The sequence below is a fragment of the Lepisma saccharinum genome, chromosome 10 (assembly GCF_977018435.1).
Source record: "Lepisma saccharinum chromosome 10, izLepSacc3.1, whole genome shotgun sequence".
NCBI classification, from domain to species: Eukaryota; Metazoa; Arthropoda; class Insecta; order Zygentoma; family Lepismatidae; genus Lepisma; species Lepisma saccharinum.
Genome location: NC_139238.1, coordinates 71569281 through 71641369, shown reverse-complemented (window position 1 = coordinate 71641369; position 72089 = coordinate 71569281). Strand labels below are relative to the sequence as shown.

General features: G+C 38.6%; 2 protein-coding genes across 4 annotated transcripts; both read right to left on the bottom strand.

Annotated features, from left to right (window-relative positions):
* Positions 1-18013: 18013 nt before the first annotated feature.
* On the bottom strand, positions 18014-69942 carry LOC145993942 (cytochrome P450 9e2-like). Of its 3 annotated transcripts, none has more exons than XM_083129907.1 (5): positions 69876-69942; positions 29523-30502; positions 26231-26452; positions 21643-21894; positions 18014-18274 (listed from the first exon to the last, which is right to left on the bottom strand). In XM_083129907.1, the coding sequence occupies exons 2-5, from the start codon at positions 30448-30450 to the stop codon at positions 18108-18110; spliced, it is 1569 nt and encodes a 522-aa protein (XP_082986033.1). In that variant the 5' UTR covers positions 30451-30502; positions 69876-69942; the 3' UTR covers positions 18014-18107. The 3 variants fall into 3 exon arrangements, with proteins under 3 accessions (XP_082986033.1, XP_082986034.1, XP_082986035.1); XM_083129908.1 differs by lacking the exon at positions 69876-69942 and adding an exon at positions 62427-62486; XM_083129909.1 differs by lacking the exon at positions 69876-69942 and adding an exon at positions 37742-37795.
* LOC145994144 (uncharacterized) lies at positions 34310-34891 on the bottom strand. The gene has a single exon (XM_083130235.1). It carries the CDS (start codon positions 34889-34891, stop codon positions 34310-34312), a length of 582 nt encoding a protein of 193 aa, XP_082986361.1.
* Positions 69943-72089: the final 2147 nt, after the last annotated feature.

The following is a 72089-nucleotide window of genomic DNA, read 5'->3' as shown; positions in this document are numbered from 1 at the left end:
AATTCTAGCCTGATTTGAATCTAGTCTGACTGCCACGCGTGAAACCTGGTATGTGTGATCTAAGGTCAGAATTTTTCCGGTTTTGTCCCCTCATAAAGTGGCTGTAGGGCGCGCCCAGCCTCAAATCAAATGATACCGTGGGGAGGCGGCCGAAACGTGGTGCTGATCACATCACCTCCAAGATCGCTGACATGGAAAATATGTGGAACTTAATAATCTAAATGTGCCTTCATGGCACGGTGCTATATCCACAGGGAACTTCAACTTTACCTATACCTGTAGTATTCGTTTCTGTACCCGTAGTAACTACATTATTTTTTTTTAACATACGCGAACCCTGTACTATGGCCAATGGCCGAGAATCCCCTAAATGCTTACTTGTCTCCGCACTGCGGGTTTTTGCTGCTTGCAGATCCGGCAGTGAGTACATTTGAAGTGAAGTGAGCAATGTCACGTGCACTCACACCATCATATTCACTTCCAGAACCTGAACAAATTTACACAGTTTTTGGTACACCGCGTTTTTTCGGAACTTCGCCGTTTTGCAAAGGAGTGGTGTGGATGGAAGTTTCCAGTTTTTCTATCAAGCCACACAAAAGAAACTTAGATTTACAGACAGGAACACCAAATCGTTTTACAAACATCCATATTCAACGAATATTGAAAAACGCAACAGACGTTAGTTCTGTTAAACTCGTTCAGCAGAAAATAAAAACACTATTCTAATTTATTCAAAAATTATTTTGCCAGCCCCCGTGGCGGAGTGGTTAGCACATCGCGCTACAACGCCAGAGGTTCCGGGTTCGAATCCCGACCTTGGCATGGATGTTTGTAAGTGTCCATTCATCAATTTCATCACATCATCACTCAACCCCATCTTCGCAAATTAGCCAAAAGTGGCACAAAAAAGCGAAGTACAACAAAGCATTTCAATCAATCAATCAATCTAAAATTATTTGTGAAGTACACGACGACACCCCTAATTACATTCCCCAATGCGTGACCACGGTTAAAGAACGAAGAGGAACATTGGAATTCTTTTGTTGAAATACATCAATGCTTGAACGTGATATAACGAAAAGTTTCTTGCCACTAGGCTAATTTATCAACATCCGGATACAAACCTATGATTGTTTCACATACTCTGCGTAGCGCATGTACGACACACGTAACATGTACGAGGGCAGGTTTAAAAATTAGCTGCCTGCGTGGGTTCGAGCAAACAAGTACACAAACTAAAGGCTGGTTTACATTGATCGAGTGAGCGGGGTTACTGGCCTGTGTGCTCGACTCGATCCTTGTATGGCGAGTATACCCTGTCCCAGCTAACTGTGGAGCAAGGCCGCGGATAGCGTCAGAGAAGCGAAGGAAATCGAGTAGCCGGAGCGAAGCGGTACACGCTGCTGGGAAGGCTGGTAACTTCAGTCGCTTTCCCCCCTCCCCACGCAATTCCGTTTCTCTCACGTGTTCATTGGTGGAGCCGTCTCGCGTCACTACTTGCGTAGAGACTAGCCTTCGTTTGCCTGCTCCACAGTTAGCTGGGACGGAGTATAGCTGCGATAGCTGCGAAAGCAACAAACTAATCTTAAATAGCGAAAAATGCTACCAAATGTCATATACTCGAAACACTACATCAATAAAATACGACTATTGCATAAATAAACAAAAATTAAAACGGGTAGAAACAATCAAAGATCTAGGAGTTCTGTTTGATTCTAAACTTACATTTCACGCGCACGTTAACTTTGTAACAAACGAGGCTTACAGACTTCTGGGTTTTATAATGTGTACATGCAAAGAGTTCAAAAATGTCGGAAGCTTAATGATGCTTTATAATGCTTACGTTAGAGTAAAAATTGAATACGCAAGCATAGTGTGGCATCCTCAAACCCAGCAAGATGTAAACAAAATAGAACAAATTCAAAGTAAATTCTTAAGACACTTAAAGTACAAACTAGATGGTATATACCCTCAAATGGAATCCCGTGAGAACCTTCTCAGATATTTTAACCTAACAACTCTCAACAACAGACGCATCATGCATCAGCTCATTTTCCTCCACAAAATTTTAAATAATCTCATTGACGCTCCTTTCGCCCTGTCACAGCTCGACTTCTACGTCCCCTCAAGCAAATTACGACCAAGAAGGCAACTCTTCAGCCTCCGTCGTAATAGAACCAACGCTCTGACAATATCCCCAATTTGGAATATGTGTAAAACTTTTAATGATACCATCAAAAGTGAAAACAGTGTGGACTTATTTTGCCCGACCACAATTTTGAAAAGGAATATACTAAAATTACATAAATTACGATAGAACCTAAGATTTATATGTTTGTTAAATGTTTTCTGTCTATATACTACATACATCTGTGCAATATTTCAATAATGTTATCACAAAATTATTGTATAATGAACGCCATTAATGGGTAATATACCTGTTGCGTTCAATTTCTGAAATAAATAATAAATAAATAAAACACTTTCTACTCGACTCTAGAAAAGTGAGATAGTGGGTGCATCTGTTTGGTGCTCTTTTGACAGAATGAACCAATCGACGTTGTTGGCTATTTAAAAATAAAGCTCTGAAACGGTTTACACACTTTTTTTTAAGGGAAGTGAGTACAATACTGCACGAGGACATGTCTAGAAAGGAAACCAATTTCCTTGATTTTTCTATTTTCATTTCAATTTTACTTCTCCTACGACAAATACATCAAGTCTCATCTTCTGCACTTATGGCCTCGTACGCCAGTAGTTTCTATTGGTGGACACTCATATTCACGGTACAGTTCTACAAACTTTACTGTATGTTGTCGCCGTTCGGACTTGGATCACCTATTCATGGTTGACTCTCTCTCTTAAATACAATTACAATTAATAAGAAGCAAACTCACAACACTCTACGACAGCAAAAACTCTACATTCTCCTCAGAAATCGTTTACATTGACCGAGTGGTCTGTCGAGTTTACGCGCGAGTGAAAAAATCGATGGGGGAGGAAACAACTCGGTCGAGTCGCTGTCCTCAGAGGACTACTGGAGCGACTACTGGCTCCAGTGCTCTCCCCAGTTGTATACACGGGAGAGTAGCTCGTTTTACCCTACTCGCTCCAGCCACTCTCCCGTCTACTCGACCAATGCAATCCAGGCTTAACACCATCAATTAAATGCTCATAATATATGAACCTACCACGCAAAATCTTGTCCGGAAAAAATAACGAGAACTTTTCTTTTTCAGACTCTTGATTTAGGTTGTCATCCCATATTCCAGACATGAGTTAGTAAATTGGAACAGCGTGACTTCATCAAGCACCATAGGCGCCGACTCCATGGGGCTTGGGGGGCTCGTGGGGGCAGAGTCCCCCAAATAATTTTGCTTAAGAGGATCTAATGTATTATTTTGCTTCTCCTGTAAAGTTTACTCTGAATTGTGCCACATGAACTTAACTTTAAATACACATTTGAAATGTTCTAGACCATCAACTATGGGGGGCTGAGACCGCTAAACCATCAACTTGGGGGAGGGGATATGACCAGAGACAGCAAAACACATGACTTATTATTATATACTAAGTATGTAATTATGAGTATTGTTAAAATTTTTACTAAAAACAGTTTCAAAAGACGATGTGCATGAACTAGGGTAGTGTATGGGACGTTCGGGCTGCAAATGGCTCTCACATAAAATTCAGAACGAGATCATTGATATATATTAGGGAGATCTCTTTTGCATTCCGTGGTAGCAGATATTAAAAGTCGGGAATATTTTGCTATTATGGTTGACGAAAATTGTGACAAATTCATCCGTGGACAATTAATATTCTGCATTCGAACTGTGAATAATTTTTTTTATATTTTTGAGGAATTCATGGGCTTTTATGAGATTCCGAACACTGAGGCCAAAACTTAAAAAAGGGAGGGAGTGAGCCATTCTTTAATTTATTTCAGTGATCAGAGCCCCCCAATAATTTTGACAAGTCGGCGTACCTCTTCCTGAAGGCGCTCTCGCCGAAGAAAATTCACAACGATCCGACCATGAGTAAATAATATTGTGAACACGTCCTTACTTTGAACGTACTGGGGTTCCTGTTAGTATTTGTCGTGAATAGCAAGAGCTGGGTGACTAGAGAACGCTGCTCCGAATGAAACGCCTTGCCAAATGGTTGGCAAAACAGCTCCTTCACATAAGTTGTACACACTCAGAAAGTTCCTGAGGTATTCCTCAAGACGCGAACTTGAACTTATTTTCACTTTCGGCGTCTTACAAGATGTGCATCAACCGAATAAAGTATGCCCACGGCACAGACGAACCCTGTGACGCAATCATTCCTCCCCCTACCCACCTCAGCACTACTCCGATAGAGGGCAGTAGTGACCAATGCGTAGTAGAGTCCCGTAAGGGGAATTTACCGCGTATTTAGTCTATTTATGCATTAGCCCGAAATAGGCGTTAACACAAATAATTCGGAAACTATATTTTGTCTGGAATGTTTGAAACATGTACATTTGACCTTACTTGACCATAGAAATATGTGTTTCATGTACTAAAGGTAACATTATGAAGTTTCATGTGAAATAAGATTTCGCACATTACATTGCAACCATATGCTCGACACTCCTACCAAGCATGGACGACTTTCGAAGCAACAAAAAAAAGTTCTTGCCTAAAAACCCTCGCTAGTAATAACTTCCTACATTTTGTAACAAAATGAGATGTAATTCATTCAGGTGTGCAATAGGATATTTCATTTATGTACCATTATGGGAATAATTTGCGTTAAAATTGTAGGTTTTAAAAGAAAATATTGAATTTTGAATGCTCACTCAAATTTGCTGTATTGTATTTTCTTCCATTCCAATTGAATGCGAAGATTGGCCAGGCAGGACCACAAATGAGTGCGAAATCCTGACCGTTGAGGACCAAAACCGTACGATGATATTCGACCCTGAACGACCAAAATATGTAAGCGTATTTGTATGATATGATATGATATACAAGTATGATATTTAAAAAAACTCAATATGCTGACCAAAGCAGAATTTGTTTTATTTTAAAACATAAAACTAAACGTTACGTTTCAACCTTCCAGCAAGGTCTTCTTCAGACTCTGTACCAAATACAAATCAAATAAGGTACAAAACAGGAAGATATATATATATATACACAAAAATCACTACCCTTCAGACACAAGATTAGCAAGTTGTTTATCTGGAACATTCCTTTTCAGGTGTTCCAGCAGGTGGCCTTCCCCTGTCAACTGTTGTTTCACCTGACAGGCGATAGATAAACATTTCCTTTCATCTGGAAAGTGGTGGACTCCTTATCTCACCCTCTTGTTTCTTCGTTCCTCTTCCTTCTTCTGTCGTCCTTCGTTCTTGTCCTTTCCACTCTTACTAACACCTTCATCCATTCTTTGTTTATCTTCAATCCCCCATTCCAGTTCATTGTGTCTTCTTCCCCTTTCTTATATATTTCCTTGGACTCCTTACATTTTCTCACTAGTACTCTCTTCTCCCTTCCTATTTGCTTAGCCTCCTCATCCCACTGTATGTCATACATAAAATATGCTTAGTTTCTTAGAGACTCCATTTGAGTGATATACAATAATCGTCTGTGACTTTGGGATAATACTGTTCTGATCAACGAACTTGTTCAACTAACAGAAAAATAATTTATTAAGAGAGATGTTTAAAGCAAACCATGCGCGTGTATTCCAGCACAACAAGAGCAGAAGAGCTGGCCTACAGCTTTGCAGATGCAAAATACTTTGAAATTTTCTACAATTATTTTCTTCCAATCTCAACATAAAAAACATAAAGTATGCATCTCAGTCCGTTCAATATCGAGATGGAAACTTTTAGCACCCTCTTGTAGCAATTTAACAAAACATCTGTGTATTTCGCCCAACACGCCGGACCCAGGGAAAGCAGCACATGAAAATGGGATTAGATGACCTTGAATCATCCAATAACAGGCCAGCTTGTATGCAGGATACTTTTACCTTCAATCGGCAGGATCTGAATTGCAGTTGCAGTACACCAGCAAATCCTGCTGCTGTTATCTACCGTAGTGTTGCAAACTAAATGTCTATGTACAGGTATTTTTTTTTAATGTACAATAATGTCAAAATTATAATTCAAAACTTTGGAGCACAGTAGACACACCAACTATGATTTTTGAAAGAAGAATAATATGATGCATGAGGGTGAACTTTTCCATGAATTGAAAGCAAAGGATATTTAATGAAGAAATGACTAATGAGTTTGCTAAGACAGAGGAACACTACCTTACCCCTTAAAATAAGCCACTAATTAAAGACGGTTTTGAAGAAAGAAGAAAGGCCTTACGAATTTTTTACTTTCTCAATTTTTATAAATCTTCTTCCCTAAAGATAAATGTCACCGCACACCACTGAATCAAACCATGTTAACATGGAGCCTGATTTTATTTACAACAATGAGGGACATTTTCTCAAACAGTCCTAAAACTACAGGGAGAAAAGTTAGTAATGCTATTTTAACTGAAATATGCATTTCTGTGTTAATACTGGTTATCTTATGTAATTATTACTAATTATGGTATTTGCTACAGTATTGAACAAAGAATGTTAATGTAACTGTTTTACACCTGAGTAAAGACATTTTATCAGTACTTTTTTTGCACCTTTTTGAAAACATTTTCAGGATTTTTGTTTCCCATTCCCGACCATAATTTTACACCTTAAAATGCTTTCCATATTCATCACAATCAAAATGCTACTACTTGTCAAGAAGATTCGAGCAGACAGAAATTTACTGTTTTAAGTAAATTTAAGTCACGGTTTTTATTGTCTTATATGGGCTTCTCTATTTCTAGAGCGGTGAATAAGCATGGCGTAGAAGCGTACATGTGGTTTCAATGAGGGGTCTGTAACAAGAATTTAAATTCCTGCGTCTTGACAAAAGACAAATCCTAATAAACTGGTGAGTGCTAATATATTTTCTAGTTCCGGAGAGGAAACAAAGCTGTTCGATCAGTTGCAATTTGTAAGAGAAATCGTGCCACAACTATATAATAATAATAATAATAATAATAATAATAAAACTGGAAAGAAAATAAGGTTTATTTGTCGGACAAATGGGTACAGATTTTAAGTGAGCCACATGATGTATTAAGTTCTTCTGAAAGCGGTGTAAATTATGTTACATCCACTTCAGTTGAACGTAGGCCGAACATCAAATATAAGTCATTCTGAACTTTAACGGGAGATCACATTTTATTTGTTTGTTTATAATATTTCAGTTACGCGATTCATTCTTTAACTAATAATAATAATAATTTTAGGATTACCGATTTTCAGGAGGGGTTAAACTGATATCCTTGAGACGTTCCGTTTTGGAGTCAAAATATCATGATCACCCTATTTCACAGTAATAATGCGTATTTCATTTTTGCCAATCTTGGGGCCACCGTTTGAAAATATTGTCTCATTTTTCTGTACTAGTATGCTGATTTCAAATGTAGATTTTTCTTGTATTATTTCTATTCAAACGTAGCCGTGCTGGCACGGATTGCACACCCCTAGCGGCGCATCCAGCGGGGGTTAAGGGTTGCACTTGACCCACATTAGAAAACGAGTGGTGAAAAATATCATTCTATACACTGCGCTTCTTAAGTAGAAGATCATAGGCGTAGCTACGGGGTGTGCCTAGGCACACCCTAATGGGCTGCTATATCAAAGAGAATTAAAGACAGATATTTGAATAAGAGAGAAAATAAGCGGCAGTTTGTAAGAAGTTGAAAATGTTATTACTTGGTACACTTCTCAACTTCTTATTTGACCGCCCCGAAAGAATTCTAAGTCCGAAAATCGTAAACTTAGCAACATTGCACTTCAGCGCCAGCTGAGAGTAGCCAACTTTGAGTTCGTCATTCAACTAGACGAAAAACGCTGCGGTGAAAGGATTCCAATTTCGCACATTCCATGAACTTATAAACTATCAATCGCTAATATAATACACACTGAAACTGAAATAGTAAATTGAAATAAGAATAAGAATGAGAATCGTGCGAAATTGTAACAATTCTGCGTGCTCGACTTGATATCACATAGGTTTGAAACATTGAACAGGGGTTTTCTCCACCTGGAGTAAATCGCCATCAAGTTTGAGTAGAAAGAGGCAAATTTCTGAGGAGTTTATGCGACATTTTATTTACAATGCCCTGCACAATATCGAACAGATCTAAAAGAAATCATTTATTTCACGACTTGTGGAGAAAACATGCTGGAACACAGGAAGATCGATTTTATCATAAACATCTACGTGTTTGTAAGGGAATGTTGTCATTAAGTTAACGTAGAGCAGTTGGTTAGACGCTGGTATCCATATTTTTCAACATACTTGAAAGATCGCGGGTTCAAATCCCACCCTCTATTTTTTTTTTTTTTTTTTTTTTTTTTTGTGTGTTTGTGCTAAACAGAGACAATTGATATTTCAACACTGTAAAATATCCGATGCACACTTCAAGGGATGTCTCTTCTGCACATTTTCTCCCTAAGAAGGTTAATGCTTATTCAGTTGCTTGCCAGGATTTAAGGTTAAAACTTTTTGTATTTTAGCTATTCGTCATAAGCTGAGTTAACACACATTATGACTAATTTACATATAATATATATGCATTCAGGATGCTGTAGGTAATGGTATTTAATCCTGGGTTCGAATCCTGGTCAGGCATGGGTGTTCTTTGTAAGTGTTCCTTCATCAATTTCATCATCCCATCACCCATTCTCATCTTCGAGATGAACCAAAAACGTCACAAAGGCGAAGTAAATTAAACCAAATCATCAATCAAGTAATGGAATTTAAGATAAGTATTGTGTACGCTCTTCACTCCACAACTAAAATATTAATTATTTCAAAATACTAACACACAAACACACACAATTATAATAGGAAATAATCCACTACATTGATGTATTGAATTTTTGTAACGAACGGGAGAGTTTAATGTATTCAATTCGCTAAGATTGGTTATGTGATGTCGTTTATTTAGTAATGACTGTTCTTGTTCCCCTCACTTCGATCTTCCAATGCATCTAAATCTAATAATAAATCCCCAATAAACGTAAGTAAATACCTTTTGCGACCGAGGCCGATGCGATAAAAATCTACTAATAACTATTTATATATTACGTGACATCTAATAAATGCAAAACTTGAGAATGATCATTAATTCGGCACTGCTTTATATCCAAAATACTTGTCTAATTTCAACAAAATAATACTGTTATTTCAACAGAAAGTATATCTAACGAACTTTCCACCAAATTCGCAATATTCAAAACAGCCACCCTCAGACTTGCTTATACGTTACTTGATTCTGCCATTCCACGTGGCACGTGATTCAGTAATATAATTGAAATGGTTTCCGAAAATTCTAAACGCTTCATCATTACTGCCACCTCCTGATATACACAGAGAGATCATCCAAGAACAGTATATATATATTTTACGTCCGATGCCATACTCCTTCCGAAAATAAAATTCGGCAGCATGAGGAATCGCAGTTACGACCACGCTTGCCAGTAACAAGCACGTTATCCGTCATCCCTTCAATCCCTGAAGATAAAAGAGCTCTCGAAACCTCGGAAGCCTATCCAGAAATAACCTCGTTGATATCCCGGTAAATCCTCTTCATCAAAGTTCGCATGAGTTTAGGCAAAATTTGAGCTAAAATACACTGCAAAATACCGGGCATTTGTGTAGAGAGGAACTTATCCACAATCTGTGGCAAAGAAATGTTTGGAGCACTGGCAGGTGGTTGTTGCCGCAACCATGTTAGGAAACTTTTTGTCTATTTCCTTGTAGAACAGTTGGTAAGACGTGTATTTTTTTTATCTAAAATGAAAAATCACAGGTTCAAATCCTAGCCGCTCAATTTCTTTTCTGTTGAAGTGAACACAGAAGTACGATATTTACTGAATACAAAAAATTTGAAATAATTAACCTTGAATATAACAGATTACTCTATGAAAAACAAATCGCATGATTACAACTCTAGAGTTTCAAGAGTATTCCTTACGCATACTTTCATTCGACGTCTTGTGTATATTTCTATAATAACATGAGGTTTTATATAAAGCAATGTGTCCCCAAAACTGTTTATTGTTCAATTTCCAACATGAACATTGAAACTTGAATGTTTCGGTGATGTTGCATTAAGACCCGAAGGAATCAATTTTATGAGTGGAATAGATTTATTATGTGAATAAATATGATGTTGCAATTATTGTTTTGGGGAGAAGATCGTTTAATTATTGTTTTTATTGTTTTTTTTGTGGACGAAAAAATTGTGACAAAAACTTTACTAAGTATTACATAAAAAAAAACGTGAAAGCTGAGCCGGGTTTGAACCAATACCTCAAAGAGAAAAGATGAACGTAAGAAGATGTATGCTTGTCTGAAACGTTACAACTACGCTACAGATGTTCCGAACGTGTGTGCGTGTTTAGTAATACCAAATACTTTTACACATGGATGTAAAGAGCACTCGTTGTAGCACATTTGTCATAATTATTCTTTATTTATTTGTTAAATGAAAGTAATGTAATTGTAAATAATGGTTAAATTTATTTTATTATTCTTGACATCCTTTTCTGGTATGAATTCGTACGAAACTTTTCATGGCTGAATGTAATTGGAAGTCGTCTTTGAACCAACTGCAGCATCACGTGATTAACTATACCAATAGAAGACCTTATTTCCTTTGAACTACGCTCTAAACAGAGGCATGCAACATTTCTTTCTTCAACCTCGCGAAGAATGGAGCACTACAACAAATCCACAAGAGAAAGAGTGATCGGTTTGATCGAGGGAGCTGGATTGTCACCTGGTTTAGCTGGCGAGCAGTATGGCGTTCCAGCACGGACAGCAAGGAGGTGGTGGGCTCGATACGAAGAAACTGGTGAGGCATCACGGAAAAGACGCGAGAGCTGGGGCCGTGTTTCGACACCAGTGCAAGACGATCGGCTGATAGCAGAGTGTGAAGCCAATCCATTCCAGTCAGCCACTCAACTCAAGGCAAGGGCCGATTTTCCTGGTTGCCCACAGACAGTTCGGCGGAGGCTGGCTGCTTCTGGTTTAAGGGCACGAAGGGCAGCAAAGAAGGAGATCTTGACGGATGCACACAGAACTGATAGGCTAGCATTTGCTGAAGAAAATATTGATAGGATTTGGGATAGAGTAATCTTCTCAGACGAGAAAGTATTTTCTACTGCAAATGATGGTCCGGTTCTGGTCTACCGGCGTCAAGGACAACGATTTGATCCCCATTTTTTTGCTAACTCACGTCGGCGTGGACGCGTGAGCGTGCCTGTCTGGGGTTGGATATCTCTCGGTGGCGGAGGTGACCTACACCGCATTGAAGGACGTCTCAACGGGATACAGTATGTGCACATTTTGGAGCATGTTATGGTTCCTGGCGTGCGAGCTTTGTATCCCGAGGGAAATATTGACTTCCAGCAAGACCACTCCTCCATCCATGATTCAGCCATCGTTCAGCGTTGGTTTTCTGAACGAAACGACATACATCTAATTGACTGGCCACCCATGGGATGCGACATCAACCCAATTGAAAATATGTGGGCCGAGGTCGTTCGATGTTTGAAAGAAAGCTGGCCCGATCCACCACCTCGCAGAAGTGATGAACTATTTGACCACGTCAACAATGCCTGGAATGAAGTGTGCACTTCGCACAGGTATATTCGACATCTTGTGCAATCCGTTCCTCGACGCCTGAGACATGTCATAGATGCAGGTGGCTACTGGACAAGATATTAAATAAATGTTCAATTTTCCCAAACAGTCCTTTTCAGGACTTACAAATTAAAAAAAAAATACACTCGTGTAAGAAATAATTTGGAACCTTTCATATATTATTGTCTTACAGGCCTCAATATAAATAAAAATATCCAGTTGAAGTGAGGCTCGAACCCTAATCAAAGACACAAGTGGAACTGGAAATGGGTGCCTTTACCGGATGCGCCACAAAGCTACAACAGAATGAACTCCACAGCTAATACAATATCTTAATTTTTGTTTTCTATTCATGCATACACCTATTCTATCTGGAAAACGGTTTTCTTTTAAATATTTAGATCACCTATTTTTAACCCTAAAGATCGTAAAGCATAACCATTCATTAGTTATTTCCTTGCTTTGTTGGGGATTTTCCTGTAACGAAGGCACTGATTTGCAGCTAAAATCGAGCTTCCCTTACCTGCTGATCTTACCGAATTTAACACATGTTCGTTTATCGTTTGTGCAACAATGGCCTTCTTAAATTATGTTACATTGCACCTCTGAGTGAGAGAGAGAGAGAGAGAGAGAGAGAGAGAGAGAGAGAGAGAGGAAGAAGTTGTGTAGCTTGTGGAAAGCAGGCTAGAATTATATTCAACACTTCATAGAAAAATATATTGAGAAACTGGAAACTATGGAACGATGTTTTCGCGAAAGGAAAACTTATGTAAGAGGAAAGTGAACATGCAGATAGAGTAATTTTAATCACAATGCCGAGCTGGACACAGTAACGACGTTACAAGAAAACAACCTCTAGTTACCTTCAGTACAGAAACGTCTTGTCAATTTCTTAACTTATTATTATTGACTCATAATGTGTGTTAACACAACTTATGACGCACAGCTGAATGAATTTGATTGAATTTCTGACGAGTATTGACGAGCATATAGGGCCTTGGCCTATCTCCCGACTGCCAGTCTCCTTCCCACAATTCTACCTAGAGGTGTGAGTTCTTCAACTGGTATGAGGTGACGTGGGGTCAGCACGTCGAGCCCTCAGCCGTTATAGAAGATTTTTATGACCGGGTTACGCTACTCACTCGTAACTTCCAAGCAAAGAACATTCTATTTGTATCAGTGGTGTATGCTGGTTCTAACGAGTGGGTAATCTCCGACCTTTTGATCCTCAAACTCCAAAAGTTTCCGTGCAATTTATGTCACGCTCCATATTGGATTTAGGAATATTGTGTCGGAATATTTGTCTTATTGCTACGATCACAATCAATTAATTCTCGTTATTGCAGTTTACTATACGTGTAGAATTTCAAATAATAAAACAAGACAGTATTATAAAGCTATAAAAAACAGCCTGTGAAATATAAAATGAAAGACGTGCACTAGTGAAATAAAAACCCGCAATATTAATTTAAGTGCAAAATTCAACTTACTCCAGGACCCGATCACTTGTGCCGTACCACATCCAAAGCACGCTGTTTGTCCAGTTCACGTCAATACGTGTCTTTGCGAAAGATTGCAGCTTAACAAAGGAAGTTATGTGACTTTTGGATTTTTCATGTTTGACACAAGTGTTGCAAAGATTACAGTATCAGCCACGCGTCCATACATTCTTTTCAGCCCCGAAAAGTAAGCACGGCCAACAAAAATGCAAAGCTTATTAACACTTATACTTCCTGTCAACCATGGTGTTTTGTCATAATTTGCTTGCGAATATGCCTCACATATTCCCGATTTTTGTCTTTGTGTGTAGAAATAAGTTCAAGCGATGACACTGGCCTACCTGTATTAACAATTTGCAACTTCTCCTGAAAAGATCTTGTTCCAAAAGGTTTCACCAGCAAATCTTGTATCACATCCATTACCCTTTAACACAGCACTATCACGACAAACACTAACACCTTAATAAATAATAAACACGAAGCCAACGACTACACGCATTCAGTTTCACGCGCCAAACTTCTGTTGTTGTGCTCCTGGCTCAGAAAGAAATTCCCTATGAATGATAAAAAAAAATCCCTTTCCGAGCTCGAAATGACAGGTTTTTAAAAGTTCGAATCATTGCAGGTCAGAGCCAGAATTTTATTTCGGGATGGGGATCATCCCTTATTAGCAGCCGCCACATAAAGTTGAAACAGTGGGGTTAGAAGTCCTGAAGATGAATCTCAGATTATTACAACGTATTATGCAAAGTGTTTAATCCTGCTAATGAAGTAAAATTAATTATCACTATACACTTTTTAAATTAGATATTTGTAGGATTTCGGGGAGGGGGGGTTTCAGCCCCCCGAGTCCTCCACCTGGTTACGTGCCTGATGTGTTTTTTTCGTTTATGTTTAATTCGTTCATCTTCATCACTATTAATCTAAACAGGCGGAATATAGCAACTTAAATTAACTAATATATATAATTTATTTTTCATATCTTTCCCTTTAAAAAATATTCAGTTCCGTGAAAGAAGTATTCTCGCTGCTTTTGAAGATTAGAGAGGAGAAACAATCACTATTTTTGTAAATACAAGGATTGGGGGGAGTCAGCAAATAGGTGCTTTAATTTCTTAAGCTTTGAATTTTAATTCAGTTTGCTTCATCTTCAATATTTAAGTTTTTCCCTTTTGATAAATTTATGTTCAAGTAACAGAAATCAGCAAGACAGAAGCAAATGTAAAGTGAAAATTAGCGTAGAATTGGTTTGCCCATGTTATTCAGTTTTCCTGTTCTTCGCACTCTACCGGGTATGTTTTCCCTATTCAGCGGAGGGAATGGAGAGGCTCTGAAGGTTGAGAGTGCGACCGGTGGACTCTCACAAGAAGGAGCTTACCCTGGGCACGGAATCACCGCGCCTGAAAAGCAATGTTTCCTCCCCCTCTTTCCTTTCTCCTCCCTCCTCGCCAAGGGTTGCAAGGGAAGCGGGAGGAATGACGTCAGGGTGAGATTCCCTGTAGACATTCCACCGGCAGGAGAAAGGTTCCCGGACATTCGGCGGCAAACGATTGGAAGTATTCGCGCGCTGGAAGCAAGGAAATGTATGCATCGAAATTGGTTTGGAAGAAAATTGGGAAGAAATGTGTATATATACACATTTTTTTTTTTAAAAAAAAAAGAAATACAGCCGGGTCATCTGCTATTACCTAGATGACCCAGAGTATACGCCGCTGATTTGTATATGTTTCTCTATTGTTGTTTTAAGTCTACTTGCTGCACAGACAGACTATTCGGTACTGGATCTATATTTTAAACTAGAATCCGAAGCAACGTGCCTCCACCGGGTGTTGAGCCCGGGACCCCTTGATTACAACATCCTGTTTAAGAACAGATATTAATGACATATAAGTTCTTAAAATACGCGTATGTGTTAACATAACTTATGACAGCTGAATGAAAGGATACGTTTTTCCTACATCCTGCCAATCACTGAAAGTTTAAGAACATTAGTAGAAATATTACTTGAGGCATGCACAGTGGCAACGATTAGACGGGGGGGGGGGGGGGGGGTAGAGGAACAGTTGCCCTCCCACTATGCTAAACCTTATCTCCCAAGGGAAACCCCCAGTTTTGACACCTTGCCCCATCAGTTTTGGAACTCAATCGCCGCCACTGAGTATGCATCGCATAAATATTTACAGTAATATCATATAATCTTATATTACGTTATTACAACACTTCGTATTCGGTAAATAAAAAAGAAAACATAATCAGGAAGGGGTGGGATTTGAACCTACGATGTTTCGATCTTGACGAAAACAGTAAAAAATGAAAAGTGTTGTCATCTAACCAACTACTCCAGGAGATTTCTAACGAAAACCTCAGTAAAGCACGTTGATCTCAGTTGAAGAAACCTTGTGCCGGAGTTTCGAACCATTTTTCGCCAATAACCAAGGAAAAGACACACTTTGCAGAATCGTTTGGTGTTGTGCAAGGTATCTTTCATAAAAATTTCGTATAAAATCATGATGAATTTGCCTCCTTGCATTCAAATGTGACGGCAATTCTTTCCAAGTGGATGAGAACTTGTTCAGTGTTTCAAAATGCACATAAATTTACCTCTTTTCAAATTCAGAGCGAGGAATCTTGAAATATTTTCAACATTCGTATTTCTACTTAACATTTTTTTGTCTACTCATGTATTTTATTAGTGCTTTAGGGTATCTTTACTTTATGGAATGTGAAAGAATGAAAAAAAAATTCACGAGCGTTTTCATTCAGGAAGAAGAAATGTTGCAAAGTTGGCTACTCTTAGTTGGCTCTGAAGCGCTATGCTGCCAAATTTACGAATTTCGGACTTTGAAATTTTTCAGGGCGGTCAAATAAGAAGTTGCGAAGTGTACAAACGTGTGCATTATCGCTGATGAAACGAGTGTCTGTAATTTTTCGATTTTTTGATGTCATTGTCGAAAGAAGATATTTACTGCATTCTACTCTGTACTAGAGCGCTTTTCTTCTATACCTGTCACAAGCTGCACGTGTGAGAGAGCTTTCTCCAAGCTTACCCAAGTTAAAACTAAATTAAGAGCAACTCAGAAGCAGGATAGATTGGAAGCCCTGCTCATGCTATTTGTGGAACAGGAAAAAGCTTAGTCTATTGATGTAAATGAAGTTATTGATGAGTTTAAGAACACTGTACCTTTTGAGATAGATGACGTGTATTTTGAGGTATTTGTTTGTAACATTTATGAACATTTTGTGTGTGTGTAATTTCTATGCAACTTGATTTTTTTCTACTACATATATTCAGAAATTTCCAACACTGTCATTTAGTGAATTTATATTCCTTTACAAACATCAGTGCAGTTAAAGAGCCAAGTGATTGTGTTGTAAAATATGCTAGTAAAAAGGTACAAGACCTCATTCTTTTTATTTGTGCACACCCAAATATAAAGTTCTAGCTACGCCTATGTAGAAGGTAAAATAAATTATATTCCCTTTTCAAATAATTCAAAATAAAGCATTGCTTTCCTTGGAAAATGTTGTTTGCCCTCCTCTGGAGAATGTCTGGGTACACCTTGTTTGGCCTTTTGAGTAAAAAGTAACTGAAACTTGGTTACCTTTCAAAAGTAACTCTGCTAACACGCAGGGGGGAGAAGGGGCTACAGCTCCTTCCGAATTATTGAGAAAATCCAAATTTCCAAGTGAAAGCATGAACTCGAGACAGAACAAAGTAGTAAATGAAAACCAACAACCTTAAAATGATCTCCGATTAACATTTTTGTATTTGAACAAATTTTGAAACGAAGGTTAAAAATGGAAATTGAAAAATATTTTATAGATTTTCCCGCCTCTTTCTACAAAGCAGCTTTTTTACTCGTTGTGTCAAAAATATCAATGCTTTTTTTTCGTTTATGTTGGTAAAGTTACATAATAATTATAATAATTATAAAAATACCATCATTACCAAATAAAATGTACACTGTCATGTCGGAACACACTTTCACGCCAACCTCCGTGACGGAGTGCACCAGAAAACAACTAAATGCATCATATGGATTGATGCACCAGAATGCATCGATTGATGCACTAAAGTGTGTTTTATGGCTTGTTCAAAGAATCAGATTCACATTTGATGCATTTGGGTGCACTTTTGTATGTCGTGAAAAAAACACCGAAGTGCATCATTTGATTCAAGTGAGGATTTCTTTCAGTCGAGATGCACTTCAATGCATCAGTTGATGCGTTTTGATGCACCTTGATGATGCAAAAACTCTGTAGCTCAGACCAAACGTTTAAGTGCAGGAAGGTGCATCAAAACGCATCAACTGATGGATTGAAGTGCATCTCGACTGAAATAAATCCTGACTTGAATCAAATGATGCACTTTCGTGCTTCTTTCACGACTTATTCTTTGAATAAGCCATAAAACACACTTTAGTGCATCAATCGACGTATTCTGGTGCATCAATCGATATGATGCATTTAGTTCTCTGAGTGTGGTTAGCACAGCGCTCCACAATCTCTGGGATTCCGGGTTCAAATCCAGGTGTGGGCATCCCTGTTCGTTGTGAGTGTCACTTCATCAATTGCATCATATCATCAGTCATCCTCATCTTCGCGATTACCTAAAATGCGAAGTAAAATAAACCAAATCAATCAATAGAACCCGGAACTTCTGGCGTCGTATCACTCTGCGTTAACCACTCCGCCACGGAGGTTGGTGCAGTTACTTTTAAACAATAACCAAGCTAAGAGTGTAATATGCTAAAATGTAATAATGAAACATGTTAACTTACGGAGATCTTTGTTTTTAATAAACCTTATAAGCACACTTATGTACAAAAGGAATAGCCCGACCAGCGGAAGTTTTCCACAACGAACACACGTCACTTCCTGTTCTTCAATTTCAGCCAAATGCCTTTCTCTCCCGTGTTCTGAGTCGCAGTTTTGGCCAACTTCAGAGGAATCTGAGTCTTCTCGCAGACTTGCAGCTCGTACTTAGACAGAATAGACACCAGACCAATCTTAAGCTCCAGTAACGCCATACGCATACCTGGAATAGCAATAGTAAAAGTGTTATAGTGCGTCGACACTTAGGCTATTCATCCTTTCACAGAATCCATTATAACTCTAAAGTCACGGCCATGAAATTAGGCGAGTGGCAAAAGTTCGCGCTGTTGCTACGTCGGAGCACAACCGCGTGTGTTCGGAGAGTTAAGAGAATGAAAGATCTCGTTGTAGAGTTGGTATTTGTAATTCACGTGATACAAACTGACAGCATTTGCTCGAAAGGTCAACAATGACACAAAAGTGCCCCGGAGAGACGCTCTGACGCTCGAACTAGGCAACGCAGCCCGGTCGACGTTGCCACACAGTGCGCTGGAACCAGCGACTTTTGTCCCACTCTCGCTTTGCTTTTCCCATATGTGGCACCAGCGCAATTCTGCCCAGCCGACTATTTTCATGGCCGTGGGTTTAGATTACCCGTACCGTACAAGAAACATACTTACATTTTTTAATCAAGAATATTGAAAAAAAAACATTTTGTTGTTTCATTAATTAAAACGGGAACCAACCATTGCATGACTGTCACACATAGATATTTTATCATTCACTAAACTTCGAAAAATATCAATGCTTTTTTTGTTATATTGGTACAATTATATAGTCATTTTAATAATTACAAATATTACCATCATTACCAAGAAATTATACACTGTCATGTCGGAACACACATCCCAAAGGGTGGGAGGTGAGCTCATAGGCCCACCACATGAATTGCCTCCTACGGATGTTACCTTCATGATTTTATGAAAAAAAGAAGTGTGCGAATTAACGGGTAAGGGGGGGATACCGGGAATTGCCCGTTCACAAAACATTTTATTCCCGGCAAAGAAATATTATTTTATTTATCCCTGCCATGGATGCTTTTCTCTCCTCCTAGAAAATAGAATGGAAAGCATACATTATACCATTTCTTAACTATGTAACATACAACGGACAATTGCGATGGCGGACAATTACGCTGACGGACAACTGCGATCAACACAGTTAGCGGGTGGACAATTGCGATGACATTTTAAATCTTCTATCAAATTGAAGGGTGACTTAACACCCCGTACAATACCTCTTACAGCCAGCCCCCGTGGTGGAGTGGCGCTACGATGCCAGGGGTCCCGGTTTCGAATCCTGACTTGGGTATGGATGTTTGTGAGTGTCCATTCATCAATTTCATCATATCATCACTCATCCACATCTTCGAAAATTAGCCAAAAGTTGCACAAGAAGCGAAGTAAAATAAAGCAAATCAATCAATACCTCTTACAAGAGAATTATGTGAAATATTGATATTTTCGAATAGAACACTGATTTCTCTCACACTTTCTCCAGGCTTGAGAATGGCAAGGTAGCTTGTAAATGTAATTGCATTACAACTACTTCTAGGTTAGGTTAGGTTAGGTGAACCTGTGGGATAGTCATCCTGATCGTCGCATTTGCCCTACCATTAATTTGTAAAATGACCTTCCCCGTCAAAATCCATCGCAATTGTCCTAGATTCCAACTGAATGATCATTTAGAACCATCAATAGTTCAGTCAGGAAATATTTCCATAAACGTAGTAAGTGTAGGTATCTAAATTACATGTAAATGTTATCATAAGATTTAATGACTTATAGAAGCAATGTTCTAAGGTACTTCGAACAGCAAGGCAATAGGTTAGTTAGTAATTGGTAAAGACTGGTAACATATAAACAAATTTGCATACCCCCTAAAAAGGGCCTCCCCCATGGCGCAGTGGTAGCGTCATTGCCTTGTAATCAAGGGGTCCCGGGTTCGATACCCGGTGGAGGCACAAGTGGTTCGGATCCCACTTCAAACTGTAGGTCCAGTCCCGATTAGCCTTACTGTGCATAAAGTGGACTTAAAAAGCACCAACTCAACTCAACCCATACCCCCTAAAAAAAACTGCCTTTAAAAATTAAATCACAAATTCCTCACTGAGTGGGCATCCTCCCTCCCCCCCCCCAAAGCAAAAAGGTTAATACGTACAGTGAACAAAAGTAACAGAGAAGCATTGGGAACATTCTGGGCAATATAGTAATTTATTTTCAATTTTCATAAGACATGTTCACATTTGAAAAATCAGAGCCTGGCAAAAACTCCTTTTCCGGTAAACCAGGTTAAAAAAAAATGCAGTCCAAGTAACCGAATTAGAATAATAAAAATGCTTTGACTGACATGAATGTATGGTCTAACGTGTTGTCCTTCCCGCGGTCGACTAGCGTTGACTATTCCAGACAAGACCAAGCGCCAACACTGCTTGGTCTTGTCTGGAATAGTCAACGCTAGTCGACCGCGGGAAGGACAACACGTTAGACCATACATTCATGTCAGTCAAAGCATTTTTATTATTCTAATTCGGTTACTTGCACACATAAAACTAAATGCATTTGATGCAAAAGAAACGCACCGAATGATGTACTAAAGTGTGTATTTTGGGGTTTACCAAGAATCGCTCATGACCACCTGCCACTTTACACCCTTTTTCTGCCTTCAACAGGCGGCTATGAAGTGGCGCGCTCCAAAGCCATCACACACTCCTCTCTCTCCACTGAAGTCACATGACCACTACATTGCTGCCATCTGTCGGATACACTCCTCAAGTACCAAATTATAGCATATGGTTATACACTTTGATGCATTTTTCTGTTTAGATTATAGGCCTATATTTTGTTATTAGGATGAAAGTTGACCATTTTTGTAATTTATTTTTCAAATTACAATACTGTGAGAGTTTTTAACCTCTCCTGATGAGGTAGTGTTTTTTTAAAAAAAGATAACTTGAATGAGACCCAAGGGTGCCCTCAGAGGGGGAAGGGGGTAAGTGCCCCCGAGATGTCTGTGAAAAGTTCGAAAGGTGAAATTGTAACGACATTTTATTACACATAATATTGTTTTCTGCGATTTAAAGGCTGTCATCTACATTTAATAATAAAAGTTTCTGTAACTGAAGGGCAATATATGAAATCTGTCTCTGCCCCCCGCCCTGAAAAAATTCTGCGGGTCCCTTTCTGAACCCCTTTTACACGAGGCACTTTGGGAGTAAATGTCAAAAACAGTCTCAGAGATATGTCCAGGTTGGGATAAGATATGCCGACATAATATTTTATGAATCAGTTTTATGTTAGGTTAGGTTAGGTCAGGTCAAGAGAGATTGCTATTGATATAGACACTGCTTGAAACTTGCTATTTCGCTCTCAATGTCAATGGAATTTAGGTCCTGCTTTGTTTTGTAGTTGTTCTTATTTTTAAGCTTTGAATGGCGCCCTCTGTACATGGCGCCTAGGCTCTAGCCCCCCTAGCCTGCCCGAGGAAAATTGAGGGATCCTTAGAAAACAGAGGAAATTAAAACCAACTTACCAATGCAATTCCTTGGCCCAATACCAAAGGGCATATACGTGTACGGAACGATTTTATCCAAATTCTCAGGACTGAACCTTTCGGGGTCGAACTTCTCGGGATTAGGGAAGTAATTTGGGTCGTGGTGGAATCCCTGTATGGGAATTAGAATAGTTGTGCCTGGATCCATTGTGACTGAAGTTCCAGGGAACGTGTATTTCTTGACGCACTTCCTATCTGTAGCTGCGGCGGGTGGAAACTTCCTTATCGTTTCTGAAATTAAATGTAATCCTCGATTGATTATCTACGCCACAAACATGCAGTGAGAGCGAGAGTAATGTATAATGAGAAATTAAGAGCGTGTAAAAAGGTCGAAGAAAAATACTAATAGTGAGAAGAAAGAGTTAGAAAGAACGTGGAAATGGCAGAGTAAAGAGACAGCAAGAGAGAGAGAAAAGGAAATAATAAAGATACAGTAAGAGAGTGAGTAAGGGAGAAAGAAAATGCGATAACGTGGAAAAGGAAGAATAAATAAACAATAAGAGTGTGAGTAAGGAAGAAAGAACAAAAAGCGTTGAAAGGCAGAAGAAAGACAGTACGGATGTGAGTAAAGAAGACAGAGAAAACGAGAGAGGGAAAAGGAAGAATCAAGATTTGAAAAAGGCGTGAATAAGGAAGAAAAAGAGAGCTAGAGCGTGCAAAAACAAGATGAAAGTGACTATAAGAAAATATATAATGCAGAAAGAGAGAGATAGATTGTGAGTAAGAAATAGGCAGCAAGAGTGAGAAAATGAAAGAACAAAGAGACAGTAAGAGTGTGAGTAAAGGAGGAAGAAAATGCGAGAGCATGGAAAAGGAAGAGGAAAGAAACAGTAGGAGTGTGAGTAAGGAAGAAAGAGAGAAGAAGAGTATGGAAAAGGCTGAGTAAAGAGGCAGAATGTGAGTAAGGAAGGAAGACACAGCAAGAGCATGAAGAAAATATAATAATATAGAAATGAAAGAGGCGTGAGTAAGGAAGAGAGAGATAATTGAGCGAGAAGAAGCAAGAAGAAAGTGACTAAGAGAACGAGTAATGAATAGAGAGAGAGCGAGAACTTGAGTAAGAAACATGCAGCAAGAGCTAGAAAAGGAAATATTAAAGAGACAGTAAGAGCGTTAGTAAGGGAGGAAAAGAAAGCGAGAGCGTTGAAAAGGAAGAATAAAGAGATAGTAAAAGTGTGACTACGGAAGAAAGAGAGAGGGAGAGTGTGGAAAGGCAAGATAAACATTAAGAGTGTGAGTAAAGAACATAAAAGACAGAAAGAGCGTATAAAGAGAAGAGAATAAATGGAATACTCAATTGATATCCTACACTACAAACTATACGTAAAATGTACTACTTTCAATTTTAATATGTAGCCAATATCAACAGTAATGAAAACATGATTGCATATTCTTCATCTTGTCAGGAATAATCAGTTGGGTTCTTTCCTTCTCAAAACTCTGACAAGGCAAGACCCTTTAAAATTACGACCAAAGAAGGAACAATAACGTTTAGTTCATTTAAATAACAACAACAAAGAAACGTGTGAATATAAGAAAACCAGCCAGGCGTCCTGGGGTCGAATACCAGCCTGGTAATTGTAACGTTTTTAATATCCACATATTATAAACTTTACATAAACTGAAAATTCGACGTAAATATCCGTAGTTCAATTTTCGGCCATCAGAGGCCGTTGTCCTCGATAGCTCTACCGGTGCTGCCTCTAGCGGCAGACTCGGTACAAGCGGGCTGTGCGTAAAACCTCGGCAGTGCTTCAGAGTCGCTTCTATCGACTGGAACGGAACGGCAACAACCCTTTGGCTCTACTTGGCCGGCGAGAGGCGTACCTAACATGCTGCCTTGGTGGACGGAAGCCTTCCTGGTGTTTCACTCGTAAAATGGGCCACTACTAAGAGAATAAGGACATTAATCGGAGTGCTGTATTACATGGCTATAGAGGCTGAACACTGTTGGTTTAGGTACGTAAAAAAACTCTCTGCTTTGCTATAGGGACTTAATAACATCGTGCCATCGTTCCAGGTCGCCCCCCCTTTTGCCCTTTTATCACGCATAAGGTGCCGTTAAAAAACAACAACTTTTTTTGTACTCTTATTCCCCTTCCCCCCCTTGTTTGTGTCGCCTTTTTGGGTGCAGTGAATGTACTAAGTGAAGTAAGAAAAACTATTGACCAAATTAGCGAGAACTGAATTGCATAACTTTTGCTTGACCATGGATTCAAAATACTATTTTGGTAGCTAAAGATTTATTGTGGACGTAAATGATCTCTTAACAATTGTGTACTCCCCTTTTGAGTGGACGAACGCATCAATTGCATTTCGTCGATCTTGTAATGTAATTCTTCGACCCACGTTTGACGTTTTGGTCTGATCGCCCAAGGCTTGTGGTTAAAGTTCATTGCTTACAAAAAGAAAATCTACGAACCTTCCACCCCTCCTTTAGTCAATTCGGGACCATTGTTCCATTTACACCTTTCATTTTTTAATGGTAGCATTAAAAGTCGGGAGAATTGGGACAATATTAATGAATGGGAAAAACGACTATCATAAAGTAAATTAGCGTGACAATATAAATGAAGACTTGCAGTGTATTTAACACATCTGGAAGATAGTTGAAAGGTATTGTCTAATTGTCTAATGTATATTGTTTAATTCGGTCAGGTTAAAGACACGTACGCGTACTTGTTACCTATTGTTAATGGTGTTTGATTAACTGATATGAATTTAAATATACACGCAGGACGTGTTAGGAATATTTGACGTGGACGCACGTCGTCTTTGTGAACTTGCAATTTGACTTATACCGACCTTGTTAATTCTGGACTCTTTTACGGGTTGCTTGTTGTTTACGAAATACATATATGTTAATTGAGTAATGCATTTTGTTGTTGATAATTGACAAACATAAGTTGTAGTTTTACCTTACCTATAATCTATAGTAAGTAAGTCAATATATATATATAAAATACACGTTACGAGGCAATTATAATTTGAAGACAAAAGTACCATTTTGATAATCGTAGGCATATACGATAAGCAGGGTGAATAAGATACGGATTTACAAGGACAAACTAACGCAATGAAGAAGGCACGGCGTGTTATTCATTGCTGGACCCTTTGACTTTACATGTACATTTACATATATTTGTGTGTGCATTTTCTTACAGGGCTTGTCTCGCGCTTCTCGTCGATTTTGCCTGTTGACTCCTGCATTGTCGTGCGAGAAGTGCGACACAAATTGTAATTTGTGATATATAGTGAGGGTATTCAATCTTATCGTGAAGTTGGGATTGCCGCGCAGCCGCTTCCAGATTAAATATCGCGTGCAATCACAACTTGACCCTGTATCATTACATAATGGAGGGTCCCTTCATCAATGTCATCATGTCATCACTCATCCTCATCTTCGCGATTACTCAAAAGTGGCAGAAAAGCGAAGCAAAATAAACCGAATCAATCAATAAGAAAACCAGAAAAAATCTGCTTAGTGAGAGAGAGAAAGAGAGAGAGTGGGAAAGTGATAGGAAACAGCAGAGAGCAAAATATCGAAAAAGAGAGCAAGGAAGAAGAAAAAATGTTAAGAGTGTGAGGAAGGAATAGGAAACACTAATAGCTTGAAAAAGGAAGAAGAAAAACAGTATGGACGTGATGAGGGAGGAGGTAAGATACATTAAGAGCGAAAAGGAAGAACGGCAGTCAGAGTGCGAGTAACGAAGAAAGAGACAGCATGAGCGTGAAAGAGGAAAAAAAAAATATGGAAAAGGCGTCGTAAGGAAGAAAGGGAGCGAGAGCGAGGAAAAGGCAGAAGAAATAAAGAGTAAGAAAGTGAGTGAGAAATAAAGAGATAAGTTGTGAAATGGCTGAAGAATGAAGCAGTTAGAGCGTGAGTGTGAAAGAAAGAGAGAAGAAGACCCAAAATGACAGAAACAGCAAGTGCGTGAAGAAGGAAGAAAGAGAAAGCGCTAGAGAGACAGAAGAAAGAGACAGTAAAAGCGTGAGTAAGAAACAAAGCTTGGAAATGGAGGCAGAAAGAAACATAAGGTTCATTAGCAAGGAAGAAAGAGTGTGAAAAGGAAAGAGGCATAAATGTATAAGGAGACAGACGAGCTTGAGAAAGGAAGAATAAAAAGACAGTAAAGAAAACCAACAGAGTCATAGGGTGTTGTAATAGAAGGTACCCAAAAGGAAGAGCAGAAAAGATTAACAAGCAGTGATACGAAAGGAAAGAAATAGAGGAACAGAGTAAATGGAAGGACCAAAGTATAAACCATAGGAATGGAAGAAGAAATTATGCAATATTTGGAGGTGTCCCTCTTAACGCACATTCCTTGTTCCCGATAAGAAAACAAACACTGTCTTGAAAACAGATAAACGATAACCTTAAAATTCTACATTTCATTCTACTTTAACAAAAACATGGATATAGTTCATTCTAGTCCTGGCGTTTCCTACTGACTGTCCTCGGATCCTACTTTCAAATTGAGATCCTAGACTCAACGAACGTCTGTGTACTAAGCTGACTTGCGGCAAGAGTATGAAGCCTTGATGCTATCTTGGGCATTATCCTTACCTGATATCACCATGTCAAGATATGTCATTTTACTGATCCCCTCGTAGGTTATCTGCCCATCATATTCTTTGAGGGTGCTTTGTATTTCTTTGACAAGACGTTCTTGGACGTCCGGATTGACAGCGAGTTCGTACGTGGTAAAGCTCAAGGCGGTGGACACTGTTTCGTATCCGGCGATGAAGAAGATCACAGCCTGGGCTGTTATGGTGTCGTCATCTAAAACTGTAAACAAGAAGAATATGTTATGACTTTTTTGTTTTCTTTGCTTGTTTAATGTTGTTGCTTGTGTTGATATTGATTTTTTTTTACTTTATGTTGAAGATTTAACACAATTAAATTAAGACCGTGTCCGAAAGGAGCAACAAGGTATTACTTGAGGCGAACATCCTTCGAAAATGATCTCGCAATTCGGACTTGAAGTTGTGGACTGGAAGTGAAAGTCTTTCGAATTGCTATTCGACTGCAGCGCCAAGTACAATCTGTATATAAAACTGAGAATACATTGTTTTTTCCGCGAATTTAAACACTTGTTTTTCACCATAGAAATCACATATCATTTTCAAATGTTCTCAAACACACATTTGCACACATTAGAAGAACCTCAACAAACAACTTGCTGACTTTCTATCTCCGTGATTTGAAACAAATCAACAACGAGTATACGAGTCAATGTACTGAAGCTTGCAACGATGCGTTCTCCGCGCTGTGGTATCGATTGCTAAATTAATTGGAGCTTTCGAACTGCATTAGGTGACGTCACTTCCACCAAGACCATACTTCAAGTCTGCTCTTTGTACCTTCGAACACAGCCTACGATCCCAACACCGGAAGCTGAAGTAATTGACGGTTTCAAGAAATTTCTAAAAAACATCCAGTCTAAGAAAGAGACAGTCTGTTCTTAAGTTGGTATCCAAGAAAATGGGTGGTGATTCGACAGAACGAAGATTGAGATATGGGAGAAGATGAGTCATTCCACAGAAAGTGAGCATAGATTGTCCCGACCGTAACAGTGCATAAAACACAATTATCTCTTTATAAGTACAGCATGACAAAAAGTAATCAAGCATATCATGTAGTACAAAGCGTCAGCAGTCTGGAATGTGTTTTTACCAGTTTCCCTTTGAAGTGTAACCAACAGCGAAACCTTGAAAGCACTGTTACGGTTGGAACATGTAGGCTCACTTTCTGTGCAATGGCTGAGATGTAAAGTCTATGGAAGAAACTAGTTTTTTTTTAATGCTCGTTGTATTGAGATTGTGACATGGTGACAATGGTGACATCCAGTTGCTGTGACTGTGAGTGTTCAAATTGATAAAGACTTCAATAAACCTTGGGCATAGGGTAAGATTTAACATGATTTTAATACAAAATTTTACGTATTAAATACGTCGTCGTTGTCAACATCATTTCGTTGCGATTTCTAGCCAAAGTTGCTGAGTTCAGGTACTATTATCACAAGCAATTATATATGATATGTTCCAACATGATGATTACTATCGTCCACTTTCTTCGAAACACTATTGACTTCTTACTGAGTGTTTTTGTCCAGTCTTATGATAGTATGACGTCTAAATAATTGTAAGGGTCATGATTGTTTAGAATTAGATTGTAATCCAATGTTTGAGCGAAACAATAAAGTATCCAAATAACTGCAGTTCGAAGCTCAGAGATCAATGTAGATATTGATATCGGAAATAGAACCTGAATGCATAATAATTTTTTTAATAAAATGTCTCGATACTGTTGTCTTAAGTGGCATTGAAAAAATAAATGATTGAGCAATTATATAGCTTCTCCGGAGTGACAGGAAGTTCAGGACACAATTTTTAAACGTGCTAAATGCTGATTAACTAAAACATGACCTGTATTAAATAACTAAAATTAAAATCGTAATATTAAATACGATTAATTTTACGATTCATGATTTTAAGGCGAGTCCCATAACCATACCGTGCACGGAGATTGGACAGATTGTCTTGACACATTATGCAACGTCACAAACATACGCTAAGATCAAAAGGTAATGAGTGCAGAGGGAAAATAATTACTTTTGAAAGTCATGCACTTACAGGCGTGTCCGGAAGGAACTGGCGGGGTGTAATAACCATCTCATTTTCGTCATTAAAAAAGGAACATAAAATATAAGACTGACGATTAAAATACAAGCCACAAATCGCGTTATATGGCCATATCACCATACTCATGCAAATTGGACAATGTGTAGCCTAAGCGTTGTAGCTTCATGTTCCTTTTTCACAGAAACTATTCGGTATGTGAAGATGAAATTTTAACATTATGGTCTCTGACTATTCGCTATCATTTTAGCACTTTACCACAGGTTTTCCAAACATTCTGACAATATTTATATTATTTAATAATGAAAGTAAACAAAGTAAATCAATGTTGGCACAACTAACTAACTCACAAATATTATACAATACAAGAATTTAACCAGAAGTAACAAGTGGCATTAAAGTAGTTCATCTTTGGATAGATGGTCGTAATTTTTTTGCCTTCATATCATTTGTCATTGTGTGTTATTTTCATACCTATAGCGGTTGCCAAACTATTGATTTTTTCATTTGAAGAATAATTCTTCACTTTAAGAATGCAACGGAAGTTAAATTATCGATTCATGCCCAATTCACAGATTCCCAATTCACAGACTGCCTGAATTCCTTTCCGATTCAGCGATCATGACCCCCGGCGGAGTGTGACACGTGCAGTTTTTGATGTTTTCTCAAATTATGGTTTTTAGTGAATAATCAGTCCTACAATTACATTTACCGCCACGCCATAGAAAAATTAGTCTGCCTCAGGTTTTCTTCCCTGCTTACCTGACGTAACTAAGCAAGAGAATGGCTTCACTTCCTTCCAGTTATAAATGCAGTTCATTGGTCTTGTTCAATGTTAACCTGTATGTACAACCTGTTTTTTAGTGAATTGTGGATTGAAGTGTTATAGGAATTGTCCTTTTCGCCTCCTCAGGCATCAATTGACAAAACTTAAGAAACTTGTATATCACTTGTAAGTTCATATGCTATGGTAGATATATGAGAATGGAAAACGTTGTTTAACTTTGAGAATCGTGTATTGTGTTTTATAGCCAGCAAGCCTTGGGAGTTAAATAGAGATTTATGTTCTCGACACATGGAGAAGCGGACTAACTTTGTGCCGAGTTGTGTTCAAGTGAAGGACGTTGCAACACTCTCCATAAAGAGCACATATTTTATAGCATTATTTTACCACATTTTCGTGTTTGGATAAAATATAAAGAAACTTCAAAACTTACTCTTTGACATGTCCTTTTTCCTTCCTCCTTTACTGTCAGATTCCTCTTCATTGTCATCTTCTGTCAGCTGACCTTTCTTAGCAAGCATCATGAGATGGATCATATCAGGCCGCACTATATTTTTCTCCTCTCTGATTCGTATGGTGTCCCCAACAAGCGCCCTAAAGAAATTGGTTACTTCCTGCTGCATGAAAGTAACGCCAAGCTTGGCTGCCAGCTTGGGGAAGAACATCAGGACCATGATGAGAAAGTTTCTGGAAGCACCTGAGTTTATGAGCGCCTTCGCCATCTTGAGGAACTCACAATCAGGGTCACTGAGTGAGTTGCACTGCACCCCAAAGGCCGTCGTGGCGATGACGTCATTGGAGAACCTCGAGAGGCAGTCCTTCATCTCAACCATCTCTCCGTTCCTCGCAGCATCCTCAAAGAACCTCACCAGCTGATCACCGCACTCGCAGATGAGATGGAGCATCTTCTTCAACTTCCCAGACGTGAAGGCAGGGCTCAATGTGGCTCTCATGTCCCTCCAACTCTGACCGGACAAGTTGTTCAAGGTTCTACCCAGAAGGACATCATTGTCCGGGTCTGTAAACTGTCGTCTGTCCATGAAGTGGTCGAAGTCTTTCACCAGTATAGCTTTCAGGAGCTCAGGATCTCGTACCAGGAGAGTTGGTTGTCTACCACTGAAGTAACCTGCAAGCTTATGAGGATGGAGGTCTTGATACATCTGGTTCACCCAATCAGAAAAGGACATTTGTCGTAGGGCTATTCCTTTCATATTACCGAATAAGGGTACAGGTTTCAGAAAAGGAACTCCCCTCTTCTCCCAGAAATCATAGGTCCATGTGAAGTAGACATACAGAAGGGTGATGACGGTTGCTATGATCAGACCTATATCCAGGAGAAGCGACCCGAAGAGAAACGCCATGATCGTGAGTCTGTCTTTCTTCTTGAAGGAATGAAACAGTTGTACTCCAGTCCTGGAAGGAAGAATATTATTATTATTATTATTAGGATTGTAGGAACCACTGTATTATTTTATAATTATGTATTCAATTCTGTAATTTTTAAAACGAATTTTTGACATAGTGATGTACCTGGTTGTAAAATCGTGCTCATCACTTAAATAAATATTATTATTACTATTATTACTGTTTTTTTAAATGGTGGAGTTAAGGCCGTACAAAGTCATATCTTCCACTCAACCATACATGTAAAATTACACATTAATACATTACACACAAATTATACGGTGATGTCCAAACTCAAGACGTTCCAATTCAGGAACCGTGACGAAAGTTCCCAACTCAGGAACCACAGTTAAGGACAGTTTTTCCAAACGTTCTTATCGGTACTGCAGTTACCCTTAAATACTGCGCACATAGCCATTTACAGAAGAAAGTGCTGTGCTTTACGGAGAGTTTGTTCGTTCTTCTAATATATTATGAGTAAATTGCTTATCTTTGGCTCGTAGGTTAAGTTAGCAGTTACACAGGTGTGGGTAATGTCATCTATTTCTAACACCAATTCATCTTCTGCTGAAGCAATTAGTAGGACTTCCTGAGTTGGGAAGACTTTTCACTGAAACATGAAACATTTTAAAGAGCAGTTCCTGAGATGGCAATGCTTTCATTGGAACTTCCATAGTTCCTGAGTTGGGAAATCCTGAACCGGGAATAAGTACTCAAGCCCCTACTTGCATGGATCCTGTAGCGACCGTGTTGAAAATTGGTCGGTATTCGTTTGCTCGGTGAAGGATCTCTCTTTCGCGGGTGGCATCCCTGCTCTGAGGATGTTTGTGAGTGTCCATTCATCCATGTCATCACTCATCTTCGCAAGTTAGCCAAAAGTGGCACAAGAAGCGAAGTAAATTAAAGCAAGTCAGTCAATCTACATGTAAACGTAAACAAAGATATAACCTTTATCTACGCGTAGACAACAAAAGTTTACATATACACGTAAACGACGACGGTGTCCTTCTGTATAGCTGATGACTAGACCTCGGATATAAGGTTTTTAACCTATTTTTTTCCTTTGCAGGTAAATAAGAAATAACAAGGCATGTCAGCGTTTCATTAAAAAACTAAACAACTGACGAAACACACACACAGTTGCGGCGATTAGAAGCGGCAATTGCCTCCTACTTTTTGCCCCCGCACTCTATGCACTCTTAAGCCTTGTATACTAAGAGAAAGTAAAAAACCATCCTTGCGCCCCCCTCCCCTTCCTTACCCAGTTTTAGCACACAATCGCCTCTACTGCCTGCACAGTCCCAAGTGCAAACTTCTGATCTGTGTGGCCTTGCTCACTTTCGCGTCAGTTCCGTTCTTCTGTGGCATTCACGCCTTGCGAGGTAACATTTCAACATTCAAATTTGCACCACTGACTATGTTTTACTAAATTTCACGCATGATTTCCAGAGTCAGTAATTCTCGCATAATTCCAGGAATTCAAAGAATTCCAAGTGAGTAGCCACCCTGATACTGTGCAGCAAATTTTACACACTAAATGATTTATCATGTCAACAAGTAAATTTTGCTAATAGAATAAGTATAGTATCGCAATAATTTGTGGACAATTTTGAAAATGATGCATATAAATGAAAATTTGGTTAGAAAATTAATATTTGATTGTTACATATAGATAGCTACCTACAAAAAATTCTTACGGTTCCTGTGACTTTTTTAAACAATTGTATCTAATCAGTACTTATCAGGAATATTGTACCATTTAAGTTTTTTGAAACCTACTTCAGGAAGTTTCGAGCCTCATTTAATATTTTTAGAACTTACTTCAGAATTTTTAGAACCTGTTTTAGGATTTTTAGAGCCTATTTTAGGTACCTTAAAGCACACCTTTTACAATCTAAAAATCCGAGGTAATCAAGGAGTCCCGGGTTCGATATCCGGTGGAAGCACAAGTGGTTCGAACTCTACTTTAAACTGCAGGTCCAGTCTCGATTAGCCTATATGCGCATAAAGTGAACTTGAAACCATCTATGCGTAGGCACTGAAAGTCTACACCTGCCAGTAAACACCGACAGTTTACTCGCGTAGAAAATATGGTATTCACCTACTCGTAGACAACATAGACTTTGTAATACACGTCCACAGTATAATCTATGTGGTATCTGAAGTGGCTCAAGTTCCAATTGTGAAATTACGTTATCATCATTCTACACATTCAATTTCGACATGAATCGAATTCCATACATGCCATTAAGTAAATACTGAATAGGTTTTCTGATTACTTGACACCTCGTTCATAATTATTGTTTCGTCCCCCTACTATATGATTTGCAGTGCCACGGGACATCAGTACACAACACGACCTTACAGATAATTATCCTGGTCATGGGCGTATATAAGAGGTCCAAACCCCCCTTTAAGGTTCAATAAAATTACCACATTACCTGTTCTATCCGCTTGTTCATAAAAATTTCTTCGGACTAATTTTATTTTCCTAAATTCGAAACGTATAGGACATGATACGGATGGGAAGAAAATTACGTAATTTCACACACTAGATGGCACTGCAGACCAAATGTTTGCAATATCCTGATAGTTTCGGAATTTGTGCGATAAGAAACTGGGGACTGTTAAATCAGTTATATTTTTTCCTTCGAGTTTTCGTAAAGGAATTTAGTTTTTAAAAACGTCCCCCTTCCAGATGTCCATTCCACTGTAATATACTTTCACCTAGAAATTTAGTGAGAGGAATCTTATAGCCGTTATTAAACGATATATTTTCAAGCTGATTAAATTTCAAAGCAACTACGGGTAAAGGGGGTGCAGTGGGCGGAAATCAATTCTGGGGGGGGGGCAAACATTTAAGTAAAAGAAAGCAAGGCTAGTCGACTCTAAGAGTAGCAGGACAAAAGAACACTCAAGATGGTATTAGTTTTTATGTCTTTCTTGCATTATTTCTTCCAGACGGCCAAGCGAACCTGCAGTGGGGCACAGGGGGGTAACTGCCCACTTAATTTAAAATTTTACCAGGAGTTCGCCCTCGGCGCCAAACAATCTATATCAAAAAAATGTAAAGAGAATGCCATGGCGTCCCATGAAATTCTTTGTGCCCTATTAAATCAATATTGTTTTGAGTTTCCAAAAATTTGGATCAGAAATTTTTCATGCTCGCTTCGCTTGCTATTTTACTTCTTTTCTTTACTGCATTGTAAATTACTAGAAAGAGAGAGAGAGAGACAAAAATAATAACAACTAAGAACTTCAGACTGTTGCTGCTAAACAGTTTTGTCTTAAATTCAGGAAGAATTGTTCGGAGAGCTGCTCCCGTGGCGGAGTTGTTAGCACATCGCGCTACGACGCCAGGGGTCTCACGTTCGAATCCTGGCCTGGGAATGGGTGTTTGTGAGTGTCCATTCATCAATTTCATCATACCATCACTCATTTCCATCTTCGCAAATTAGCCAAAAGTGGTATACAAAGCGAAGTAAAATAAAACAAATCAATCAATCAATTGTTCGGAGGAAAAGGAGCGCGCACATTTCAGAGACAATTTATATCATCTTTGTTGTTGATTTGTTATGGGAAGGATGAATTGATTATGTAATGTATTTGAAAATATATACGGGGGGTCCAAAGGAATGTTTTCACTGTTTTATAGTCCATATCTTCTGGCAAAATTGACTTGCGGGTACAATTTTTGGCACTGAGAGAGAGTTATGTTAGATGTTCAAAATGACCACCAGCAACTTCTAAACAACTCTGATGGCGCCGAACTGCAGACCCTACTACGGCCGTCAGTGTATCTGGCATAATGGCAGCTCATGATGCTATAATTTTTTCACGTAGCTCGTTGAGTGTAGTTGGTTTTTGTCGATACATGTCATCCTTGACGGTCCTCCACAGGTAGAAGTCCAGTGGTGCCAAATCAGGGGACCGAGGTGGGTACTCAAGAGCACCGCGTCGACCTATCCACCGTCCGGGTAGAGTGTCATCCAGGTACGACCTGACATCGCGATGGTAGTGAGCCGGGGCTCCATCTTGCTGCAGGTAAAATATTTCATCGCCAAACAGGCTTCGGATGGCAGGCAAAATCCTTGACTCAAGCATTTCAAGATAGACCTCACCTGTTACGGTACCCTCGAAGAAGAAGGGACCAATCAAACCACGCGATGACAGACCACACCACACGCTAAGCCCCTGTAGATTCACTGCCTTCTCCACATAAACGTGAGGATTGACGGGCGACCAATAGACACAATTGTGGCGGTTCACCGTACCGTTAAGTTTGAATTGCGCCTCATCAGACCACACAACTGTCTCTGCAAATTCCCCATCCTCGCGAACCATGTGCTCAAACCATTCGCAGTATTCGACCGTACGATCCGGTTCGTCCTCGTTCATCGCGTGTATCAGTCTTGGAATGTACATTTTCCACTGTGCACCCTTCAGAATGCGTCTTACGCTAGACCGGCTCACCCCACTTTCGCACGCTCTCTGGTTCACTGATTTTTGCGGTGATCGGGTGAAATGTTGCAACACCGCAGCACTGGATCACTTGTAGCTGTTCGTGGTCGGCCGGATCTTGCCTTGTGCACATCATGAACAGTTCCGTCGGATTCGAACTTATCACGAATACGGGCTATTTTTCGACGTGTTGGAGGCCGTGTTCCAAACTCATTCTGCCACTGCCGTTGAATGTTCTCGTACTTCCAGAACCATTTCAATACAGCCTTGCGTTCCACAAATGTTAAACGTACCGTAGCCATTGTTGCTACTCGACTGTCTTCCGCTGTACTCGCGTGATCGCTCCAACACTCGCGCATGCGCGGTGCAAATTGTCAGCGCCACCTACCCGCGACAAATTAAACAGTTACAGTACACGTCCACATGAGATTAGTACGTGTAAGTCTGTTTGTTTCGAAATTATTACATTAAAAACAGTGAGTACATTTTCTTGTACCCCTCGGTGTATATATATATATATATATATATATATATATATATATATATATATATATAATATACACACACACCCTGAATGCAATAAAACTAAAAGAGTGGGATAAAATGAGGCCGTCAAGGCTTTTGTCGCTCCTAATCAGAGGGTCTGCGCACGACTAAGTCAATGATATACTTCGAAATAGATTTCTGTTTCTTTTTAAGAAGTTAAAGAATATGATAATGGATATGTACATACACACAACTTTGTCGGGTCCAGCACCTCCCCCCCCCCCAGCAAGCTTCAGGTCAGCTGCGTCCCGGATTATCGCTTATGAAATATAGCAACCCTAATCATACCAAAAGTTGAGTCCCCTCCCTTACGTGAACTATATATACGCCCATGATCCTGGGCATATGTTCAGGTGGCACACGCCAGAGTCTCATTAGCCTGCTACGCACATTGCAGTTACACAATGTGGAAGTGAGCTTGACTTTACCAGAAGGTCACCCCTCAAACCCCAGGTGAGTGATAACATGTTTGCTACTGCTGGTGATATATGTCGTAGTTTAAGGCTATGCACTATATTGTTTGAAAATTGTTTTATATGTTGCAGTACTCAAAACATTTTAATCAAAACAGATCACCTAAGTGAATTGAAATCGGGGAAAGTTTTATTACGAAGCGTCCTACGTGCCACCACAATCGCAACTCCAGGGTATGGAGTCACGAATTGGCAACACTCTGCTTCTTGCTCCGGCTGGTCAGTTGGAAGCACGAGTTCTCACCCAGGGACCGGGATTAAGATGATCCCCATTCCTCCAGGAAGGTAACCACCGAATTGCAACACGTCACCGTAAATAAAATTCAAATATTTTAAAATTAAAAAAGTCCAAAAACTTTAATCAAGGATAGCGCGCGTACATACTTATTCGCACAAGCCAAAGATATAATGTTTTGGATCCTGCTCGATTGTAGGCAGTGATGAGTAACTTATTTATCACGACAGAATTCGCGCACCGCCTTCACCGTTAACAGCAAGACCTCAACTGCTTACCTCAGGCGCGAGGTACAGCATAACAGATTGTACTTTCTTACAATACTAGCAACTTATAACATAAAAACAACACAAGAAACACTTATAATTTATATGACAGATCAATGCTAATTAGCGATAGTAATACCAACGTGGAACTTTTGACGTCGCCATATACACGTAGCATCATAGTTTGCGAAAGAGGAATAGAGATGGCAGCACCAGGCGTGCAAGATTAAGAATTAACATAATATATGTGAATAACTTTATAAATAAGAACAAAGCAAATTGGAAAGATGAAGAACAATAAAATATACTATAAGAAGATAAAGAATATATATAAAAGAAATAAACTAATGTATATACTCGACAAATTAAATCAGTGATCATATGTAAATTATTCAGAAAACTAAGAAGTCAAAGCACTGATACAAATATACGTCTTTGAACAGATCTTGAATCTGTATGATTGATTTACCATCCCCATAGTGGAAACTTTGTTTAAATCAGTGGCGGCGCGTTCCAATCGACACCCCACAGCACTTTTTGGTTGCGCGTTTCAACCGCAGCACCTACTTGGATGCGCGTGTGAGTCGTTTGCACCAAGTATACACTCTGTTGTACCCAGTTAGTTTTGGCGCGTTCCAATCGCAGCCGCAAGGAAGAACATTAGTATTATTCCCAAAGCTTAAAGGAAAAGTATAAAGGAATTCATTACATCGTCAAAACATAAATAAATTGAAATCCAGAGGATAGTTCACAAAGAAGACAAGAAGGAAGTCCAGATCCAGAACGTCCATTAAGAAGGAAGTCCAGATCCAGACCGTCCATTGAGAAGGAAGTCCAGATCCAGACCGTCCATTAAGAAGGAAATCCAGATCTGTCCATTACGAAGGAAGTCCAGATAGAAGAATATTCAAATAGAGAAAAGAAATAATAAAAAGCATATTGAGATGAAAATTAACTGTAAACGAGAATTATAGAAGAAAGTAGCTTATCATGTAAATATTCTTACTTCATGTATCCTGTGTTTAAATAATATATTCGTTTAAACGTCTCCATTGGAAGGCATCCTGTCTGGTTTCGTTGTCTACAAACAACCCTACCCTGTAGATATGCTAGCCAAGGTTTAAGATTAAGATTTATGCTCCTTGCACCAAATGGAAGTAGCATTCCCAAAGCCTAAGGGAAGAAGATGCAAGAAGGATAAAGTAATTACCAAATCGTATAGAAAGTGGAAATAGAAAGAAATTAAGAAGAAATTCCATAAGCAAACCATCCACTAAGAAGGAAGATCCATATTGTCCAATACGAAGGAAGTCCAGATCCATACCGTCCATAAAGAAGGAAGTCCAGATCCAGACTGTACCCTAAGAAAGAAGGATGTCCAAATTCAGAAAAAAACATTAAGAAGGAAGTTCATATAGAGCAATATTCAAATCGAGACAAGAAATAATAAAAAGCATATTAGATGAAAATTGACTGTAAATGAAAATTACAGAAGAATGTAGCTTATCATGTAAATATTCTGTTTCCATGTATTCTGTGTTCGAATAATATATACGTTTAAAAGTATCCATTGGAAGGCATCCTGTCTGGTTTCGTTGTCTACAAAGAAACCTACCCTGTAGATATTCTAGCTTAGGTTTAAGATTAAGATTTATGTACCTTTGCACAAATGGAGGTAGCATAAATAAATGGCGACCAACTTTTGGGGCTAGAAAATTAGGAACCAGACAGCGAAGAGAAAAAGAATAATTGATAATGGAGGAAAAGGATAAAGATGGAAATGAGAATGTAAAAGCTACAATGAAGGAAGACTGAGAGAAAAGGGAAACTTTCAGCTGTTGTGAATAGGAAGGAAACAAGGAAAAAATTATCCTTTGTAGCACATGTAATGAGACGAAACACTGGATATGCAAAGGAATGAGAAAGGAGAAATACATAGCAATAAGTAAAAGGGAAGAAGACTATACATTTAAGGACTGCAAGAAGGAGAAGCAAAAAGAAATGCAGAAGAAAACAAGAAATCAATCTGACAAAAATGTTCCGAAAGCTGTCAATGCAGATAAATTAAAATAGCAGAAGATTAGAAGGGAAATTTGATGAGAATAATAGAAAATTAGAAGAAAGTAATAGGAAGATAGAAGAAAAGTTCGAAGAAAGTAATATGAAACTAAAATATATGATAGAAGAAGGAAGAAAAGAAAGTGAAGAAATGTACTTAAGAATAGCTAATGCTTGTGAAGAAAACAAAAAGTTTTGGAGATGAGAATTAATGAAACAAATCTGATGATCGAAGACGAAGCGGCAAAGCTCAGAAAGGAAAGTAAACAACGTCTCGAAGAAGTCCATGAAAAATTGGATGTAACCAAGAAAGCAATCGGTTTGGAAAGGAAAACCATGGAAAATAAATTTCAGATAGAAGTGGTGACTTTCAAAATGGATGAATTAGAAAACAAGATGGGGGGAAATGATATTGATATTAGAAAGGGAAAGTCTCGATATAAATAATAAAATTGAAAAAGAAGAGTTGAGATTCAGATAGGAAAACACACGACAGAGTTGAGAAGTCCAGGACGAATTGGAAGCAAACAAAAAGAAAACACTTCATCTTGAGAAGAAAAATGTCGAAAATGTCTCCAAACTAAATGTAATCACGGCTAAACTAAACAAAAGGGAAAAGGAAATAGATAAAATGGCGAACGAAAAAAGAGAACAATTGAACGATATAGCTTTCAGAACAAATAAAATAGAAAAGAAAGTGAAAGAAATGGAGGAGAAGCTAGGAAAGCTATTGGTTCAAGTAAATGTGACGAGACTTAGTTTTTAAAACAGTGACCAAGATGATACTCATTTCAAGAAAGTGATAAAGGATGAAAGTTATAGCGATGAATGTACAACAGAAGAAGAGGAGGAATATAAAGATCCCAAACAACGAAGGAAGAGAAAACGGAAGAGCAGTGAAGATGGAAGCAATAACGAAAGATTCTTAGATATATTAAATAAGGAATACCAAGGGAGTAAAAAGTATAAAACTAGAATACCTAGACTACGGGAACATATCGGAGAAGTGCCCAAAGAAATTTCTGAAGGAACTCACTACAAACGTCCGACTCATGAGGATTCCAGAACACATAATCTAATCCTCATAGAAACATGTTTCGAGCAGTTTGCAGCGGGATGGTATCAACTAAATCAGCACAAGTTCAGAAATTTTAGAGAATTTAGTAGAAAATTCCTGAATTATTACTGCAGTGAAGACATAAAAGAAAGGCAGTTAGAAGCTTTAAAGAGGAAATATGTAGATTGGTCCAAAATAGACAGCCTAGAAGAACATACATGGGAGACGTTAAGGAGTTTGAAAAATCTGAAGGAAGAATGCAGCGAAGAAGAACTGGTTAAACAAACTGTATAAACATTGCCTTTGAGAATACATAGAGCTATAGCGGCAGCAAAGATAAAACAAGTAGACGACTTGATAGATTACCTGAGGACTGAAGTCATACTGAGTAGAACCCAGAACTCGTGGGACAAATAAAAGGAACGACAGAGAAGGGAGTCCTTATGGGAAGAAACAGCATATAGAAGATGACCGTCGTCAGGAGCCTAAGTTTCGAAAACAGGAAATTGGTGTGAGGCATGTTGAAATAAACAACCCACAACGACATAGAGAAAGAAGAAACTCAGGAGGAAATGACAATAACTATGAGAGGAATCACGAGTCTGCAGAAGAAAGGAGGACAGATAGAAGATATCGAAGCTCATGGAGAAATTACAGAAGTCGTAATAACTTTAGACGATATGGCAGAGGAGGAAATCCAAGATGGAGGAATGAGCGAGATGAGAGTTAATACCAGGGACATACCTCGAATGAAGAAGATGAAAGAAGAAATGCACCATTGCGTAACGCATGGCATGCGAGAGGTACGGGGATCGGTGCCCCGCACCTCCACCACGTAACGCAACTCCCATGCTGCGTTTGGGATCGAACCAAGAACCTCTAGATTGAATTGGGTGATGTAGTTATTTCTCATTCATCTCTCAGATGGTTATCACTCGCTTGGCCTAAATGTGATAAATGCAAGAGGTTACATTTAAAGGAATGGCGATAGAAATTAACTTAGGTTAGATATGGGTTTTATACTCTCCATGACTGAACCGATATGGATTGGTTAAGAAAATAATATTACTTGCCTTACAAATAGATGAAGATTGTTCCTACACTTGTCCTCTCAAATGTCACTTGCCTGACCTCCCTGTCAGACATCGATTCAATCTCCCACCATCGTCCAATAATCGTTCTCCACTTTTCTTCTCTCTCACAATCCGCAGACCTTACTCTCTCTCGTATTCTCGCCAACTCATCACACCTCCTGACAATTCCAACACTCATCCCACATACGCCTTCCAAGTCAATCACCCGACCTTTGCCTGATTACTTATTCACCATTCCTATCTCTGTTTCCTACTATGCTAAGAATTTATACTTCTTACCCAATACCTTGGGTACGATATGATTGGAAGAAGAAAGAAACGCAGCAATAGAGCTGACGAGGAATTACATTAACGACGAAAGAAGGTTTCCGGAAAGATAGCAGGAAGAAGATCGCCGAAACCCACCAGATAGAAACCTATATGTAAATATTTGTAAATAGAAGAAATTATAGTTGACCAAAGAATCTACAAAGGCTGTCGCAGAGAAGGTGAGACAGAGCTTTTCCTGGCTTGGCAACACTGCCTATGGCCACACTAGTCACGTCGTGTAGGATGACTCATTCTGTTTCCGTAGCAAGTTGTCACAAGTTGCGAAACCACGTTAGTGAGCAGCTGTGTTGATTTACGTGGAACGTGTTTTGTTTACCCCTCCAGGTTTTTGTGCATAACACTGCTTGTCGAGATGCGTATTCAAGATGGACAGCGACATGCCATAAAATTTTGTTGGCGTTTAGGGAAAAGTGCTGCGGAAACATATGCAATGTGTCAACAGGCATATGGAGATCAAGACAGACTGAGTAGAGCCACAGTATTACCAAGGAGTCATTGAGACTCTGCGCCAGCACGTAGCAAAAAAGAGGCCGCATTTGAAAAACTCCTTCATATTGCACCACGATAACGCACGCCCGCATACCGCGCGGGCTTTTCAGGATTACGCGACGAAGAGAAAAAAAGAAATTTTCCCGCATCCAGCATACAGCCCGGACCTTGCACCCTGTGACTTTTGGCTATTTCCACTTTTAAAGGCCGCTTTACGTGGTCGTCATTTCATGACGAACAAAGAAGTGATCACCTCAGCTCAAGTTTTCTTCAGTTCGCTACCTGACGGCGAATTTTCAAAGACATTCACAAAGTGGCAGGAGCGTATGAACGCTTGGTTATCTGTCAATGGTGCCTATTTTGAAAAAAGATGTACGTCTACTCGATATGGCTGATTCTGAATAAAAATTTTGTGATTTGTAAATTTTTTGTTTCATTTTAATGATTCTTGGAGGGGTCCATGTACATGCTTGTCTTTTAACTGCTATGCAGTCACGACTTTTTGACCTATTGCGCTCATTTTGGTCTCAATCGGCAGCTAATGAACCAAATTTTCACCCTAGTACACTTGCTAGCCAATGGAGGTCGCCGTTTTCCTATACAGGAATTAGTCTCACCTTCTCACTAATTTGTATATAGATAGAACAGAGATTTTGTTCAAAGGGGAAAGTATATGTTGAGAAGTTAAAAAGAGGCCAAAAGTTATTTAGACTCACAAGCTCACAAGCTCCCTAGAAGACATCGGACAAGGATAAGAAAAACATTAGTCATCACCGTAGAAAAGGGAACGTAATATCATAGGAACTGTTGATGGGAATATGAATCTCCAATGAATAAGTTTTACCAACGACTCAACCTTACTAAAAGGCTGGACATGATCTACGTTAACGAAAGGAAGGCGAGAAGACAATTAATGCAAATGATGTGCTACGTATTTTTATGAAAATAAAATTATGAAGCGAAAAAATAAAAACGTGCATTAAAAATGAGAATCTTGTGTATAAGACGAAGAGTAACATGAGTTATAGAAATGAATAGTGAAAATGAAAAATAATTATAATGCATATGTCAATGATACATGAGATGAAGATGATGCACGAAAGAATGTCCCCGAAGTAGAGACAGCAAAAGAGAAAAATGTGCTATTGAAACGCAGAAATTCATTTATTAAGAGCATAAACCTCCTTAATGTACGTCAGTCATGTACAGAACAAGACTGACATTTGACGATAAGAAAAGAGTTGAGTGTTACAGAAACTATAAAAATAGAGCATCTTAGGAAAGACAAAAGAGTAAAGACGTGCCAGTTCCTGAAAAGAAAGTAAAGAAATAGAAGCCAAACGATGATGATGCCAATGCTAAATAGAGTTTGCGAAAAGGAGAGCTGTGTATATGGTATAGGGAGTTTTGTGAATCTAATGTGAAGATTGATTAAGATCGATGAATAGATAAAGAAAAGAAGAAATTTAGAAGGAAGATATAAATATAGATGAAAAACAATAGAACTTACTGTAAGAAGATAAAGAATAAATATAAAAGAAATAAATTAATGTATATAATCGATAAATCAAACCAGTGATCATATGGAAATTCATCAGAAAACTAAAGAAGTTAAAGTACCGATACAAATTTGTGTCTTTGAACACATCTTGTTGGATTTGATATACCTTTCCAATAGTGGAAATTTTGTTTACCCCAGTGGCGGCGTGTTCCAGTCGACGCCCCACAGCACTTTTGGTTGCTCGTTTCAGCCGTGGCACCTACTTGGATGCGCGTGCCAGTCGTTTGGCACCAAGTACACCCTAGGTTGGACATATTTAGTGTTGGCGAGTAGTGTAAAATACAATATTATAAACTCGAGAAAGTATGACCCCCCTCAAGCAGATTTGGCTACACTTAAAACAAGCTCAACATGCCCATATGAGCTTTTTGCTCAAGTGTGGAACCCTGTCTAATCCAAGATTTTTGTAAAAATGTCCTCAAAAATTTCCTGAGAAAGTATGACCCCCCTCAGATTGATTTGCCTATACTTACAAAAGGCACTTCTGTGAGATTGTTGTCCATAAATTTGTTAAAAATATGCCCCTCTTGATATTTTTTTTGGCCACACTTAAAACTAGGCCAAGATACACACACACACCCACCTACCCATTCCTACCCATACCCACCTACACCCACCCACACACACACACACACACACATATTGACCTTGACCTTGACTCTGACGTTGACGTTGACGTTGACGTTGACCCCGACGTTGACGTTGACGTTGACCTTGACCTTGACCTTGACCCTGACCTTGACCTTGACCACACCCACCCACATACACACCTACACCCGCCCACACCCACCCAGATGTTTTCAATGCGGTCCGTGCTTAGGGTATATAAAGAGATTTTGCATTGCATATCAGCCAGTATTGTGAAAGCTGTTGAAGAGAAAGGTTGTGTTGTTCCAGTGCTGCTCATATTTTTTAAACACAAAAATATTGCAGATTTGTATAAATTGAATTACAAATCTATTTGATTTAATTGACAACCTGTCATAGGTTTATTAAGTATAGAGTTTTGATTTGAACCCCAAGAAATTTTATATAAATACCAAAGCCAAAAATATTAACACACATACACACACACACACACACACACACACACACACACAAATCACACTGCTGAACCCAACTGATATTTTTTATTAAGCATAGAATTTTTATTTGAATCCCAAGAAATTGTATATAATAAACAACAACAAAAATGCCAAGTCAAAAACATTGTAATCAATGCAATAAAAATATATCCAGCCCCAATTGGGCTAAGCACCAAAAGATTTGTAATCCAGACAAATACAGAACTCCCACAAAAATATGCCCCAAATGCCATAGAAAATATAGCATGGAATATTTCACATATAAACATAAAGATACTTGTTCTGCACAGTCATCAACATTGCCCCCACAACCATCTACATCTGGTCTGAAAAGGAAGCATGAAGCACCTCTTAATGCTGGACCTGCAAAGCAGCCACGCTATGAACCCATCCATAGCAGTTTTAATGCCCAACGTAGGGATTACCGGTTTGTATCAGAGCCAAGATGTGGTATTAAGAATTTTTTGAACAATATAAATCCTGATCTGCAGGCAATTCTTAATGCACAAAATGGCTCTTATAAGCTCTCCCTCAAATAGTTTGCACAATATAAGAAGCCAAATGGCACAAAATTTACACAGCCCCACATAACAGAAACTGTACCGGTATATTCAAATGCAAATTCAGACACAATAATAAGCAGTTTAATATATCAATTGAACATTAAACACTCTGAATTTGCAGCAAAAGAGTCTGGATGGAGCCTATGCGGCTCTCCACACAAGTTATATGTTAATATTATATAAAGTGCCACGGTGACGAAGTGGTTAGACGTGTTTTCGCGAAGCTCCCGTATTCAGCGAAGCGTGAAGAGTGAAGATGGGAAATTCCTTGGAACAGTGGCGGGGTGCGATCGGGGCATGGAATGCGGTCATCAGGAAGTCGACAATGACAAGAATGGCGGTCAAAGGCAGTCTAAACATTAGTAGTCTGTTTTTCCTAGGACTTGTGACCACCATAGTACTAATTATCTCTGGAATAGAACAAAATCCTGGTCCATATACAACAGAGGATGTTATTCAGAAGTTAATCTCGATGGACGAAAAACTCGATAGTATGTCTCAAACAACCACTAGTGTACAGGGCGATATACGGTCGTTATCTGCAGAATTACGAGAACTGAAGGCTGAGAACTCTTTCTTGAAAGAAAAATTAGTGTTTTGTGAATCGAAGCTGGACGATCTTGAAAACCGCTCCAGAAGAAACAATTTGGTATTTCACGGCTTCAGGGAAATGCAAGGGGAAACGTGGGCGATGTCGGAGGAGCTGGTGAGGGATGCTCTATGGGATATTCTCGAAATAAATACGAGTGACTTCGATGTAGAGAGAGCGCACCGATTGGGATCAGGATCCACGAGACCCATTATAGTAAAATTTGCAAACTTCAAAGTGAAAGAAATTATCCTTGCGCGAGCTCGCTTTTTCAAGGGAACAGGCATCAGTGTACAGGAAGATTTCTCAAAGCGTGTGCGGGATACCCGACGGGAGCTGGGAAAATATATGCAACGGGCACGAGAGCAAAACCTATTTGCAAAACTAAAGTACGATAAGCTGGTGATAGAAGGTACAGTCCATACGTTAAGTGATTTAGTCGCAAATGGACTGCCATGTGTAAAGGACAACGTGTTGCAAGAAAATGTGTCTATTACTGATACAGTGAGTATTTTTTCCGACGTCAGGCGTGACATTCCCCTCGGTGCTATGCAAGAAACGGTCGATTTTACTTCTACATTGTCCCCCCCGCTGGAAGTGCCGAAGGAATCCACCAGCACAGAAGCGCAGTGTGTCACTAGCCATCACCCCCTTCCCCCTTCCTACGAGAATCAACAGGGAAATAGAAAGTCCTACAGCGAGGTGATAAGGAAACAGGACCCACGTTCAACGTTGCGGAACAGAGACCAGGTATCTCCAGCAGGAATTCGGGACAGAGCGACGCGAAATCCTCCCCCTCCCTCCTTCAGAAACAATCAACTACCCCCTAGGCCCAATGCACGGAGACCCTCATCTTACCAACTCAGGGGTCAGCAACCTCGCTGACAAAGGACTGACGGATTCACCAAGCAAGACATCAGTAAAGTAAGTACAAACAGTTCCAAATGCACAGCAACCGGTTATGATTTCTCGGTATTTCAAATCTGCTACCAGAACGTTCGCGGACTTAGAACTAAAACAAATGAATTTTACAAGAGCTTACTTTCGAACAACTATAGTGCAATATTGATAACAGAAAGCTGGTTAACCGAATCGCACATGGACAGTGAACTTTTTGATGATCGTTATGTGGTTTATAGGTCAGATCGAAACGCAATAACAACAGGAAAAGAAAAAGGGGGAGGGGTAGCTGTAGCGATAAAATGTAAATTTAAGAGTGTGTTAGTCGACTCTCCGCGTTTGGATCCAAACATAGACTGCATCCTCGTTAAAGTGTTAATTCAAGGCATTGGGATGTTGTATACTTGTGTAGTGTACATAGTACCAGGTAGCAACTGCAATACTTACTGCGAATTCTTTAGGTTCATAGAAATGCACTGTCAACCTGGTAAAGTTAAACTCCTCTTGGCCGGCGACTTTAATCTCCCTGACATAACTGATTCCAATTATGACTTAACGACTTCGACTGGACCTTATTTAGAATTGCACAATTTCATAAACTTCTCTGACTTAATAAACCTAAATGACGTAAAGAATAATAACGGAAAGACACTCGATTTGATTTTGACAAATGGACAGGGAATAACAGTGACACGGAGCACACAGCCACTAGTTCCTGAAGACACACACCATCCCTCGCTGCTAGTAGATATTAATCATGTCAAAGAAACCCGCTATAAAACTTGTCGTAATCTACAGTACAATTTCAGTAAGGCCGACTTTCCATCTATCTATCACAAACTGCTTAACACGAACTGGGATGTATTGAAAACAAATAATGACGTTGATCAGGCTACAGACGTGTTTTATGAAATTATATATAAAATATTCGATGAATGTGTCCCCTTAAAGAAAAGCCGCAAAAGACAGTACCCGTGTTGGTTTACGAGCAGCATTATTAAAAGTATAAGTAGGAAACATTACCATCACAAGAAGTGGAAAAAACAGGCGGGAGACTTTCGATACCACTACAATAAATTTAGCGAATTTCGAACAATAGTTAGTAAGGAAATTATTGATGCATACAATAGTTATGTTGCCAATTCGGAAATAAATATTGCAAAAGATAGCACCCAGTTTTGGTCGTTTGTTGCAAATAAACGTAAGAAAAGCAACAAAGATCCTGTACTGTTCAAGGATAAAGTGTTGTCAGACCAACGTTCAGTAGTCGAAGCTTTTGCACAGCATTTTCAGTCGGTGTATAAAAAAGATCCCCCTAGATACGACATGAAAGTATTGCCTAACCATAAACAATATGAAACTTTGGATAATCTTAATATTACAGAGATAGCAATTGAAGACATAGAAAAAGCCATTAAAAATTTAAAACCTAAGAAATCAGCCGGACCGGACAAGATACCTCCCTATGTAGTTAAAGGTTGCAGTGATGTGTTGAAATACCCATTGTATCTAATTTTCAATTTAATTCTTGCAAAGCACAAATTCCCTGAAAAATGGAAAGCCACGGCAATTTGTCCACTTCCCAAAACCAATAACACTAATGACGTACAAGACTACCGACCAATAAGTATATTATCAGCCCCAGCAAAAATATTCGAAAAAATCATGCACTGTTACATATTTACTCACGTAAAACCTGTAATATCATCGTTTCAGCATGGCTTTGTACCACGTAGATCAGTGTTGACCAATCTCTCCGATATTACCAATTTTATAAGTTCAACCTTGGACGAAGGAGGTCAAGTTGACGCAATATATACAGACTTCTGCAAAGCATTCGACTTGGTTAACCACGATATCTTATTAAGTAAATTAGCATGCTTCAATATTTCTGAACCACTGCGCCAATTGTTCGCTTCCTATTTGCAGAATCGTAAGCAGTACGTGACGTATAAAGGCCACACATCTTCAAAGATAAGAGTCACCTCTGGAGTACCCCAGGGGTCTAACCTTGGGCCACTTCTTTTCACGTTACTTATTAACGATTTGCCTGATTCATTTGAAAATTCACACAAATTGCTTTTCGCAGATGACCTGAAATTCTACAGGAAAATAAGCAAACAAGATGATAGTGTTCAACTTCAAAATGATATTACAAATTTAGAAACGTGGACAATAAACAATGATTTAACACTAAATATCAATAAATGCCATTTTGTATCATATACTCGAAAGAAAAACCCAGTTGAATTTCAGTATCAAATATACAACCATACTCTAGCAAGAAATTTTTTAGTCAAGGATTTAGGGGTTATTTTTGATTCAAATCTTACTTTTAATAAACACGTAGAACAAATAATTAGTGAAGCGTTCAAGAGCCTTGGGTTCATTCTTAGAATGGGGAGGGATTTCAAGAATATAGAGACACTAAAAGTTTTGTATTATTCGTATGTAAGACCAAAACTCGAATATGCATCTGTTATATGGAATACAGACACAGCAAAGTACAGTGAAGCAATTGAAAGAGTCCAATCACGATTTCTAAGATTTTTAAAATACAAATTTCAGAAAGTTTACCCCACATTTGAACACTACGACAACCTAATATATGAAAGTCGGTTTACAAAGCTGTGCCATAGAAGAACGTTACAGGAAATAGTATTCTTGTGGAAGTTGTTAAATAACGAGGTAGATGCTGAACATCTACTCTGCCAGATAAATGTTCGAATCCCGTCGTCGAAAACTAGACTCAAGAACGAAATTTTTCTTATAAAGAAGGCTAGATCGGAAATTAAAAAGAAATCTCCATTGTGGAGAATGTGCATCAGTTACAATAAATTGCTAATCAAGAATAACACCATTGACATCTTTTCTATGAACCTAAGGGACCTCAGTAAAGCCACTATTAACACAATAACCTAATCTTAAACACATAATTTCCTAATGAAATAATATGTGATCAAGTGTGTGTGTGTATATATATATATAGGAAATAATTTTAATGTATTTTATGTAGGTGTGTGTGTATATATATATATATATATATATATATATATATATATATATATATTACAGAAATATATGTAATTGTATTCACTATGTATCCTTCACATGGGCTCTGTAATTAGGTATGTACCTGTTGAGTTCGATAAATAAATAAATAAATAAATAAATAAATAAATAAATATTTCTGAATTCAGCCCATTACAAGGATCTACATATCTGCCATTACCTGCCAATATTAAAAACAAAAGAGCCGTGGTTAATATGGAAAATACCGACCAGAAATGCTTTTTGTGGTGTATTTTAGCTGCTTTGTTTCCAGTTTCAAGAAATCCTCAGAGAATAAATTATTACAAACAACATGAGCACGATTTTGATGAGGCAATGGAGGGTTTAGAATATCCAATGTCTGTTCAGAATATTGATAAATTTGAAAAAAAGGCCAGGCATATCAATGGCAAACAATTATCTATTAATGTATTTATTTGTTCCACTGGCCGTGGCAATTGCTTGATAGAACCTCTCAGAATCAGTACATTTGTTGATGAATCTGCTGTTCCGATTGATTTGCTCTTAATTGAAGGGGATGGCACATATCATTACACTCTGATACATAATCTTGAAGCTTTAGTGAGAACACAACTAGACAAATCCAATACAATATTCAAGTTGTGCAGAAGATGTTTAAGTGTATTTGATGGTCAAAAAATAGTGAATGGGGTTCGGGAAGTGAATGCAGAAATTGCCAAAAACAAGTTAATTGAGCATCTGAAATACTGTGGCAACTATAAACCTGTTCATATGGTGATGCCCAATCCAAGAGAAAATTCAAATTCAAAAAGTTTGAAGCCTTGTTGGAACACCCAGCATATATTGTCTGTGATTTTGAATCAAACCTCAAACCTCTTGCATTCTGCAATCCAGATCCTGAAGAATCTTCAATTACAGCATACCAGCTACATGAACCTTCCAGCTTTTATTATGTGATTGTACAGGATGGTGTTGTTAGTAAAGAATATTCATACTTGGGGCCAGATGCCATCAAAAATTTTGCAGATAGAATAGAAAATGAGTGCCATAACATAGCATCTAACATCTTATTAAAATCAAAACCTATGTTGCCTTTAACAGAGAAACAGATTGAAGATTTCAACAATGCAGAAAAATGCCCGGTATGTAAATCTGAATTTTCAGATACAAAAATCAAGGTGAAACACCATTCTCATACAGATGGTAAATTCAAAATGGCCCTGTGTAATAGCTGTAATATTAAGATCCAGAGACCAAAATTTGTCCCTATATTTTGCCATGGAGCATCCAATTATGATTTTCATCATCTGATCAGATATGAGGGGTTTGACAAGCAGAATTTAAATATTTTAGCTGAAAATGATGAGAAATATATATCTATTAGCAAAATAATTAAAATTAATGGTGTTCCTATTCACATAAGATTTCTTGATTCTTACAGAATTTTATCTGCTAGCCTGGCTACACTGGCCACTCAATTATCTGATGATCAATTCAAAATTACATGTGCCTTGTTTCCAAATCAGGACCTGAAATTAATTAGGCGGAAGGGTGTATATCCATATGATTATGTTACAGATTTTTCTAAATTTGATGAGTGTTCTTTGCCACCACAAGAAGAGTTTTACAGCAAAATCAGAGTATCTGGAATCACTGATGATGATTATCACCATGCCTAATTGATGTGGAACAATTTAAAATGCCAGACATTTGGTGATTATCACATGGCATATTTAAAACTTGATGTGACCCTCTTAGCTGATATATTGCAGGCATTCAGAAAATCTTCTATGCAAAATTATGAGCTGGACCCAGTGTATGTTTACAGTGCCCCGGGCCTAGCATGGGCTGCAATGTTTTTAAACACTAAAAAGCAATTGGATCTGATCCAAGATCAAGATATGTATCTGTTTATGGAGCAATGTATAAGAGGGGGGATGGTGCAATGCTCTCAGAGATATGCCAGAGCAAATAACAAATATATGCCTGATTATGATCCAGTACGGCCATCAAATTATATACTCTATGTGGATGCAAACAGCCTGTATGGTTATGCCATGATGGATAAACTGCCATATGCAGGGCTTGAATGGGTTGAAGATTTTAATATTGAAGATCTTCAGGATTTTGATGACAGTGACTATGGCCTCTTCTTAGAGGTTGATCTGACAATTCCAGATAATTTACACAACAAATTTTCTGATCTGCCCCCAATTCCTGAGGTTAAGTGCTCACCTGGCTCTAAACAGAAGAAATTGATGATGACACTGGAGCCAAAACAGGGCTATGTCATATATTACAAGAACCTCCAGTTCCTGATGCATCATGGTGTCCAAGTGACCAAAATTGGCAAAGTTTTGAGGTTCAGGCACTCAAGATGGTTGAAACCATATATTAATACAAATACAGAGCTTCGAACATCTGCAAAAAGCCAATTTGATAAATCTTTGTTTAAATTGATGGTCAATTCTGTGTACGGCAAAACAATTGAAAATGTCAGAAAACATACCGATGTTAAAATAATTACTGACCCCAGCCTGAGCAAAAAATTGGTTGCAAAGCCTAATTTCAATTATAGAAGAATTTATGATGAAAATATGGCACTTTTCAACAAGAAAGAAACAAAGATTAAGTTTGATAAACCTATTTATGTAGGGGCTGTGATATTGGAATTGGCCAAATTACATATGTCACAATTGTATTATGATGTGCTGAAACCTTTTTATGGTGATAGTGTAAAATTGATGTACATGGACACGGATAGTTTTGTTCTTGATATTAAAACAGAAGATGTTTATCAAGATATGTCACAGCCTGAATTGCTTGAATATTTTGATACCAGTGAACATACAAAGATTCAACCCCACAACAAAAAGGTGCCTGGCAAGTTAAAAGATGAGACACTTGGTGATGTTATTGTGGCATTTGCTGGGTTAAGGGCCAAGATGTACAATTTTGAGACATGTAGTGGTGCTGTTGCCAAAAAGGCCAAGGGCATTGGCAGAGTAACTGTTGAAAAAGAGCTTGAATTTGAGGATTACAAAAATTGCCTCAAATCATGTAGCACAATCAGAACATCAGAATCCAGAATTCAGAGTGTGGATCACTTATTGACTAGCAATATTGTAAGAAAAGTGGCTCTGGACCCACATGATGATAAGAGATGCATTTTATCATGTGGCATACATACTTTACCATGGGGTCATTGTGATTTGAAAAGTGGGAAACAATGCCCAATTCCAGAGCATGATTTGAAATAAATAAACATGCCTATGAACTTATTTGGGTTCAAAAAACAGGCTATTATGGACCTGCCAACACCACAACCCTCTTCTGATATGATATCTAAACTGAGTGCTTTGTTAATTATTCATCTGAACAGCATACTTACAGATATTGATGATGAAACAGGCAAAATATTGTACATATTTAACAATAATTTAAATCATTACCAATTACCTGTAGGTGGGCAATTACAATTTATTACAACCCCTGAGGGTGATGTTAAAATTTCAGTAGGGAGAAATATTTACAGAATTAAGCACTCAAACATGATTTCTGGCACTGTTTATACTGTTTCTGCTGGTGACTGCTTATATATTGAGGTCCCTGGATCTTATGACAAGCTTATACCCTTTTTTATAGAATTAAGAATCAGATACTCTATAATAAATAACCACTAAATCAAAAATGCCTAATGATATTTTTGGCCATACAAGACATGAAGATCACAGTGATGAGATTCTGATGCTTGATGTCAGAGTCAAAAAATTAAGAAGTGATTTACAAGCTTTACAAACTACACTGAATGCCAGTCTTCAATTAGAAATTACAAATTTACAATCACAATGCATGGACCCTCTTCTTAAAATTGATTCTGAACTCAAATTGTTGCTTCAGAAATATACTGATTTGGCCACATTGGATAATTTTCAAAGTTTGGAAGAAGCTGTAGCAGCTCTTCAAGCCAAATTTAAGACCCAGGCTAACAACTCTGAGCAATTGAAACAGCAATTAGAGGAGCAGATTAATAATGTCCAGGCACAGCTCCAAACAATTGTCAAAAGCATAAAATCACAAGAAGATTTTGATCTAGTGATTTCCACTCTAAAAGAACAGATTCAGTCACTCCAGATACCAAATCTGGATCCTCTGAACAATGCCATAGCCGAGGTTAAAGAAAAAATTGAGACACTTGAAAATTTTATGAACAATTTGCCATCTTCTGATGCTTTGAATGCAATAACTCGGAGTGTAGCAAATATTAAGCTGCAACTTGAAACATATGAAGATTTTGGAAAAATTCAAAGTTCCATAACCCATCTTGAAGGTACAATAGCAGCAGTGCAAAGTGATTTGGCAAATGTACTAGAATCCCGCCTGCCCGGTATTGTAGATACACTTGTCAGTGTCCAGCACCAAATCACAAAGCTTGAAAACCTCAACACTGAATCTGAACTATCTCATTTTCATCACTTGATCGATGATATCCAAACAAAACTTGAAATTTTACAACAATCCACACCCACTCAGGCAGATATAGCCCTGCTCCAAAATGCTATGCAAAATGTGGCTGATGCTTCTGAATTAAACAATGTAAAATTGGCACTTGAATTTTTGCAAAATACAGTATCAAATTTGCCCACATCACAGGAACTTAAAAATATAAAAAGGGCAGTGAATAGGATATTGAAATCAGAAGATATCAAGAATATCCAGGCAGAGATCAAACATCTCACACAGACAGTGGCTACTCTTCCAACCAATCAACATATTAATGAACTGCATGCCCTATTTGAGGATATCAGAAGACAGGTCCATGATCTTACAGCTCAAAATTCAAAATTGGCAGTTGTTGAAAATTTGCAACAAATTGTAGCTAATATCAAGCTACAGCTAGGGACCATGGAATCCAATCAAGCAAATGCTCTGTCTGTTTTTGCCACCCAGCTACAAGAGATTGTGCAACAATACAAGAAACTTGTTGTGGACATAAAAATCAAGCCAGGCCATGATGATGTTTTTAGGACCATCAATGAGCACCTTGAATCTGTAACAAGCAGATTGCTTACAGCAGAAAAGGAAATAACAGGCATAATCGAGAATCCAAAACATACAGTAATTCTTGAATTGTACAGCATCCCCAACAAAGAATATGATTCTCCATTTACACCAGGTGGCAAAATATATATGCTGTCCCCTGCACAATTTTATTACCAGTTTTTTTTGTTGGGGGCACATTGAGACCAATCAAGATCAAATATTGGCTGCAACCACAGGCACACCACTACCCCACCTTATCAATAACAAATGCTGATAACAAAGTAAAAATCACCAGTGTAGAATTGGAGGATTTTACAGATCCCAATACATTGGAAACAGCCTATACTGAAGATGATGGCTCTCTGGAATTTAAAATACATATTGGAGACAAATTATATTTAGAAAATCCTGCAGCATCAGCTGCTGAACACCCTATAGTTGCAATATTCTTGTTTACATATTATGTCTAGAAAAATTATTGTTGATGAATTACACAGACAAGCCAGACATAATTTTAAGAGACTGCCAGTAGTCACAAAAAGCATAGATGATTTATGGCAAAGCGACTTGATTGAAATGGCAAGTGGACAGTTGAAAAACTTAGACAAAATCAACAAGGGCTACAAGTATCTACTCACTGTAATAGACACATTTTCAAAATTTGCCTGGGCTGTGCCACTCAAATCCAAGACTGGAAAATGTGTTACAGAAGCCCTCAGGACAATCATCAATCAGAGTGGAAGATCCCCGCGCTTTTTTCAAACAGATAATGGTAAAGAATTTTATAATTCTGTGTTTCAACAATTTATTAAAAGCCAGGCAATAAAACATTACTCGAGTTACAGTGATCTCAAGGCCTCAATTGTAGAGAGATTCAACAGAACCTTAAAAAATCTTATGTATAAACAATTTACCCTCCAAGGTAATTATAAATGGATTAATATTCTTCCAGAACTTCTACATAAATATAACAACTCGGTCCATTCCACAATCAACATGAAACCCTCTGAAGTAACTTCATCTGATGAGCAAAAATTGATCAGTACTGTTTATTATCCTAAATATCAGCCAACAACAAGAAAAGCCAAATACAAGGTGGGTGATCAAGTAAGAATCAGCAAATATAAGCACTTATTCAAAAGTGGCTTTACAAGAAACTGGAGCACTGAATTATTTACAGTGGTTCAAATTAAACCCGGGACCCTTAACACATATATAATAAAGGATCACCGAGGAGAAATTCTCAAAGGCAGGTTCTATGAAGAAGAGCTCAGCAAAACTAAACAGCCTGACACATATCTCATAGAAAAAATCATCCGCAGAAAAGGCAACAAGTTACTTGTCAAATGGCTAGGACTTCCAGAACACAGCTGGATCGATGGAAACAAAATAATAATATGAGCACCTGGGATGTTATAAAGAGGCTGCCAGAACCTGAACAGCAGAATAAGAGAAATGGCAACTTGCTGCCTGATAATATTAGGTGTCTTATTGTTGGGCCATCTGCTTGTGGTAAAACTACACTAATGGTTGATAATTTTTTATTGGCACCCAACTGGTTAGACTGGAAAAACAGGCACTTGTATATCTTCTCTAACAGCTAGGAACAATTAAAATATCAGCAGCTGATGAAGCTTTATGATGGATTGGATATTGCCACTTTTGAACCAGATGTTAAGCCACTTCATGATTGTCTCGATAATTCTGTTGTTGTGTTTGATGACATTATACTGGATAATCAAAACAAGGTTAGGAATTTCTTTACACAGGGCCGGCACAAAAATATTGATTGCTTCTACCTGGCACAGACTTTTTCAAAAATACCCAAGCAACTGATCCGAGACAACAGCAATTTTATATGTGTGTTTCATCAAGATCATACCAACCTCAAACACATACATGATGAATATGTAGGTGGGGACTTGAGCTACAATGATTTTTCCAAGTTTTGCAGCAGGTGCTGGAACCAGGACAGTTATGGGTTTGTCACAATTGATATGACAAGAACACCTAATACTGGCAAATACAGAAAAAAAATCAACAATTTTCTAGACATTGAAACATAAATAAATAACCATGAAAAGGCCAATAATTGATGATCTTAAATTAAGAGATTATCTTGTAAAAAGATTTAAGGGATGGAAATCAGAGAACCGTGGAATTTATGAAAAACACAAACAAACAGAACAGCCCATAATTGATGATATTGGTGAATTAGGTAAAAATATCAAAACTGTTACAGAGCAAAATCAAAATTTGATCACAGAGCTTGTACCTGTAGCTGCTAGGAACATATTAGATTATCCATTCACCCCACTTTCTAGTATTCATACACCTAGTCCTGTTGCTCCTAGAAGAATTGAAGCTACTCAGGATCCTATTAAATTGGGTCTTCTTGCTCAAAAATATTTAACCACACCTAAAGACAATAAAGATGAGGTGTTTGGCTTATATGCTGACACAGAGCTTGATGGTAGCATCATACATAGAATTGGCAATTTCAGAGTAACATTTATGGGGGATGATCTTATTGTATATTCAGAATCTCGTCTCGGAGAAAAAGGTGCTTTTGTTAAGTACCCCGGAACACCTGGATTGTGGGAACTGATGACTAGGAAAAGGCCTGGCAGCTATGCAGATCAAGATTATGAATATTACAAAGAAATATTAATAAAATCAGATGCTCTATACCAGAACAATGATCCCACACAAAAAAGAGTCAAGTCTAGCAGTGGGGCAAAATACAATAATTTAATCAAGCCCATATGGTCACAGATCAAGACTGGCAGAGGAATCAAACAATACAACACCCTGCCCAAAGAATTTGTGTGGGTTGATGATGTCAGGAAACTTGTAGACAGGTTATTGGTGATAGCTGGGGAGGAAAATGCTGGGAACCACAATTTTTATAATGAAAAAGTTGGAATTATGGACATGATAAGCACAAAATTGTCTAATTTTATAGTGAATGACACTAAGGGGATTGGATATCTCATAAAAATTATTAATACTCTACCACCTAAATTTTGGAATATTTCTGAGGGTCGGGGCCTTGTTAATGACATTATAAACAAGCTGCCATTTGAACTACACATTCCAGGCTATCAATATTGTGGTCCAGGCACAAAATTGGATCATAGATTAAACAGAGGTGATCCTGGTGTTAATCCCCTAGATGCTGCTTGTAGAGACCATGACATAGCATACAACACACATTCTGATCTTCACAAGAGACATGTTGCAGACAAGAAATTAGAAGAGGCAGCATTTGGCAGATTTGTAAGCAAAGATGCTTCTTTAAGTGAAAAAATAGCAGCATTGGGAACCACCATAGCTATGAGCACCAAACAAAAATTGGGGTGGGGGTTGTAAATATGTATATAATAAACCTACAATGAAGGCCAAGGGTGTTATGTATCAAATACCTTATGCAGGTCTCAAATCTCTTAAAACTATTGACAGTGTTTTGACCAAAAAGCAGCGCAAGAAAAAAATTCTTGTATTGCAAAGGGGCATGGTATGAAATTGTTGCTTAGTACCCCCCAATTAAAAAAATTACAGCAATCAAGAAAAACATCACATGTGGGGGGATTTATATTTACCATCCCTGCCATCTTAGCTGCTCTCGGGGCTGTGGGGAGCTTGGCCGGGGGATCAGCCGCCATAGCAAAAACAGTAATAGATGCCAAGAAGAATAGGGCAGAATTAGATGAGCAGAGGCGCCATAACCTGGCCATTGAGAAACAAGGCAAAGGTGTTAAGAGAGCCATGAATAAGTTTAAAAAAAACAAGAGCCGCTTACAAACCAAGATATTGAAGCTTTAATCAAGCCACTGGGCATCAAACATTTTAGAGGTGTGTACATGTCTGATTCTTTACCGGAACAACCACTCAACAAAGAGTGTGGCATTGTTAATTTGGATAAGTACAAAAATCAGGGCACTCACTGGATCTGTTATCTTAAATATTTAAACAATGAGGCATTTGTGTTTGATTCATTTGGAGGTGTTCCACCTGAAAATTTAATAAAATATCTAAATTCATCTAATCTTTATTACAATAATGCCCGTGTTCAAAACTTCAAAGATGTTAATTGCGGACATTTGTGTTTATCTGTTCTTAGATATATGTCTCAAATAAATAAACCATCAATTGAAGATTTTCAAAAAGCCTTGTGGTATTTAAAACATCATGGGGGTATTCCATCTCACCAGCCAAAATTCAATATTAAAACTCAAATTGCATGATGACATAGTGTATAACAAAACAATAGCTCTCAGGGCATTTTATGGCATGTACTTAATCCGTAATATTACACACCACAACAATACAATTGCAGTTGGTGATGAAAAAATTGTCATCACTCCAGGGCAATATAATCTCTCCACTCTAAATGCTCAATTACCCAGAGGTGTAGTGTTAAGTCAAAATTCTGTCACTCACAGAGTAGAGATTGTATCTGCTACAGAAACAGTGGATCTGGGTACTATAGGAGAGCTGTTAGGCTTTGAGAACAACACAAAACTTGAACCAGGCATCAAACACATTGCTATTAATATACCTAAATTCTTAGCCATAGAGACTCTGAATATTCACTGTAATGTGGCTGAGGGTATGATCACCAAATCAAATGGCATAGGCACTCACAAACAAACCGGCATCATTGCAACATTCAAACCTAATTCTGAATTTATGGAGCCCATCATCTACAATCCATCCCCAACATCATATTTTCCTGTGTGTCATAATAGAATAGATAATATTGAATTGATGGTCACTAATGAAAAAGAAGAATTAGTTGATTTTGCTGGAGCCACAACAACTGCAATCATAGAGATTAATATTTAAATAAAAATACATACAAGAAGAAAATGGAAAATATTGTGAGTTATGAGCTACAATCATTTCCCCCAAACAGGAGGACATTTGCAAATTTAAATCAACCCAACACAGAGATTGAGGGGATGGATTTATACACCCTCACAGAGCAGATCTATACATCAAATTTGATGTTGTAAAGCTCGATGGAACAGATTATCCGGCAAATTCAAATATAAGATTGGTAGATAATTTTGTGCCACATCTATTCTCTGAAATTGAGATCAGAAAGCATGGTGTTGTTATAAACAGAGTGGATTATCCCGGCATTACCTCCACAGCTTTGGCCACATTAAAATTATCCAAAACCGAGGCTTCTTACTACAAAATAGGTGGATTTGAGGCTGGTGAGAAAATATTATCTAAAAACCACACAGTGCTGTTCCCTATGCGCCTATTTCCAGGATTCTTCTCGGATTACAAAGATATTATGTGGAAGGGTGGTTTAAGAATCACATTTAGAAGAGCTGCAAATGATAATAATGCTTTGATGAGGTACAGCACATTAAACTCTACAGGGGAAGCTCTGCCTAATACCCTACCAGATGCAGGCAAATGCATTATTCAGACTATGGAGTTAAGAATCCCGGTTGTTGAATATGAGGCCAGCTATGCTCTTAAATACAAAGCTGATATAATAAAAAATCCACAAATTTCTCTACAATTTTATACATATCAATGTGTACAGAAGCCCGCAACTGGTACTTATTATGAGTTTGATGCTACAAATTCATTCTCCAGTATTCAATATGACATGCCAGATTTTGTGGTGGTATTGTTTCAGACTGGAAGACACAATAATCAGGAAAAAAATTCAAGTAAATTTGATAACTGCAACATCAAGAACATATATCTTAAAAATGGCAGAAATGAGGTATTTCCTAGAGAAAATTATAATTTAGACATGTCCAAGGATGATTTCCTCAAATTATATGAGGCATTTACAGCATACAAAAGGGTCACTACAGGCAATACTGACATGTATTACACACCAGATGAATTCAAAGCACAGAGACCCATGTTTGTAATTAACACTTCAAAAAGGAAACAAGTTGTGGTGAATGACAGGACAAACATTAAAATTATCTGTGAATTCCATGAGGCATTACCTGATGACACCATATGTAGTGTTATTCTCATAGGTGAAAAATCATATGTTTATGATGTAAGAAATGAGAGAGTCACCGAGCAATTCTAGAGGGGCTCTGCATATTACACTGTTTTAATATTAGATAAACAAATTGAAGCTGGTATCCAATTGAACTTAAACCGGAAGTAAATATGTGGGTGGGTGTGTGTATGTATCTTGGCCTAGTTTTAAGTGTGGCCAAAAAAAATATCAAGAGGGGCATATTTTTAACAAATTTATGGACAACAATCTCACAGAAGTGCCTTTTGTAAGTATAGGCAAATCAATCTGAGGGGGGTCATACTTTCTCAGGAAATTTTTGAGGGCATTTTTACAAAAATCTTGGATTAGACAGGGTTCCACACTTGAGCAAAAAGCTCATATGGGCATGTTGAGCTTGTTTTAAGTGTAGCCAAATCTGCTTGAGGGGGGTCATACTTTCTCGAGTTTATAATATTGTATTTTACACTACTTTGGCGCGTTCCAATCGCAGCCACAGGGGAGGAAATTAGTACAATTCCCAAAGCCTAAGGGAAGAAGCTGTAAGAAAGATATAGGAATTCCCAAATCGTATAAAAAGTGGAAATAGAAAGAAATTAAGAAGAAATTCCATATCCAAACCATCCACTAAGAAGGAAGATCCATATTGTCCAATACGAAGGAAGTCCAGATCCAGACTGTGCCCTAAGAAAGAAGGATGTCCAAATTCAGAAAAAAACATTAAGAAGGAAGTTCATATAGAAGAATATTCAAATCGATACAAGAAATAATAAAAAACATATTAAATGAAAATTGACTGTAAATGAAAATTACAGAAGGATGTAGCTTATCATGTAAATATTCTGTTTCCATGTATCCTGTGTTCGAATAATATATACGTTTAAACGTATCCATTGGAAAGCATCCTGTCTGGTTTCGTTGTCTACAAAGAACCCTACCCTGTAGATATTCTAGCTTAGGTTTAAGATTAAGATTTATGTACCTTTGGAGAAATGGAGGTAGCAAAGCATATGAATAAGAAAAAATCCATAATATAACTGAAATTTGCCTAACATGGCGGTCGTTACACTGAGTTTTTTTATGCATTTTGTCTTTCATATTTCAATCAGATATTGCGTAAAGACAAAGTTGCAAATAATAAAGAAAAAGTTAAGGCTACGTTGGTTGTCGTTAGACAAAAACACTTACTAAAAAAGTATAGTATTTTCTTGCGTTATGCTCACTGTATCCTTATGTCGAAGCAAGCAATCCCACACAAACTAGTTACATAATCTCTCACCAGATGTCATAGGCTATCATATAGAGTAAAATATTAGCTGGAAAGACTTGTAAAAGGTCATGCGAGAATGGTCGTGGCAACGACTTCAATTTCATATTCAGGGCCTCCCCGATGGCGCAGTGGTAGCGTCGTCTCCTTGTAATCAAGGGTCCGGGTTCGGTACCCGGTGGAGGCATATAGTGGTTTGGATACCACTTTACACTGTAGGTCCAGCCCCGATTAGCCTTACTGTGCACAAAGTGGACTTAAAACACCAAATCAATCAATCAATCAATTTCGCATTCAAAATCAGAAAATTTCACCATCAAGATGCCAGAAGTTCGATTCCAGGAGGGAGCATTTTTATTTCAGTGGATTTAATCTGTCTTGGTTGACCTAGTAAGATCTTCGAACAACTGTAGATTGAAAACTGAAAATCCGATCTAGGTGGCAGAGTGGATAGCACAGTGCGCTAAGACACTAGGCGTCGTCGCTGGTTCGATTCCCGGTCTGGGCATACGTGTTCTTTGTAAGTTCCCTTGATCAATTTCTTCACGTCATCACTCATCCTCATCGTCGCGATTAGCCAAAGGTGGCATAAAAGCGGCGTAAAATAACCAAATCAATAAAGCAATCCAAACTTAAACACTAGGTATTGTAAGAGAAAGCTGGCAACACTGATGTGATATCTCTTTATCTACGTGCTTGCTCGATCTCAGGGCAACATGAACACTTCGTGACGATGAAAAAACTGAACCACGTCACTTTAAGTTAAACATGTAGTTGTATTTGCTGCTTAAAACTGAGAAATATAACTCAAAGATTCTGAGTGTCAAATACAAATTGTTGCAATGTCACAAGAGTTAAAAGAACGGAACAACTTACAGCTGGACACCAAAAGCAGTTCTCACGACGAAAAACCTCGTACTCCTGATAAATACCTTGTCAACGCTCGAGTGTTTGTGTGAAGATATTACGTCACTGGACTGTAATAAGCTCTATTTGGTTACACCACGTTGTGTTCCTCTTCATGCAATACGAGGTACTTGAAAGTTTGAAGTTTTATTTAGTATTGTACTTAGTTCATGAAATACTCAAGGGGGGCAAGGGGGTCATGTCCACCTCTCCTTAAGGAACCATGAAATATGTTGTGAACCTATAGAAACCCACGAAAATAATATTTACGATTTTTCTGATTTTGCAAGTATTTCGATCATGGGCGCCCGCTAGGGGGACCAGGGGGAACTTGACCCCCAGAGATATCTTAGAAAAGATCATGTAATTCGAGTGGTGATATTTTACTGTAAATAATACTGTTTTATGTGACTTGCAGACCGTACAGCAATTACTGCAATGTCGATCAAAATAAGAAAAGATCGTTTTCACCACAGGCATTAGAATCATCTTGACTGGAGTATCTAGGGGTGTGCAGGACGAACATTTTTGGTCTGGACGGGATTGGGAAGTGAAATTTTTATGATCCCTTCGCTGGGGAATAAAAAAAAATCGCCATTTTCGGACGTGAAAGTTTCGAAATTTACGGACGCGGTGAAAATCTTGAATTATCGTCCCCTCGCACTTCTGGAACAAAAACCGTTAATTTAAAAAAATGTTTGCCACTTTTAGAGCAAAATAATGCCAAGAATTAACCACTTTCCAATACAATTCTTTAGAATTTCTCGATTGTTTTGGATCCCGAATAGTAGGAAATAATTTCGTTAAGTTGACATCTGAGTTCGATAATTCAGGCGCCGTCATTTTTAATTACTTTTTTACGGAAAGGAAACAAGGCGAATACAGTTACTATTCAAATATTACTCTTTCGTTAACTCACATTCAGACAGGTTCTTCATCATAAGAATCTTTGCTACGTACCATTTAATTTACAAATATATTTTTTCCTTAACATAGGATTATCATGGCTATTCACTGGTACTCATAAAAAAATATTATTATATTACTTAAAGAGAAAATGAAAACATTGTTAATTCTACTATTGTACTAATTGTACCATTCGAATATTTATGAGAATTGAATGAAAACAATAAGAGCCAAGCTGTATGTCGTGTGACAGCCTTTGTCTGAAGCCGACTGTATTGCTGATTATTTGTCGGGTCAGATGAGGGGAGGGGGCTATCGACGTTGTTGGACCTTTTTTTCTGTTACTTTTGGACCATAATATTGCAACTCTATAATTGTACCTCTAGCTGTAATACTACCATAGCGTTGGAGGCCACATCCCATACTCCAACAGCATTTGCCGGCCCCCGTGGCAGTGTGGTTAGCACATCGCGTTACGACGCCAGGAGTCCCGGGTTCGAATCCTGGCCTGGGCATGGATGTTTGTGAGTGTCCATTCATAAATTTCATCATATCATCACTCATCCTCATCTTCGCAAATTATCCAAAAAGTGGCACAAGAAGCGAAGTAAAATAAAGCAATTCAATCAATCAATCAATCCAACAGCATTTCTGGTCATCTCTTAGTTCCACATTTTAAGGTGTACCCCATTATTCTGTGACGTCATGGAGACAGAGACCAGATAGTTCGAGACTTGTCAAGACGAGAACGAGACTTGACTTAAGAGTCTGAGAATCTCAGTTCCATTCGAGACTTCGGGTAAAATAGAAAATATGATATTTGAAAATTTAACCTAGACCACAATTACTTTACCACAGAACTCGTTCAGACAGGCCAAACTTATATCTACCTGTTTCTTTATAGATAGTCGTCGGCCTCCGTGGCAAAGTGGGTAGCACAGCGCTCTTCGATGCCAGAGGTCGAGGGTTCGAATCCAAGTCTGGGTCTGTGTGTTCTTTGTGATTGTCCCTTCATCAATTTCATCATATCATCATCCATTTTTGTCTTGGTGAAAAGTGGCAGAAAAGCGAAGTAAAAGAAATCAAATCAGTCATTCAATCAGTTGTAGATAGGTACCCAGATTTTTGCGAGGTAACGCACAGTGGCTCAATGCTGAAATCAGTTTTCCACCAGAAGCATACGGATGTGTTCCTGGTACGTCCAGTGGATGTGGTCTATGTTGCCCTACGAAGTTGTTCCAGGAGAGTGGCCCAAGGACGAAGAACAAGGCAGTTGCAGATCCGGTGCGGAGTCGAAGTCAGGGAGAATTGTCTCATGCCACTTCCATTCGGCTCCGTCGTTGCAGGGAAACGAGATGCGGCAGACTTGGTCACGGAACTACAGCGCCTTGAATAACGTAGTGTAGAAAACGGCACGGTTCTGCGCTCTCTGGCTGGTTCCACTCGAAAATGATCCGCTAGAGGCGCTGGTGTTGTACCCGGTGCTTGGTATTCGTCTGTTTATAATGGAAGTAAATGGAGTTTTCGCTGCAACGTCTGATTCTTTTACACGAAGCGTTTCTATGAATGTGATAATTGCTATGATATTTGGTACAGTGGTCGCGAAGATATTAACGAACATTCTAGACAGTCGACCACGTCCTGTTATCGTCATACTTTCGTTAATAATACGGGAGAAAAAATACGCGTGGAATGCTCTTGGCAACTAAATTTTTGTGTATGAATTAGGTTCATTATTATTATCATCATCATCATTTCTTTTAAAGATATACACACTGAAACATTTGTATTTTTTATATTTACTGTCACTTTTCTTCCGCTTTAAAGTAATCGCGGCGATGATGATAATGATGATTGCATGAAACGACAAGGGGAACCCCACAAAACTTTCTTAGTGCCATCGACATGAGTGTAAGGCAACTTTCAAACCAATGGGACAAGTGCCACGAGATGTTCACACTGTCACACTAGTGACACACACTTCCAGAATGTAAAATAGCATTCATTGTACATCAGAGTTCAAACAGCAAACGACACGTTCATATGGCGTATTCGCGTGCTACTTGTTACTTCGGTCGGAAAGCTCCTTAAAGGAAGGGGGCTGAGACCGAAGCGACGCGCTACAGGGAGATTTTCCAACTAAGTGACAAGCGACATGGTGCCTTCAGTCTATTAGCAAGCGTTGCTTGCGAACAAGAGATAGGCGACACGATAAACCGCACATTACAACAACATATCTAGGCGACACGATAAGCCACAAGTGTCGCATTGTCGCTTCTGCGTCGCTCAAACTGGGCCATATCATCAATAGCTTGCAACCTGTTGCCGTGGTCACAAGCTTCCCCACAAAGTGCAACCAGGCTGAAACGACTACGAAGTGTTTCACCCAAGCATCAGAGGGCGCACAGGAGACAAAACATATGACCCTTAGGAAGTTCAAGGTCATACAAGGAAGAAATCTCGCATAGCAACAAATGAAAATTTGCTGCACATTCTGCTTGCGTCCTCGGATCCGGTAATATCATCGCGCCGAAAACTCCCAATCAAGAAGTCCGGAGCACTGTCACCAGCAGTTCTAGGTCTGCTTTCATCTGGTCTCCCAAGAAGGGACAGTTCCACCATACCAGCATCCGACAGTTCTGGGAGCAGCAGCGCGAGCGGAATGGACGAGGACGCTGATTAAGATATGTACATACAATTGTATTTTTAAATATGGACCTATAAAAACCTACGAAGATAAAATCGACAATTTTTCAAGCTTGTGAAAATTTCAATTTTGTCCTTGTATTGCATAAATGAATGTGTTTGTTGTGCAGAGAGGCAGTCTCTAGAAGTCTGAAGTGTGCCATATTGGGTACTTTTAGTTTTATAATCATTGATGCAAGGTTACCAGCAGTGGTGGCGATTGGAGGGCTATGGGGACAGTTGCCCCCCCCCACTATTTCCACATTTGCTCCTGCACTATGGCCTCTTAATGCTAAGGCTTGTCTCTCCAGACTCGGTGGTGGGATATAGTGGTTCGGATCTCACTTTAAACTGTAAGTCCAGTCCAAATTAGCCTATCTGTGCATAAAAGTGGACCTGAAACAAAACTGAAACTAGTCTACTAAGAGAAAGTAAATTGTCCTTGGCCCCCAGTTTTGGCACCCAATCGCCGCTACTGGCTACCTGGTGAAAATGTCTATCTCTCTCTTTTTTGGTTAACTATACCTTACGAAGGATCGTAGCGGGCTATGGGTTACCTCACATTTAGAATTATTGTAACAGTAATTGCTAATGCATATAATTTAATTATAAATTTATTATATTCTAAACACAGAATTATCGTGGTTGTTCAATGGTTCTGGTATAAGAAAATAAAGGAAATTTGAAAAAGAAAATAATTTGCAAAACTCAGAACTATCCGAATACTTCTGACCAGTATCGGCTATTAAGTGTAAAAACTGGGGAAGGGGAGGGGGTAAGGACAGTTTATTTTATCTTGGTAGACAATTATTAAGTTTAGTGCGGGGGCAAAATTGGCAAAAAAAAGTCGGGGGCAACTGCCCCCAGGTCCCCCAAATAGCCGCCACTGTATGTATATGCATGCATACACACACACACACACACACACACACATATATATATATATATATATATATATATATATATACACATGCACACACACACACACACACACGGATCTGGCCAATCCCTAAAACAAATCCTGGGTACGGGCCTGTCCGAAGATAATGTAGTTTCCCCACTTATAAGGGTCTCCTGATCTCAAAGCGACAGCGACGTACATTTGAAAGAAGAAATGTTGAGCGTAATCCAATACAACAAGTTGTTTGAAACCCAGTAAGTGCCACGTTTACTTCCTAAATACTTGTTGCTTTATGTTAATTATGTTATTTGCTATAGTGTTGAATAAATAATGTTAATGTAACTGGTTTAGACATGAATAAAGGCATTTTATCAGCACTTTTTTTGCGCCTTTTTGAAAACATTTTCAGATCCTTTTTTTTCTCTTTCTCAACCATAATTGTGCACCTCAAAATCAGTTCCCTAGTAATGGATATTCAATGTCCCGATTGTGAACAAGTACAGAAAAACAGTAACTCTGCTATGGTTTGAAAAACTCAATATGCTGACCAAGGCAGACATTTATTTTATTATAAAACATAAACTAAACGTAACGTTTCAACCTTCTAGCAAGGTCTTCTTCAGACTCTGTACCATGTACAAATGAAACAAGGTACAAAACAGGACGATATGTATACACAAAACCTGTCTGCCTTGGTCAGCATATTGAGTTTTTCATGTCATGGAAACAAGGCTTAATGGTGTTATAATCTGCTATGCTTGCATAAGGAATGTATGATGCCGGATGATATTCTGAACACTTGAGGTGAGGGACAGATAACAGCGTAATCAAAGGGTTATGTAACGAAGAATCTGAGGACATTTTCAGGCATTAGACGAGTTGACGAGTTGTGTCCTTGTGGGTGACCTTGGTTATTGGTGCACAGACATAGAGAGAGAGAGAGAGAGAGAGAGATAGAGAGAGAGAGACCTCGAAACTCTTTCCGTGGGAACGATCAAAAACCCTCAACATAGGCCGCGGATCCGCGGGGAGGGCTACAGGGGCGATTGCCCCTCCCGACTGCTAATTTTATCGATATATCATTAGCTATGCCTAATCTTTTTTAATATTCAGCTGTTCTGTTTTTTTATTGCAAAGTTTAACAGGTTGGAGAATGTTGTTTAAATTTTGATCTAAGCCAACTTTATGCTCATGATCGAAACTGGGCATAAGGTTTAAAATTAGATCCAGTCGGCCCCCGTGGCGGAGTGGTTAGCTATTCGCGCTACGACGAATGGGATCCCAGGTTCTGGCCTGGGCATGGATGTTTGTGAGTGTCCATTCATCAACTTCATCACTCATCCCCATCTTCGCAAATTAGCCAAAAGTGGCACAAGAAGCGAAGTAAAATAAAGCAAATCAATCAATAAATTTGGATACGAACCACTGTGCCTCAATAGGGGATCCAAACCGAAACCCCTTGAGATAATAGGTTTTTGTTTTCTTTGCATTATTCACTTTCGTTCGGTTCTGTGTACCTTGGCAATGGGAGGAATTACGATAATGTCATACAATAACAATCTATTCCAGCCTGGATCCTACTTTTTGAAAAAAAAAAAAAAAAAAGTGTACATTAACCAATAGAACATGGAAGTCAGCTTGGTTCTTGTTTACAGCACCATGTATTGTTTACGTAAAACAGTGCGCAAGCGTAGCTTAGAATTGATCCTCGGTGAGGTGAAGTACCCAAGTTAAATTTGCCCCTTCCCACTGTAACTTCCCACAGCCGCGACAAGCCGCTCAAGCTTGCGTTCAATTTGTGAAATTCTCAAGCAACACGGGCGGGCGACAAACGACACGCGACACGGAGATTTCATACCGAATACCGAAGCGGCAAGAACAGACCGAATCGACAAGATGTACTTAATTGAGAAAACGACACATTCCGAGCGACACGCAAGAGGCACAAACGACACGTGCCTGTGCCTGTAAACATATTGTCTTGGCTATGTTCTTTAATGTCTCAAATGCCTACCAGGTATTCGGTGAGGTATATCGTCTATAAATTTTTGTGAGAGCATTTTTTTAATAACTATTATTACAGTGTAATCAGGCCTCCCCAATGACGTTGTGGTAGCGTCGTCGCCCTGTAATAAAAGGGTCCCGTGTTTGATACCTGGTGTAAGCACAAAGTAGTTCGGATCCCACTTTAAAACACCTCAAATCCACCAACATAATTGTGGAACTTTTGCTAGGGTGTGGAAGGTATTTCGAGTAAAGCTATGGTCTCAAGCTATTCTTAAACGTACGAGGCGACTCCGTGGCGGAGCACAGGCCACAACGACGCCAGGAGTCCTGGATTGGAATCCCGTCCTGGACTTGTGAGTGTCCGTTCACAATTTCAACCTATCATGAGTCATCCTCAACGTCACGATTAGCCAAAAGTAAATGAAAAGCGACGCAAAAAAAGGAAGAAAATGCAGATATTTAATTTGCAGGACCACGAGATAGATTCCCTGAGTTTTATTTAGCGCTAGTGACGTAACCACAAATATGGTTCAATTTTTAAAAATGCACGATTATATTACTCCCTACATTCTTTACTTTATCCTCTGTAACGTATGGTAATATATTGACGTACCGGTATTCTCCGAAATCATCACGTTACATATCACAATTTTGTTTCATAACTGCTGCCACAATTTAAAAATTACCCCCTGCGATGGCATGTGCAATGCTGTGAAACACCACGTGACGGGTTTGTTTGGATTCGATCTTGCTCAGTTGTCTGCTCGTGACGTCACACTAATGTGATCCATTAGGAGTAATAGAATGATACGTTTGTAATGAATGAGATTTCGCCCTCAAAGGAGCGAATTCTTTTTTTCCACGAACCTTCGGGATCTTATCTTACTGTTCACACAAAATACAAAGAAGATACAACTTACGGAAAAATCCGTCGTCCACTTGACTTGCTGTGTGCACTTACGGATTACGACGTATGAGGCAACCAGTGTTGCAAGGGACTTAAGAAAGAAATATACGAAAGCTGTTACGGAAGTCGCAAAAAAAAATTAATAATAAACGCATTAAAACTACAAAACCACCCATATTCCGAGGAGCATTACTTATAAGAACAAGAAAAAGAATTTGCCACACTAAAATTTTGAGAAGAGAAAGGTATTCAAATAATTCAAATTTGTAAAAGAAGTTTTCCATTATTTACCTTAGTACAGTAGCGTAACTTTGGCTGTGGTGGTGACGGGGGGGGGGGGGGGGGGGGGGGCAGAACATGAATCTCAGGTTCCAGAAAGTTTAAAAAATACCTCCAACGTGTAAATATTAATGGACCTGGACACTTGGAAGGGGGCGAGTGCCCCCTTCCTCCTCCAAATTACGCCTATGTATTAGTAATTGTCCCTTGAGGGAGTCTTAAAGAGATAGGGGTAATGCGTAGACGAAAATTTTCAGTAATTCGAGTTTAGCTGAGTTTTGTAAATATAAATTAACCGGGCTCTCTGGTGGAGTGGTTAGCGCAATGCACTCCAAATACAAAGGTCCAAAGTTTGTATGCTTGCTCGTAAAACAAGCATTCTTATATTTCTATGTATTTTTTTATTTTGTGTCGCTTTTGTGCCTAGTTTGGCTAATCGCGACGATTATAATGAATGGTGAGAAAATTAAGTTTATGGACATTAATGCCAGGACTAGAACCTGGAATATTTGTTGATAAGGACCATGCGCGTCCGCAGGAGTTTTTCCAGGGAGGGCAAGCAAGGTAATTTTTTCCAGGAGGGCAAAGGAGGCATATTTTTCCCCATAATAGTGATTCCCCCTAAAGAAAACACCATTTCAATCTGAAATTATAATGTTTCTTCAACCAATTTATAATAATTAACATAAATTACTGTGACTGAAATGAAATTATATGTTAAATATATAATTTGTATGTGGGCATTCATTTTCCATGGGGTGGGCGTGGCCCCCGTTGCCCCCCTTCCGGACGCCTATGACAAGGACTCAATTCCCTTGGCCAGAGAGGCGACTCAGTGAATGTACACTCCATTCATTATCATTGAAAATAATCCAGGAGGCAGAACAACAAAGCTGAAGGGCATGTAAGGGGTGTCCTTACTCAAAAGTCAACCTCACTTTTTGCAGTACACCCTGTAGTTGCAGTCTTTTAGGCAAACGAGGCTCTGGCAATTGGGCCCATGGTGGAGTTGTGTTGTCCTGCGTTTGTCCTTACGTGTGCTGAGTTACCCCTTTAAAGTCTCAGATTTAACTTGGATATAGAGATTTTATCCTCGGAGAAAGTATAGCTTTAGATATTGTTAAGTAATTTATAGCCGTATTATTTTTAATAATAGTTAAAATTAGTTTTAGGTTGGGTAGTTGCTTATCCTAATACTCTCACTTAGAAATTTGTTGTAGAGAAATCTTATTACTTTATTAAACAATATTATTCTCTTTAAAAAAATAAAGTTATTTTCAAACCGACGAAAGTTCCCAGCAAATACGGCGGGTTTATTTCCTATGTAATTTGACTATCTCACTTCCATGGACGTCTGCAGGAATTTTTCCAGGGAGGGGCAAGGAAGGTATTTTTCTCCAGGGGGCAAACAAGACACATTTTCCCAAATAATAGTGTTGTTCCCTCAAAAAACATTGCTTAAATTTGAATTTATCATATACATGCAATAATTAACACATATTATTGTGACTGAAATGAAATTACATGTCAAAAATATATAATTTTCTAGGTGAGGCACGGCCCCCCTTGCCCCCTTCCATGTTCACTTCGTTCTCCAGCAAATTACTTGTTATTAAGACTCACGCATTTTATTCTTTAGCCTAGTGTTGTTACACCTATGTGGTCGCAGAAAAAATTGGACACCCATTGGAAATGAATAAATTCTGTGTAGTTGTTTTGAATCTGCTGTACGAAATCATGTTTCTATGTAAATTAGTCTGGACCACAGAGAAGGAAAATAAAAGTGGAGGGGAGCATAGAACTTTTGTGCCACGGAAGCTGGAATTCTTCTAATAGAGTGAGTTTCGGTGGGTCAGATCACGCACTATACACGCCCCTGTTTTGTTGTACAATAAAACAGTGGTATGGTATAAGGTCTTTCTATCTCTGACTGAACTTTCATGAAGGC

Excerpts from the sequence above, each read along its gene's own strand:
- LOC145993942 (XM_083129907.1), bottom strand. The coding sequence starts at position 30,450 with ATGGCGTTTCTCTTCGGGTCGCTTCTCCTGGATATAGGTCTGATCATA. Across the intron at positions 26,453-29,522 it reads GAAAAAGGACATGTCAAAGA|TTTTAGATGACGACACCATA; the intron begins GTAAGTTTTGAA and ends TCTTGTTTACAG. Across the intron at positions 18,275-21,642 it reads TGGGCCAAGGAATTGCATTG|GTATGCGTATGGCGTTACTG; the intron begins GTAAGTTGGTTT and ends TTGCTATTCCAG.
- LOC145994144 (XM_083130235.1), bottom strand. The coding sequence starts at position 34,891 with ATGAACGAGGACGAACCGGATCGTACGGTCGAATACTGCGAATGGTTT.